The sequence below is a fragment of the Hordeum vulgare genome, chromosome 6H (assembly GCF_904849725.1).
Source record: "Hordeum vulgare subsp. vulgare chromosome 6H, MorexV3_pseudomolecules_assembly, whole genome shotgun sequence".
In the NCBI taxonomy this organism is placed as follows: Eukaryota; Viridiplantae; Streptophyta; class Magnoliopsida; order Poales; family Poaceae; genus Hordeum; species Hordeum vulgare.
Genome location: NC_058523.1, coordinates 15,580,817 through 15,652,905, shown reverse-complemented (window position 1 = coordinate 15,652,905; position 72,089 = coordinate 15,580,817). Strand labels below are relative to the sequence as shown.

The 72,089-nt window shown below is 45.0% G+C and overlaps 4 protein-coding genes across 4 annotated transcripts; 3 read left to right on the top strand and 1 right to left on the bottom strand.

The window, feature by feature from the left end:
* Positions 1–8,839: 8,839 nt before the first annotated feature.
* On the bottom strand, positions 8,840–9,433 carry LOC123401660 (histone H2B.3-like). Its single transcript, XM_045095503.1, has one exon. It carries the CDS (start codon positions 9,370–9,372, stop codon positions 8,968–8,970), a length of 405 nt encoding a protein of 134 aa, XP_044951438.1. The 5' UTR covers positions 9,373–9,433; the 3' UTR covers positions 8,840–8,967.
* Positions 9,434–11,305: 1,872 nt separating this feature from the next.
* Positions 11,306–12,417, top strand: LOC123405976 (ervatamin-C-like). The gene has a single exon (XM_045099483.1). It carries the CDS (start codon positions 11,313–11,315, stop codon positions 12,411–12,413), a length of 1,101 nt encoding a protein of 366 aa, XP_044955418.1. The 5' UTR covers positions 11,306–11,312; the 3' UTR covers positions 12,414–12,417.
* Positions 12,418–21,424: 9,007 nt separating this feature from the next.
* LOC123404019 lies at positions 21,425–24,678 on the top strand. Its single transcript, XM_045097927.1, has 2 exons — positions 21,425–22,686; positions 24,107–24,678. Exons 1-2 carry the CDS (start codon positions 21,486–21,488, stop codon positions 24,337–24,339), a joined length of 1,434 nt encoding a protein of 477 aa, XP_044953862.1. The 5' UTR covers positions 21,425–21,485; the 3' UTR covers positions 24,340–24,678.
* A 9,292-nt stretch (positions 24,679–33,970) lies between these two features.
* Positions 33,971–57,719, top strand: LOC123404910 (shaggy-related protein kinase GSK2-like). Its single transcript, XM_045098824.1, has 6 exons — positions 33,971–34,133; positions 49,987–50,014; positions 56,981–57,041; positions 57,139–57,411; positions 57,495–57,569; positions 57,654–57,719. The coding sequence occupies exons 1-6, from the start codon at positions 33,971–33,973 to the stop codon at positions 57,717–57,719; spliced, it is 666 nt and encodes a 221-aa protein (XP_044954759.1).
* Positions 57,720–72,089: the final 14,370 nt, after the last annotated feature.

The window sequence follows — 72,089 nt, the reverse complement described above, 5'->3', positions numbered from 1 at the left end:
CTCCATAACTCCAACTTCCTGTTGACCCCCGGCCGACTATCATCAACTAGCACCACATCGTCCGCAAAGAGCATACACCATGGGATATCACCATGTATATCCCTTGTGACCTCATCCATCACCAAGGCAAAAAGATAAGGGCTCAAAGTTGACCCCTGATGCAGTCCTATCTTAATCGGGAAGTCATCGGTGTCGCCATCATTTGTTCAAACACTTGTCACAACATTATCGTATATGTCCTTGATGAGGGTAATGTACTTTGCTGGGACTTTGTGTTTCTTCAAGGCCCACCACATAACATTCTGCGGTATCTTATCATAGGCCTTCTCCAAGTCAATGAACACCATATGCAAGTCCTTCTTTTGCTCCCTGTATCTCTCCATAAGTTGTCGTACCAAGAAAATGGCTTCCATGGTCGACCTCCCACGCATGAAACCAAACTGATTTTTGGTATCGCTTGTCATTCTTCTTAAGCGGTGCTCAATGACTCTCTCACATAGCTTCATTGTATGACTCATCAATTCAATTCCACGGTAATTAGTACAACTCTGAACATCCCCCCTGTTCTTAAAGATTGGTACTAATATACTCCGTCTCCATTCTTCTCGCATCTTGTTTGCCCGAAAAATGAGGTTGAAAAGTTTGGTTAGCCATACTATCGCTATGTCCCCGAGGCCTCTCCACACCTCAATGGGGATACAATTAGGGCCCGTCGCCTTGCCTCCTTCCATCCTCTTTAAAGCTATCTTGACTTTCGACTCCAGGATTTGCCGCACAAAACGCGTGCTAGTCTCATCAAAGGAGTCGTCCAGATCAATGGTAGAGCTCTCACTCTCCCCATTGAACAGCTTGTCAAAGTACTCCCGCCATCTATGCTTAATCTCCTCGTTCTTCACCATGAATTGCTCTGCTCCGTCTTTGATGCACTTGATTTGGTCAACATCCCTCGTCTTCCTCTCTCGGAGCTTGGCCATCTTATAGATGTCCCTTTCGCCTTCCTTCGTGTCTAACCGTTGGTAGAGGTCCTCATACATCCGACCCCTTGCTTCACTCACAGCTCGCTTTGTGGCCTTCTTTGACATGTTGTACTTCTCTATGTTGTCTACACTCCTATCGAGGTATAGGCGTCTGAAACAATCTTTCTTCTCCTTAATTGCCTTCTCGACATCATCGTTCCATCACCAGGTATCTTTAGCTTCTCTTCTACTTCCCTTGGACACTCCAAACTACTCTGAGGCCACCTTATGAATGCAAGTCGCCATCTTCATCCACATGTTGTCTGCATCACCTCCTTCCTCCCAAGGGCCCTCCTTAATGACCCTCTCCTTAAACGCCTGAGCTACCTCCCCCTTGAGCTTTCACCACTTCGTTCTAACAACTTTGGCACGCTTGTTCCGCTGGACACGACTCCAAAAGCGGAAGTCGGCAACCACAAGCTTATGCTGAGGGACAACACTCTCTCGGGGTATCACCTTACAGTCTAGGCATGCATGCCTGTTTTCTCTTCTCGAGTGGATGAAATAAATCTGGCTAGAGTGTTGCCCACTACTGTAAGTCACTAGATGTGATTCTCTCTTCTTAAAGAGGGTGTTAGCTATGATCATGTTGTAGGCTAGCGCAAAGCTTAAGACGTCTTCTCCTTCTTGATTCCTGATGCCATAGCCAAATCCCCCATGCACCCCTTCAAAACTTGTGTTACATGTGCCCACATGGCCATTGAGGACTCCTCATATGAAGAGCCTCTCACCAATCGTACACTCCTAACCATGTCCTCCAAGCCTTTCCAGAACTTCCTCTTGGTGTTTTCATTGTGGCCTACTTGCGGGGCATACACAATGATAACATTAAGAACTAATTCCCCAACTACCAGCTTGACCAGGATAATCCGGTCCCCACGTATCTTGACGTCTACCACTCCATACTTGAGGCTCTTGTTGATCAAGATGCCTACTCCATTTCTATTTGCAATTGTCCCCATGTACCACAGCTTGAAGCCGGTATCCTCCACCTCTTTCGCCTTCTGTCCCTTCCATTTGGTCTCTTGGACGCAAAGAATATCAACGCCTCTCCTCACCGCTACATGAACTACCTCCGGAACCTTACCTGTCAGAGACCCTACATTCCAGCTACCTAAGCGAATCCACCTAGGCTCGGCTAGCTTCCTTACCCTTCGCATTGGTCGAGTCAAACGCGAAGACCCTTGCTCAATGTCCACTACACCCGGGCGTCGATGTAGCGCGCCACTAAGGATGCGACGACCCGATCCTTGCTCACTTGCGACCGTATCCAGATAACGATACGGCACGCCACCTGGGGGGTGACGGACCGGCCGCTGCCCATTTTTTCACCACACCGAGGTTTCGATGTGGCGCGCCGCTGAGAGAGTTACGCCCGAACGAAAATCTTTTGGGTTTCATCTCCATAAGAGTGGCTGAGTTTTGATGTTGGCTCGCCAAGCCTATCACAACCCTCCTCCTTTACCCGGGCTTGGCACCAGCAATGTTGAGAAAACATAGGCGGAGTTGTTTATTTTTTTTTGGCATGCAGTGATACTTTTTTAATTGAAAACAGTAGAACACTACTACATGTATTTTATTTTCCTTCTGAAGAGTACATATTTACAAGAAAAAAGAAGTTAAATGAAGGAGTCTACCCATCTCTTGCGATGTACATAAGCTTTCATGGTAGTTCTATTGGTTGGTAATTTTAGTTTCTCTTGCAAACTGAGCATACTCAGCTGGGCAGGTTCCTTGTGGTAGAACCAATCCACCAGGGTTGAAGTCCTAAACTTCCACATTCGCAAGCCGGTATTATTCTCCATGGAATTTGACTGGGAGGATATCCCATGTGTTGTACATGGAGACGGTAGTAGAAACATCTAATCTAATTTGTTTTGTTCTCACGGAAAGGTACAACAAAATAATGACTTCCCGGACATGGAGTATTTGATCCGAGCCACATGCATCCTGTTAAACAGTAAAATCAAAATAAATAACTAAAAAATAGGAAACTTCTGAATTATTTTTCTGCCAAACATTGATAAATTCTTCACATGCGTACAAATTTTGGTGATGAAAGGTCTTGACAAAAGAAATCGATGTTTTGAAAAGACTATTGTTGGAAGCATTTTAGAGCATCAATTTTGTGTTTTCCTTATTATTTCAGGCCTCTAAGAATGTCAACATTTTTCAGGCAGTTAAAACATTCATCAATGTTTATCACAAAAAAGTACAATCTTTCGCATTTTACCATTCATGGAGGGGCATGTGTGCTCGGATCAAAAGAGTATTTGCTTCCTGTGTCGGGTACTTACATTGATGCATAAACAGGGTAACATTTATATTTAACTGAAAGTCTGAAATAACTCACAGATTCGGTGCGAGAAAATTGCAGAACAGAAACTGCACTTTCATCACCGCGACATGCAAATACTTAGTCACAGCACTTGACATCGTTTTGAGCCATGCAACATTGTGCAAGAAATCCTCCGTTTGATAGCATTGAGCAGTGCCGCGGTGGTACCTGCAACCCAGTGTAACACAAGTTGGAGAGTGAATTGCTTGTATATTCCACACTCATACAATTACAGCACATGTACTTATATAGGGCGAACCCCCTGAGGGTTAGGCACGCAGGCCAGGTTCGGTTAGAGATCCATAAATCTAGCAGTCAAGGGTAGACTAAGTATTACATGACTAACACCCCCCCCCCCCCCTCAGCTGGAACGCCGTTTGGCAGGACGTTCAAGGTGGATCGGAAATCACGAAAAACCGGTGATGGAAGACCCTTGGTGAACACATAGGCAAACTGAGAGCTAGATGGGACGTGTAGAACGCGTGCCTCACCGAGAGCAACCCGGTCGCGGACGAAGTGCGGGTCAATTTCGATATGCTTGGTGCATTGATGCTGCACCGGATTGCAGGACATGTACGAGGCGCTGATGTTGTCGCAATAGATGACGGTGGCGCGTCGAGGAGGACGACGAAGTTCATGGAGGAGTTGTCGTAGCCAGCACGACTCGGCGACGCAATTAGCGACGCCGCGGTATTCTGCCTCTGCGCTGGAGCGAGACACGGTGGGTTGGCGTCTGGAGGACCAGGAGATCAGGCTGTCGCCAAGGAAGACGCAGAAACCGGAGGTTGATTTCCGTGTGTCTGGGCACCCAGCCCAGTCTGCGTCAGTATACGCAAGGAGATCGAGCGACGAGGACTTGAAGAGCTGGAGGCCGTAGTGAGATGTGCCACGCAAGTAACGCAGGACCCGTTTCACCGCATATGGGAGTCTTGTGGCTGATGCATGAACAGGCAGATTTGTTGGACGGTGTAGGAGATGTCGGGTCGAGTGAGGGTTAGGTATTGGAGGGCACCGGCGATGCTGCCGTATGTGGTGGGGTTTGGAAGGAGCTGGCCGGCGTCGGCGGACAGTTTTGCAGTGGTGTCTATCGGTGTGGGCACAGTGTTGCAATTTAGCATGTCAGCGCGATCCAGAATTTCAAGGGTGTATTGTTGTTGGCTAAAGAACAGGCCGGAGGCATTTGGTGTAACATTGATCCAGAGAAAGTGGTGTAATTCGCCCATATCGGTCATGGCGAATTTGGCTTTGAGAGAGTTGATTATGTGAGCTAGGGTGGAGGTGGTGCTTGCGGTGAGTATGATGTCGTCCACATATACGAGAAGGTATGCGATGGAGGAGCCAGTGGATAGGATAAATAGGGAGGAATCGCTCTTGGAAGCATGAAAGCCAAGCGAGAGGAGGAAGGAGGTGAACCGCAAGAACCAAGTTCTAGGTGCCTGTTTGAGACCGTAGAGAGACTTATGGAGGAGACACACGTGATCTGGATGAGAAGCGTTGATGAAGCATGATGGTTGAGAGCAGTACACTGTCTCCTTGAGATCGTCGTGGAGGAAGGCGTTCTTTACATCGAGCTGGTGAATCGGCCATGAGCAGGATGTTGCGATGCTCAAAACCATGCGAATGGTACCCGATTTCACCACTGGACTGAAGGTCTCGTCGTAGTCGATGCCCTCCTTCTGAGTGAACCCGTGAACAACCCAACGGGCCTTGTAGCGAGTGAATGAGCCGTCGGAGTTGAACTTATGACGATAAATCCATTTGCCTGTGACCACGTTGACACCTGCAGGTTTAGGAACCAAAGACCACGTCGAATTCTGAATTAAAGCAGTAAATTCATCACGCATCGCTTGGAGCCAGTTCGGGTCTTTGAGAGCAGAGTGGTAGGAAGGTGGGATGGGGGAAGGAAGCGTCGGGTGTTGAGCGGTGAGGAAGAGTCGCTTGGGTTGGCAAAACCCGGATTTGGCGCGGGTACGCATCGTATGAGAATTAAGTGGAGGGGTTGTTGGTACCGCATGTGGCGGTAGATGCGGAGGTGTGGTAGTGGCGTCGGATCTGGTGGCGGAGGACGCGCGATCCAAGGAGGAGGTGCTAGTGGAGCCGGCAGAGGCGGGTGTAGGTGAGCCAGGAGAGGCGGGTGCGGAAATCGGTGGCGAGTGTGCCGGAGAGGTGGGCGGGAAAGGCGCGGTCGATGAGGTGGATCCTGCCGCAGCGGACGGGTTGGTGGGAGAGTGACGTGGGGTGGTGGGTCCCGGGATGTCGGCGGAGTGCGCGGTGGGTATTGGCGCAGGGCTGCATGGCGCGGGATCCAGGGGAGATCCGATGGGGCCGGCAAAGACTGGGTACGAGGTAGGTAGGATTTGGCGAGGATTTTCTGTGCCTATGTGGGGAGCCGGGGCTGATGGTGTGGCTGGCACATAGGGAAATATTTTCTCGTTGAAAATAACGTGCCGCGAGACAATGACCCGTCTGGTGGAGAGATCATAGCACCGGTATCCCTTGTGCTCGAGTGGGTACCCAAGGAAGACGCAATGGGAGGAGCGAGGAGCCAATTTGTGGGCGGTCGTGGCGTATAAGTTGGGGAAGCACAGACAGCCAAACACGCGGAGATGTTCATATGTGGGGTGTAAACCATGGAGAAGCAAGTATGGTGTGAGATCCTGAATGGCGCGGGAGGGGCGTCTGTTGAGAAGGTAGGTGGCGGTGTGTAGCGCTTCTACCCAAAACGGAGGGGTGAGGTTTGCTTGGAAGATGAGTGTCCGAACGACGTCGTTGGTAATGCGAATGAGTCTTTCGGCTTTGCCATTTTGCGGTGATGTGTGAGCACAGGAGAAGCGGTAGCAGATGCCGTTGGTGGAGAAGAAGGAGCGTAGGGCATTGTTGACAAACTCGCCACCGTTGTCACATTGAAGGGTTTTGATGATGACATTGTATTGTGTTTTTACATGGGTGAAGAAGCGGAGGAGAGTGGAAGAAGTGTCGGATTTCTTATGTAGTGGAAAAGACCAGGAGAAGTAGGAGAAATCGTCGAGGACGACCAGATAAAATTCATAGCCCGAGAAGCTGGCAACAGGGGAGGTCCACAGATCACAGTGAATCAAATCAAAGGGCGCATAAGAACGAGTAGTAGAAGTATTAAACGGAAAATGTTGCTGATGCCCTAATTGACAGGCAGTACATGGGCCAGTGTATGGCTTATTACAGGGAATATGAAAATCTTGGGAAATTGATGCGAGGGAACGAGCGCCGGGGTGGCCGAGGCAACGATGCCAGACGTCGCCGTTGGTCACGGTGGTGGAGAGGGTGGTGCTCCGTCGCGTGTTGTTGCCAAAGAAGGGGTAGAGGTCGCCGGAGCTACCAGAGATCAGGATTACTTTCCGTGTGCGAAGATCCTTCAAAACAAAACCAAAAGGGTAAAACTCGATGGAACAAGAGTTATCTTTGGTGAATTGACGCACGGAAATAACGCTAGTGGTGATGTGGTGGGTGAAGAGTATGTTGTGTAGTTGAAAATAGTGGGGATGCAGAGTGGAGGAGCCGGTTGCATGGATGGGGAGATGCCGACCATTACCGACGACGATGCTAGATGAACTATGCTTTAATGGAGAAGACGAGTAGTCGAGGTTACCAGGGTTGCCGGTGACGTGGTTGGAGGCGCCGCTGTCCAGGTACCAGTCCGAGGTGTTGCCGTTGTTGGGAGGGACTTGGTTGCTGTACGCGGCATGGAGCAGCGCGAGGTGATCCCACGAGGGCGGCAGGTAGGACGGCGTGGTGGAGTAGGGCGCAGCCTGCATGGGGTAGGCCTAGGCATGGGATCCCGGGCGAGGGCCGAGAACGCCGGCGGCGTTGGGTGGGATCAAGCCGGGGCGTGGCGGAGGAAGGGCCATGCCGTAGGGAGCGAAGAATCCCATGAACGGGTTGTACGCCTGGGTGTTGGAGGAGTTGTGGCGGCCGCCCGAGTCCCCGCGTCCACGGCCACGGCCACGACCGCGCCCACGGCCGCGATCGCCGGTGTCACCAGAGCGGGAGTTGAAGCCGCGGCCAGCGGGTGGGCCGTTGGGGCGGTCTTGGGGGCGATCCATCCAATTACCCGAGCGAGGGGTGCCATAGGTGGAGGAGCCGGAGGGCGGGCCGCCGCTGTGGACGGCAAGAATGGTGGCACTGGCCTCCGATGTGCGCTGGGCGAGGTTTTCCTCGGCGAGTTTGAGGCGGGAGAAGACGGCCTCAAACGGTAGCAGAGGGACCGTGTCGCCCAGAACGACGCGGATGGTGTCGAGGCGCTGGTCGATGTCGTGAAGAAACTGGGTGGTGAGGTCCACCTCGGAGACGGCGTGGTCGATGTCGGCAAGACCGGCGGTGAGCAGCTTCATGCGGCGGGCGTACTCGTCGACGGAGAGGTCGCCTTGCTTGAGGTTTCGATACTGACGATTCAGCATCATGTAACGAGCCGCGCGATTAGCGAGAAAGTAGTCGCGGATGCGGATCCAGAGATCATAGGTGGTGGTGGCGTCAATCACGTGATCGACGATCTGATCGACGAGGGTGGCGTACATGGCAAGAGCGACATGGGCGTCGAGTTCAAGGTATTGAGGATCGGCGTTGGGTGGTGGTGGATGATCGATGAGATAGGAGACGCCGTAGCGGACCTGGATCATGAGGAAGAAGGACTTCCATTTGTGGTAGTTGTGCTCAGCGGGGTTGAGAAGGAATTTGATGTGGCCCGTGAGGTTGTCGTTGAAGATGGGGTGTCGGGCGGCAGGAGCCGACGGTGGTGGCGGGGGTGGAGCGGAAGAGAAGACGGGGGAAAACTGGGTTGTGGGCGCGGAGCTGCTGAAGACGAGAGGCGGGGTTGCGGCCGCGCTGGAGGTGGCCGAGGTGGTGTCCGGGGAGAGCAGGGAGGCCGATGGAGAGGAGGAGGAGTGCGCCGCGCTAGAGGCGGCGGAGGATGTGTCGTCGACCATGGTGAGAACCAGGACGTCTGATACCAAGTTGGAGAGTGAATTGCTTGTATATTCCATACTCATACAATTACAGCAGATGTACATATATATAGGGCGAACCCCCTGAGGGTTGGGCACACAGGCCAGGTTCGGTTAGAGATTCATAAATCTAGCAGTCAAGGTTAGACTAAGTATTACATGACTAACAACACAGCTCTTGTAATGATGATATTCAGAGTTTCCATTGTCACACCTCATAACATTGTGCAACGGAGAGCACAAAATCTGCATGTTCATCTGAATCAAGGCTAGTTGCCTCACAACACATGGACAGTACTAAAAACATCACGAATTGTAACCAGAAATACAAGCTGCAGCTAACGGCACAGAATTAAAATGAGAACAGAGGCAAGCTCCGTGCAACTTCAGAGGCCGTATCTGCAGGGAAGAAAAATGAAGAATTTCATCATGTGGTACGCATCCCCTTCCAAATGAAATCGAGTAGTAAAAAGCAAGACAGGGAGAAGAATCTGATATGACACGCAATATTTCTTCAAGCGGTAAGAATATGAATATTTCTTCAGACCAACAAGCAGCAACAGATTACAAATTCAGAACACAGTCTTACAGCTAACTACATACATAATACAATGCATCCATGAGCAAAGGAAGACGCCTAGGCTGAGGTGAACTTGGTGACAGCCTTGGTGCCCTCGGACACAGCATGCTTGGCTAGCTCGCCGGGGAGGACAAGGCGAACGGAGGTCTGGATCTCCCGGGAGGTGATGGTGGGCTTCTTGTTGTATCGCGCGAGCTTGGCGGACTCGCCGGCGAGCTTCTCAAAGATGTCGTTGATGAAGGAGTTCATGATGGACATGGCCTTGGAGGAGATGCCGATGTCGGGGTGCACCTGCTTCAGAACCTTGAAGATGTAGATCTTGTACGTCTCAACGCTTTTCTTGGACTTCTTCTTGCCCTTCTTCTCGCCGCCCTCCTTGGACGCCGTCTTGCCGGCAGCCGGCTTCTTCGCCGCCGGGGACTTCTCGGTCGCCACCGGCTTCTTCTCCGCCTTGGGTGCCATGGACGCGGCTGCTGCTGCTGATTCGAGGGTTTGGATCGAAGGTGCTTCAGATGGCGAGATGTGGAGAGACGGAGGGAGCGGCGAGATTTATGTAGGAGTAGGAAACAGGGAGTAGGAGGCTGTGGGTGCCTCGGATTGATGGCGTGGAGTGGTTTCAGCCGTCAGTTGATGTTTGGGGTGGACGGTCCAGATGTGCTTTGGTGAGGATCGGTGACATGGCCGAAACGTGCATGACGGGGACTGTGGGCGGCGGATGGTGAACGATCGTGGCCATGCACCCACCCATGCATCGTCCGTTCATTTTTTTTATCAAATCAGAGAAAAAAAATCAATCCAATAATTTAAATTATGTTTGCATTGACGTCCACGTCAATGCATTTCGGTTTAAATCTGGACGGCATTTGCGTCGATGTGGACATAAATAAAACGTCACACGCGTCACCTCAGTGTCCGCCGCGTCTCTACACGTCACTCGGCCAACCGAACCACACGGTCTTATTTTATTGTGACCATCTACCGCATGTCCACGCGTCAGCCAGTAGAAGCTACGGGAAGCTGTCTTTTTATAAGCAAACCATATGTGTTTTTTTAGGCGAGACACGCTACACGCACTTTTTAAAGAGTCAACTATAGGCGTTGGTCGATTGTTCAGATTTCGATCAGTCACCATGTGCACTTTTTGAAGTTGCTACGAAGACTGTCAACACTAAATCCTCAAGTGTTTTACAATGTTGCCGCAGCGGCAAAACCAACACTACCGCCTTTGCCATTGGTGTTGCCTTGACACGACCTCTAGGGTCCAGGCTCCAGGGTGCATCCATGCACTCATGCATTGCAATGTGATGCCTCCGATGGTCAAGATTTTGACGCCATCTAGTATTTTTGCGGTGATGAAGTCAGTGCACTGATGAACACGACCTATCGCACCTGCAAAAGTGGCGCGAGGCTAGCATCCACATGGGGGGCGTCAACATGCTTGTGAGGGCGCAGCTGCTATTACGGGGTGCGTCTCAACGGCCTACTAGAGGTGAGCGTGAGAGTAAGGGAGGCCTCGAAGCCCGACGATCTTGCCAGCGATGACAACGGCATCAGCAGCACTTTTGGCATGGACGGTGCATGGCTCTTGGCATGTTTTCCGTAACACTCGCCCGTAAGTAGCACATTTGACTTCACCCCACATACCTAGACTATACATTAGATGTGACAACAATGCTATATTTACGGACTTAATACGGAGGTTTTACGGAGTGACTCTGACTTAGTAGGTTTTGATTGGGTTAAGGGGGGAGGTTGAGCCCCACCCACCTGAAAAATAGAAGGGGGGGAGGGGTGTGGAGCAGGTTTGGTTAGATGGAAACAACCTCTAAAAGCATGTAATTAATACCCGGCGTTTAGCATCTTTGTCAACTTGGAGTATATGGAGGTCAACGGAAATCGATGGATCGTGTCCATAGCATCTAATCAACCGGGATATAAATTTATTTATTTTTAAATCTAAATTTAGACCATTAATGTTTACAATCAATGGATTAGATATTTTAAACATATACGAAATGAATATGGTGGCTTATTTGCTTCTTGTTTCAATAATTATATATTACTCCCTTTGTACCATAATAAATTGGCAGATTTTCTAGGTGTGAGTAACAAGAACATGATCTTCACATTTACCTTTTCTCTACCATTTCTAGGAGGCTGCATGCATGGTTGATGGTTCTTTATTCCCTAGACGATTAGAATATGTTAGGATCGGTTAAGATCTACATGAAATGCACAAGATTTGCACAATTACTATCTGATTCACCATCCAGCACGAAATTTTCAGTGACAACCTTTCCTGAATGGTCGTTCCACTAGCGTACGTCCATGATGAAAATTTTCCATATAAGGAGGTCCATCGCTACGTATCCTAGGACACTCGAAGCAACTTATACACAACAATGGAAAGAGCACTTGCGATTATGCTACTTGTGACCATTGTGCTGGCTGCCACTACATCGGGGGTGATCGCCATGGACATCAAGCACAAGGACCTGGCGTCGGAGGATTCCTTGCAGGAGCTATATGAGCGCTGGTATGAGCACTACAGTGTGACACGCGACCTCGACGACAAGGCCCGGCGCTTCAAGGTCTTCAAGGAGAATGCACGCATGATCCACAAGTTCAACCAAGGTGACACACCCTACAAACTGAGCCTCAACCTCTTCGCCGACATGACCGATGAAGAGGTCCATCGTGCTTATGGCCACTGCTCCAACATCAAGTCTGATGGCCGGAAGCACCGGCGGCGACACGGCCCGTTCAGGCGCGACGCCCTCGTCAGCCGCAAGGGCCTCCCGGCATCCGTGGATTGGCGCAGAGGCCCGTCAGCGGTGACAAGCGTGAAGTTGCAAGGAACATACTGCGGTTCCTGTTGGGCGTTCGCGGCAACGGCAGCGGTGGAGGGCATCAACTTCATCAGGACCAGGAACCTAACATCGTTGTCCGCGCAACAACTCGTGGACTGCGACAAAGGGAACGGAGGGTGTAATGGTGGATTCGCGAAGTTAGGCTTCAAGTACATAATGCAATCGGGCGGCATCGAAACAGAGGCTAAGTACCCCTATGTTGGCCATGAGAACGGGCACTGCTCGGTGCCCAAGCCAAATCGGAACCCGGTCGTCACCATCGATGGCTACAAGCAGGTGGTGCCGAATGAGGTGGTGGCGCTGGAACAGGCGGTGGCAACCCAACCTGTGGTGGTGGGAGTTGATTCGAACTCGACAGCCCTCCTACGCTATGGGAGAGGCGTCTTCGTGGGGCCATGTGGGACAAACCTCGACCATGAAATGACAGTGGTGGGCTATGGCACCTCACACGAGTATAAGAACCCCGTAAGATATTGGATTGTGAAAAACTCATGGGGGACAGACTGGGGTGAAAACGGCTACATCCGTATAGCACGCAGGCTAAAAGGTCAGCCCAAGGGAGGCATCTGTGGCATCCTCATAGACGCATCTTACCCAGTAAAATTTAGTAGGAAAGGTACAATGATATCGTGAAGAGAAATTAACGGTCTGTGTATAGAGAGCGATGTTAACATGAGCCCAAACATGTATGGACCGTTATTATGTGTTCTATTATACAACAAGACATGCTAATTTTACCTTTTTGGAGGTGATGTCTATGATACTATATAGCTAATATAGACAATTTACTTTCGAATATTGCTTTTGGCTCCCGAGCTCACTGGAGGCCTTTAAATTCAAATTTCAAATTCAGTGAAAATTTGTATTTTAATATTTCAAAAAATTCTGAAAAACAATAAATAGATAAATGAAGGTATAATACACAAGTGTGTAAATTTTCAGAAAATAATACGTTGAAATGAGGGCTGTGCAAAAAAGACAAATCTGAGGCTATTTAACACATGTTACTATTCATCATTTCAGACCATGGATTTGTCTTTTTTGTACAGATCATGTTTTAAAGTATTTTGACCTGAAATTTTACACACATGTCGGTTACATCCTTACATACATGCATATTTTTTTTCAGAATTTTTTTGAACCATAAAAATTTGAATTTGAATTTTTCAAAAATAAAGGCCTCCATGAAGCTCGGCCTCCAAAACGCCATTCTCATTTACTTTCATAAAACAAGAAAAGGAATTGAATCGCTATTAAAACACAACACCAAATAAGAAAAGATATAACCATGATCAATTGATGTTGTCTCTATCATCCAATTTTGGTTGAGTATAATATTTTTCAGTATTAATGCATACAATATATGCTAATACAACAAAGATTCTTAGTTATAATATACTGAATAAATATGTTGCAGACCACTTTGTTCTAGACCCAAAAAATATGACATTAATACGTGAATAAGATTTCATATGTTCATGTTGCAAGTACATACATAATTCATTAAATAGTTGACTTAGGCGTCCTTACTATGTATATAATATTGTTTCTTGTGATAGTATATAGGTGTAGTGTAATTTTTTTGTGTGTGATAATATTTATATACCTTAATGTAGTAAAATGGTTACAACTGCAGAACAAGCTAGCAAAGGCTTGCGCAAATGGATCAATAGTGGCGCGTGGAGGGGCGCCCCGCCACTGCTAACATGATACCAGTGATAGACGGTTAGTGGTGGCTGGCGACCTATTGCATCCCCGCCACTTGTATGTAGTGTACTAGTGATGGACAGACCCGTCCACCCACCACAGTCTATTGTCGTACCGGTGGCGTGCTTTTTTTATGCCCGCCTCTGGTAACCTTCCACGCCCCCAAAAAAGATGCTATTTGTGGCAGCATGCTGGCGCGACATCGGTTTTGCACATTCTATTCTATATATTTATAGTTGCATATGCATTGCATTACATTCAAAGAAGTGTTCATATAAATATTGAAATAGCAGTACATGCATCACACAACATTGGTAGTCCATGTTAATGAATTCGTTCGATTAACCAATTAACTTGCCGATTAATACCTACTCATAGGGTCACTGAGTAGCCAATAGACTAATAAATCAAATGATTAATTGACTAAACGTCCAATTAACTCACTGATTACCTATTAATCTCCTAATCACTAGCTAACCGAGCAGCTGCCAGCTAATGATTTTCTTAACAATGTTGATAGTATTCATCATTACATCTTAGACTACCAATGCGATGACCAACCAACGTGTCGCCTACTCTGGTGCTGCGACGAGCGATGACGACGAGGGAGAGGGTGGGCTGCTTGTGCGGTAGGAGGTCGGAGGCGCGCGGGGCGGAGCGTCGACGCAGAGCGGACGAAATGCCAGATCTAACGACTATTGGAGTTCAGATCGAACCGCTACTGCCTGATCGGCCGAAGCATTCACGGCGGTGTGCCGACGCAGAGCGGTGCCCTTCATCTAGATCGAGGAAAGTGGGTTGAGAGAACGAGAGTGAAACATGAGAGGAAGGGGACGGGGTCGCCCCGGATATTTTTAGAAATGCACTGTACTAGGGCACACATCCGACGTCAACCAAGGAAGCCGGTCGACGCGACGCGACGCAATGAAATCCCTTAGGTGATTTGTAACGTTTCCCAAACATAAAACCTAAGAAAAAGGCAAAACAAAAAAGACATATAAGGGCACCTAGGCCGGCCCAATTCGGGGCAACCTTCAACGAGACTTCGAAAATAAAAAATGAACTATGGGTCGAGGCCCGACAGAAATAGATGTTCGACGCTGATGGCCTAAACTAGGGCGTCAGATCTGTCGGGGTCGTTCTTTTTTTGGAGGCTGGCATGGTGAGCCGGCAGCTGGCTTTGTTACCGGCAAAAAACCTATTCTTTTGGAGGCCGACTGTGTTGCCGGACGCTGGCTGTGTTGACGGCGAGGACGTGTAGGTTGGATGTGTTGCCGGCGGGATCTAGGGCCGCTTGCATTAACTATGGGTCATGGCTATTTCGAATGTTTGTATTTAAAAATGAGGCGGACAGGATGCGGTCAAGGATGCGTCCGCGCGTTGGACGCACGACCACTGCATCCCAAAAATGGCCCGGGCACGACCCCATCACCCGTTACAAACGGACAGAGTCCGGAGAAAACGGACGTCTGAATAGGATCGCGCGCTGGAGTTGGCCTTAGGTAAGTGCTTCATCCAGATCGAGGAAAGTGGGTTGAGAGAAACGAGAGTGAAACATGAGAGGAAGGGGATGGGGTCGCCCCGAATATTTTTAAAAATACACTGTACTGTGGCACACATCCGACGGCATCCGAGTAAGGCGGTCGACGCGACGCGACGCAACGAAATCCGTCAGACCTTGCTTGGGATGTCTTTTTTTTGCCAAATACACTTGTAAAAACAATACACATCTCCATCCATCGGTCTAGTTTTCAACTGGTTTTATACCTCTATAAAATATTACACTTGTAAAAATAAAACGGCATTGCAAGCAGGGCCTCAAGTGATTTGTAACGTTTCCCAAACATAAAACATAAGAAAAAGGCAAAACAAAAAACGAGACATATAAGCGCGCCTCGGCCGGCCCAACTCGGGGCAACCTTCAGCGAGACTCAAAATAAATAAATAAATAATCGGCCCGCGTGATGCCGGTTCCGACTCGGCATTGGGCTCGCTCGCGGTGGGATGCGCCGGTGTCCATATATTAGAGCCTTCTCTGATCGACCATCGTGACTCGGCTTCCCGTCCAACTCACGATCCAACTCGTCTCGTTTCCCTGTTGCGTCCATGGCGGAAGGTGGCCAAGCTCATCCTGCCGCCGGCGATGATGGCAGGCACTGGCTAGCGGCGGCGCCTCCTAACCTACGCGCCAAAGTGGTCCAGAAGATGTACGTCTCCCATCTCCCACCAGATTATTTTTCGATCCCTTCGAGTGTGGGAGGCCATCACGGACGACGACGTCGACGAGGAGCGCGATGAAGGTGCCATGGCCGCCATAGCCCAATCTGTGTAGGATTCCGTGCTGATGACATTGGCGGAGTTCGAGACGGCAAGAGAAGCGTGGAACGCATTCAAGGAGATGAAGATCGGAGAAGATCGAGTCACCAAGGCAAGGGCACAAGTGCTGAAGCACCAATTTCACAAGTTGCAGATGAAGAAAAATGAATCGGTGAATGACTACGTCATGCGTCTTACTACTCTGGTGGAAGAGATCCGCGCGTTTGGTTCAAAGCTCGAGGAAACCGAGATCGTGAAGAAATTTTCAAATACTTTACTGACATTTTTCGAACCCTTTTACAGCCATTTTTAAAATGCTTGATTAACATTTTTTATATACATGATAAAATTGTTTCATACACATTTTATTTTTTACACATATTTTCATATGCGTGATAAACATTTTCTGTATATACATTTAACATTTTTTCAATGCGTGGTCGACTTTTTCCAAATGTTTTATGTAGAGTGACTGTTGAAATTTACTTATTTAGAATATTTTTAAAAACAAAAAAAAACAGCTCCCGGCGTGGACTGTTCCGACTCGGTTTTGGGCTCGCGGTGCCCATAAATCAATCAGAGGCAACTCCACGCTGCTTTCCATCGTGACTTTGGTTCCCTGAAACTCGCGATCCAACTCGCTTCTCTGCTGCGTGCGCTCTGGTCCATGGCGGAAGGTGGCCAAGCCCATCCCGCCGCCGGCGACGATGGCGGGCGATGGCTAGCGGCGGCGCCTCCTAACCTCCGCGCCAAAGTGGTCCAGAAGATGTACGCATGCTCTGCTCCTGCTCTTCATCCATATGCCATCTCCCTCCCGATTGCTCTGCTCATGATTTCTTCACCGATGCATATGTATTTCCGTTTATATATATCTAACTGTTTTCCTCCCTGTCTGTGCTGTTGCTTGGTTCAGACTGGATAATTTGTGCCAAGTCCATGTCCAAGGGAATCAGCTGGAGCAACTCCACGCCGTCGCTTCCCAATACGAGGCCAAGGTGTTCAGCGAAACCGACAACGTGCAGGATTACCTCAGAACAATAAGCATCAAGATGATGATGATGATTCACAACAAATGGCAACCGGTTGCCCAGCCCGCTGCTTCTGAGTCCTCCCATCGGCCACACATGCGAGGCCAAATGCGGCCTCTCCATGCAGTTCCGGTTCCGGCCGCCGCCGCCGCAGTGCCGCCCCAAGCATCGCCATCGACGACAAGTCTCCCTGTAAGGCCGCCTCAAGCGCAAGCACAAAACATGCAGATCAATCATAAACCATCACAACAACACCCAATGGCACCCGTTGCCCAGCTCCGCCCTTGTCATCCGAACGCGGCAGCTCAGATTCAGGCTCAGCCCCTGTCCAGGCACAACAACTCCACGCGTATGCAGCAGCCGGTGGGTTTCAACCATCAGGCACACATGCCTCTCAATGCAGCAGCAGTGCCGCGGACAGCGTCAACAAATTGGCTTCCTCCTACAAATACAGATCAAGTGCAAAACATGGGGATCAACCCAATGGCCGGAGCTCAGGTTCAGATTCAATCCATGGCCAGGCATAACTCGAGTGGCATGCGTACACAGCCGCCGCACACGATGTCGCCAAGGATGAATCAGGAAGATTTTAGGGTCAACCAACGGCAGATTTACCAAGCTCACGGAAGACGGCAGTCCAATGTCGCCGCTTCGCAGATTGTTGGGCATTTCGGAGGACAGAACAACCAGCAATTTGGGCACCATCCAGTCGAAGTGGATTGGAGGGAAGACATGTTTCAGAGGATCACATCCCTCAAACGCGCCCACTTCTCGGAGCTCGTGGAATTTCAGCGAGCACTACGAGCATGCGCCCCTAAAGAGCAAGCAGATAAACATCAGAAAGTGGTGGATGCCATGGCAAAGATTGGCGATGCGCTGAGCTTCCTACAACTCCAGAAAGGCAACATACCTGATGCCATGAAGGATCAGTTTGACAAGCACGAGGCATTCATATATGACATTGTGCGTTGGTGCAGCCTAATTAAATTACGTAACGCAGGGAAGAACGTCGGGCTTCAGTTGCCGTCACCTCAAGTTGTACATATCACAGGTGCAACAGATTGCCAGCAGAAACTTCAAGAGCAACCTGCAGCTGAGACGTTGTCTTCCCAGTCTTCAGAAAACGTTCCGGCAGCTACAAGTCCACCGGTACAGCAGCAAGAGAACAGCCAGCACATGGCAGGCGAAGAAGCGATGGACGACGTGGTGCGCCGTGAAGCTGAAGTACCGGTGGCCACCAATCTGACCGGCGGCAGTACGGCGCCATTGACCGGTGGAAGTGGAACATGTAGCCAGGAAAAACAGCAAGAGCATCATCCAGCACATGAAGGGATTCCACAGCTGAAGCAGAACGCTAATCCTGCTGAGACTCGGCCGGCTCAGCGCTACACCAAACGGTCTTTGTCGCCGGCAGAGCTTCGCAGCCTAGCCCGTGAGATGGGAGTGAACTTGAAGCGGGCCTTCCGCCACATGAGGACACCTTCTGGCAGCATTGACGACGGCGACTGCATGTGGTTTGATGAGCCCAGTAGCGTGGAAAGCTGCAACAAGAGGCGAAAAACGCACGACGGCGCCCTGCAGGACGAGATCACAGCTGCGTACAGCATGCTGGTGGAGACCGAGATCAGGATCACCGATGACGACGACACAAGAGGAGCGGACGGGGCGGTGGTGATCGAGCTCTGCTACATCCCAGTGTCGCTCACACCAGAGCTCAGGGCGGTTGTCGACCCTTCGGAGATGTCGACAAAGCTGCTCGTCCCAGCAGATTACCCACGAAGCTCCCCGGTGCTCCTCGAAGACGACGGCGAACGGAGGAAGGGGATTCCAGCTGGCGTGCTGGACGTGGAGTTCCGACGTGCCCTCGGCCAGCTCCCGGAGCCCAGGTCAATCGAGGGGATAGCCAAGGTGTGGGACGCCTGCGTGAGGAGAGCCGTGGTGCAGTTTGCACATGGCTTCGGCGGAGGGACGTTCAGCACGAGGCATGGCCGGTGGGAGAGCTGCATTGGAGCCGCCTGAAAGTGGAAGCAGCATGTGATGTACTCTGAATGATACTCTCTGATGGGCGCCACAGCCTGCATGTATTTGGCTATCTGCAGATGATAATAAACCATCTAAACTGCATCAAGATTCATGTTGTTGATGTTGTTTGTTTTGTTGCACCGTAATCGCAACTAACACTGGAGTATTTGAATTAATTATTTGATTTTGGTTGGTAGCATAATCCACAAACATGTTCTGATACACAACAAACTTCTAGAAGGAAAATAAACTTTTTTCTAAGCGTGAAAAGACACAATTGAAGTTCGACAGAACCAGGAGAAACGCGATGAGATGTTTGCATATGACATATTTCACAAAAGATATGCAAATTCAAAGAAGAATCTCCTATACTAGATCCACCAAATTCATTTTTTAGTAAGAAGAAATAAAACTGTGTGTCACGCCATTGGACACTTTTTCCCCCACCCGCGCGTCGCTCCGCTTGGGCGACTCGGGAGGCGACATCCCTAGGCCGCCGCCGGGTGCCCCTTCCCCCATCCTCCTCGCCGCCGCCTAAGGCAGCTGTCGGGTTAGCCCGGGGCGCTGCCAAGGATGGCGGCGGCGGGGCCCTCGGTTGCCCTGCCCTGCCGTGAGGAGTCCTGGAACGGAGTGGCGGCTCCTCTGGTGAGGCTTCGTCGGATCTACGGCCTCTAGCGGTGTGGACGACGGATCCGGGGTCCCTGGTCACTTGGGTGGCGGGATCTTGGTGGAGGAGGTGGGCGGCTGGTTGCTGCTTCGGCGGCCGGCGACACAAGATCCGCGGCGTTCCCTTCCCCTGATTGGCGTGTGGGCCCCCCTGGCCGGGTGGTGCCTCTTGTGGTCGCCGGTACCTAGACAGGGGGGGTGGCTTGTGGGGTTGGGGCGGTCCTGGCGAAATCCATGGTCAGCATGGTTGGCCGTGCCGACGGCGACGCCTAGTGGCGTCGGTATGGACTGCCCCACTCCACTTCCCCTTCCTCTAGGCCTCCGGGGCGAAAGCCCTAACTCTGTTGGGCGGCGACGGCGCTCCCAGTGTCGTTCCATTCTTGAAGTCTAGAGGAAGGCGATGGTGGAGACCGGGGAGGCTGGGAGGCAGGCGTGCATGACGGGTACGAGCCAGAGGGCCAGATCCATGGCGACGGCGATGACGACGATGAAGGGGGAGGAGGGTGGCGGCGACGGGGAGCAGAGGAGAGCAGGTGTTGTGTCCTTCCTTCCGACAGGCGTGAACTGGGATTAAAATTAGTAATTTGATCTCACTCAGTTGGTAGGGTTTCACGTTCGGTGGGACGGAGCACGAAGCGTCTGGTCTCTGACTTTCTCCCTGCCCGAATTCTAGCCCAAAAGGCTGAATAAAACACGAAATGTACATATAAAGATTTTTATTTAAAATGTAGGCACAATAAATTAATATAATAACTAGAAAATGATTTACTTAATTAAAGATGTCACTGTTCATGCACTTCGGGCCGGGCTCGGGATTTTTTCTTCGGGCTTTGCTAAGCTTGGCCCGAACCCAACCCGACCCTGCAAATGATGAGGTTTAATCTTGATGTAAGGTATCGTGCCACGTCAATTTTTGTGAGCATTCGGGGCAAACCGAATCACAAGCAAACGTCTCATAATTCACCCCCCTTCACTCGCCGCTCACTTATTCGATACCTCACTTTTACGACGTTCTAAGATACCGCGGGGCGGAGGATCTCGTGCGGGTGTCTGCGTGGGCAGCATACTTAGAGACAACATCGAGGAGCTTGTGTGGGGTGGCTGCGCCGACGATGTTCTCAGTGAATACAACGGCAAGGAGAAGATCCCGGAATGCGGTGCTCTAAAGCGGCCGTGCTTGGGCGGCTCCAAGCGATGCACGAGGAGGACACGACAAAGAGTTTCACGTGCGCATATTGTAGGTATCGGTGCGGGGAGCGCATAACGACATCACTGGTGGAGAGGAGCGGATGGAAGAAGATTTGAGGAGATGCGGTCGATGATGGGAGTGCTGGGAGGAGAAGCTTCTATCGTCGAGGGGCGTTGGTGCGGCTCCGATGATGCATTAGGTTGCCTTTGGGAGGATGTGTATGGGAGAGGCGCTGGTGTGGTGAGCTTGCTATGGCGGCGTGAGAGGAGAGGTGTCCCTGCCATGTCTCTTGATGTAGTTATGTCTAAGGGTGGTGCTTGGTTTACATGGTGGTGACAACGGATTCGCATGGTCGTAGGTGTCGGTGGGCATAACAGCGAATCATCTGGATAGTCTGATCGGATTTGTCCCTCACATATGGTGTGGATAGTCTTTTTTATATTAGTCTTATTATAATATACTCCCTTCGTTCCTAAATATAAAACTTTCTAGGCATTCTACTAGAAGACTACATACGGATGTATATAAACATACTTTAGAGTATAGATTCATTCATTTTGTCTCATATGTAGTCACCTAATGAAATCTATTAAAAGACTTAAATATTTAGGAACGGAGAGAGTAGTTTACATTGTGGTTCTCATAAGGAGTTAGTTTTATTTAATCTGTTTCTCTCGTGGGCTGCACGGCCCATTTAGGCAGGCGATCTAGGAAGACCACACGCCAGCGTTGCTCGCTCACACGCCGCCGCCGGCGTCAAGCTCCGCGTTGCTCCCAATGGATTCGCTGCCGATCCCAGGCGAGCTCGTGGTGGATATCCTTCTCCGCGTCCCCGACGCAGCCGATCTCGTGCGCGCCTCTGCCGCCTGCGTCTCCTTCCGCCGCACCGTCGCCGACCGCTCCTTCCTCCGGCGCTACCGCAGGCTCCACGCCCCGCCCCTCCTCGGCTTCCTGTCTAACGGAGCCTTCCGCCCCGCCGAACCGCCACATTCCTCCGCATCGGCAGCCAACGCCGTTTCGCTCGCCGGCGACTTCTCCTTCTCCTTCCTCCCCGCCCCCGCCCGCGCCCGCGATTGGATCGTGCGGGACATCCGCGACGGCCGCGTCCTCCTCGACAGACCCCGCAGCCACGACCACACCGACTGGACCCGGAGAAACCCAACCATCTGGGAGACCGCGGTGTGCGACCCCTTGCACCGGCGGTACCTTGTGCTCCCCCCATTCCCTCAACACCTAGCAGCTACGGCTGTTGGGAAAAGTGAGGCCTTTTTGATTCCCTCCGACCGCGACGACGACGACGACGAGGAGGAGGAGGCTTCGTTCAGAGTGATGTTGATGGTGCAGGGAGAAGCCAAGCTATTCGGCTTTGTCTTCTCATCCAGCACGGGACAATGGCGAGCTGGTCCATCACAGCCATGGGGTGATCTGTTTTCTGACTTGCTAACGTCGACAGATATTATTCCGCTCTACTTTCGCAGATACGCCCATGGCTGCTTCTACTGGGTGACCATTCCAACCTTTTTTGGCAGAGATGAAATGAAACTGCTGGTGTTCGACACATCAAGGATGGAGTTCTCCATTGCTGAACCTCCACCTGAAGCCAAAAGCTGTAGAAGCTTGGATACTCATATAGCCATGGTGGAGACAGGGGAAGGCAGGCCTGGGATGTTTGTACTTGAATCAAGACCACCTTACATCAGCTTGCATTATACCATGATGATGCAAAACAGTGCTGGGAGTTCCATCCAGTGGCAGAAGGTGAAGACAATCACGCTCTCACCTGGTTTTTCCTACGCGTTAGCAGGTTCAGTGGGGAGGTACTTGCTCCTGCTTAGGAGGGAAGTCTCTCCGCTCAGTCCAAACTGTTTCACGTTGGACATCAAAACATTCCAGCTTGAGAGAATATGTGGTCGTAAGTATGGCCACGCATATAGTAACTTCCCACCATCATTGTTATCGTCACCGACCGTGTCAAGTGGTAAGCGTTCTTGTCTGTCCTAGTCAACCATAGTTATTGGGCAGCTTGTCTGATGCTAGCTTTTCATTATTGTGTTTGGTAATTCTTGTTATACGGCATGGTAGTTGTTACATAATTAATACTATGTGCTTGTGACAAAGTTAGTCGGGCTCAGGAACATCTAAACAATGGTTTATTTGTTTGTCTCTCTACTTGACATTTTAAGGAAATCAGACAAGCTGTTTATTTCTGATAGTGGTTATGACTCGAATAAAGAAAGACCCGAGGCATTGCTACAGTCAATGCATCTTCGTGTATGATATGGGCAAAAGTCAAGGCAGAAGCTAATATATTGTACTCTTTATAGAACGAAGGACTTGATCTTGTATCAGGGAATATACTCATGTATAGTTATATCAGTACCATACAGAAGCCAAATATGAGAAAAGTAAAAAAAGGAGCAATAACACATGAAGGAAATCCACAGGTCCTAACAAGGGTTGTAACCAAAAAATTGTGAATAACCATAATTATAGTTTTCCTTACTACCAGTGTGCTTTAATGGTAAATACTATTTACATGCTTATTTGGATAACAAGAGTGTTGTTAGGAAATGTGCCCCGATAATTCAAAACGGTGCCCAGGCTCATCGACACATGGTGAACAATAAATTTTTAAAAAGGTAAAAAATTGAAATCATCTGAAATTTACGAATCCAAGATGCTCATTTACACAAGGTGCTAGCAAAATCTCAGATTGTTTGGACATTTGAGGAGCTTGTGCCAAAAAAATAGACTCCGGATAGTGTTCTTTTCATTTTTTCTGGGACACCTGAAATTTGCTTTCTTTAGCATGAGCTCTTCAGATGCCCAAACACCTTGAAATCTTGGACGCACCTTGCCCACATGAGCATCTTGGATGCTTAAAAAATTCAGATTTTTTTGAATTGTTCATATGCAGGTGTAGATGATCCTGGGTGCAGAATAGCCGCCCTCAATGAACCCTTACTTTGTAGCCAAGTCAACCGACTCACTCTGAGCAAAACTCATGAAACGTACTCCCTCCGACCTAAATTAATCATGGCAGATTTAGTACAACTTTATACTAAAGTTGTGATAATTAATATGATGGATCGGGGGGAGTAGTAATCGCCTTCGCTACATGATGAACCTGCGAAGGGGTACCTAATTTCCTACCAATGCTATCACATTGAAATTCAGTATATTATACCTATGGGAGTATGGCTAGAATCCTAAAGGTTGATTCTCCAATCTCCATGTATTGCATGTGGTTTCTTTTAGTCCCTAGTACTTTGTGCTCCTTCCCGTGCTTTTTTCGTCAGCAATTTACCATGTGTTGCCCAATGGTATATGGCCTATGCGATTATTTTGCTAGCAAGCTCCTGATTGTATACAATCTCTGTAATGCATATTTTGGGCAGGTGCTCGGGAAGGTGAGGAGATGCTGGAACAGGGTGCGAGGACACTACTAGCTGAAGAGCTGATAGATGGCCCTCACGATGAGAGAACCGATAATGATGTTGGAGATCAGGCTAGTTTATCAAGGATTGCAGATGGTGATGATCGAGGTTGTGCTGCCAGTGGCAAGATATTTTTGTGGGGACTGCTAGTGGGAAGTCTTTTTTTTTTGCGGGGAATGTCAGTGGAAACTTGACCACAGGTTGGTCAGCAATAAGGTAGTTGTAACTTGTTGCCCTGTTTCTCTGTAAGATGGCAATCTAGCATTGACATGGAGCTTCTCTGCTGTGGCTTGATCTGAAAGTGATTGGTGCGTTTGTCAGATAAGGTAGCAAGAGCAGTAACAAACATTTAGTTTCTGTACAATCAGAGTTAGAATGATTTTGTGATCTTGCTGTATGGAACTACTCCGGAATACTTGTATTAGTGTTCCTCAATAACAAGTATTTAGATATGGAGGAAGTAGTCAGGTAAAACAAAATTAAGGGTGTAATGAATATACAGACACGGTCTACCCCTATTCCTTGATATGTACTGATCTACTCCGTGAGCTACAACAAAATTAAGGAGACGACGATAGCAAGGTATGTGATCTGCTGGTAGAGTATGATGTAGAGTGTCGACTAATGGTTGCCTTTGCTTGGTATTTATACTCTGACACTGGAGACATGATTTGTGCAAGATAAAAAAAAAAGCATCAGATGGCCGATAATACATCAAAGTCTAGGAGCATCCAGTGGTTGGGCCATGCTCCTATATATGCAAGTAGCTTATGGACCCATGGTTCCCCTGAGACTAGTAGCTTTAATGTGACTGAAGATAGACCATAGGCATGATCGGGAGGGTGATCATGCCAAACATTTACCAAACATTTACTGGCACTAGATTGTTACATATATGGTGATCTATGGGAATACGATGCATGGGGAATTGACGCAAAGGGAGCATATGCTCAGCCATTCGTGCCATTGGGATTACCACTCACATACCTAGTGTGTGTACGTTTGGCATCGGTAGGCAAGTTGGCAGGCGCAATATTACAATATCACGCTACTCGCTGCAAGAATCTTGTCACGCTGGTAGCCCACTCCAATTCGTAGTTTGAGGCCCATTCCATTGTACAGCTTCTGGCGCAACAAGAACAGTGAGCAGAAGATACGAAGGAGGTAGGCGACAGGGGTGTCTAAGATGACTTAGAATACTTTCCCTTTCTTCCTGGGTTCTTCCTCTCCTCCCAAATACTGTAATCTTGAATTCCATTGAATCCAAGCATAATTGATCCCCAAATCCTATTTGGTGCACTACCTTTAGTTTAGGATTCATTACAATTGTTATCTAGAGCCTTCTGATCCTCAGATCTTATCCTATACACTCCGGAAAGCCCAAAAAATAGCCAGAGGTTCTGTTTCGAGTTTGGTGGCAATGGTGGTGCGATTCAGGTTGGTTCTCTCGTAAAATCCTTGTGTTCTCTCGCTTAGTCGCGCGACGTGTGGAGGTTCCTTGCCCTCTCGTCAAGCTGTGCTGGTGGACGATTTCTTTGCCTGCGGATTTGACAACACGGGAAGGTTTCTGCTGTTTCCTTGCAGCAGAGGTAAAATCCATGTCTCGTGTGTTTTAATTGACGCAATTGGTGGCATGTGGATCAGTTGCAGAAGAACGGCATCTCCCAAGTACTTGCTGATCCCGGCGGCGGTAGATCAGAGAGTCTAGGACGGCGTGTGGATCTCCCACTCTCACGCGAAAACATGTTTTGGAGCACCTGCACCCGTGCCCTTCTATCCTGGCCATCCATTCCCCGCATCACGATTCGGGCAAATACGTTTCTCTCTTTTGGTTCTCTCCTATAGAACATGTCTTGAAGCTCAAATCTTTGTAGAACAGCAAAGCTTTCTAACTATAATCTATGATATAACTTTTAGATTTTCTGGTCCAACATAAATATACAACATAAGTTTTTATTTGATTAAAAATCTTGTTTTTAGTATTTATGTCGAACCAAAAAAACTTTTAGATTTATCCTAGATTCTACTCCCTCCGTTCCTAAATATAAGTCTTTTAAGAGGTTTCACTAAAAGAACTACATACGGATGTATATAGACATACTTTAAAGTATAGATTCATTCATTTTGCTTCTTATGTAGCCCTCTAGTGAAATGTCTAAAAAGACTTATATTAAGGAACGGAGGGAGTAGTAAATTGTTTTTATGGCCAATGTTACAAAGTTTTGTCGCATTGTAAATGTTTGAACTTCAAGACATGCTCTATATGAGAGAAAGAAAAAAGAAATTCCATGTAAAAAGTTAGTTGTGTCGCATAAATCTTAAAGCGGCATTGGAGAGACATGATAGAAGGGCCCGGATGCAGGTGCTCAAAAAAAATCTGCATTCCACTCTCACGGCGAGGATGACGGCGGTTGAGGGCCAACAGAGGGCTACTCAAGTTATAGTAGTTGATATGGATCTCCCACTGTTGAGCTTGTTCTCAATGGCCTGACGGATGCAGCCGAGACAACACTACATGCATGTTAGATATTTAGGGTTTCGGTCTACCCCTATTCCTCTGCGCTTATCCGTGGTGCCGCTCACAATTCACATATCTGAGGGTAGGGGGTAGGGACCTTCTTATAGTGTCTTTCCAAAGAGTCCACCTCTTATACAGATAAGATTCCTAGTCTTTTTAACTAGTTTTCCGGAATAGAGTCCAGATCAAATTGCCAACCACGATCATATTTATCTGTTAACGGATTCTACCCATTATGTCCCCGGAGCACACGTTTGTGAGCAACACGCCATAATAGAGAGTAAATTCCTCTAAATATGTAGATCAATATTAGGGATCTAATCTAATTATACGATCTAGCTCCTTCCAATCATCAATGTATCCGGGCCGTCTTTCCAATATAAATAGTATATTGTATTAAGTGATAATCGACCAACTTCCTTAAGCATATAACTTAAGTACGTTCCAACAAGTGATAACTCCATGACAATCATGTAAAACAATTCCATGCATAAATACATGTGTAATTCCATAATGAGGTATTCCGAATATTAGTATTCCTATATCAATGTTTGAATATAGTTGCAGGACACATAATTCCAACAACACATAACACTTCAGCTTGTCAGGAACTGATGGCGACAGGAGATGTCCTCCTCAAATCACAGGAATGTATGGTTCGAGTGGTTAATCATTTGGAATCTCGTGTGGAAGGATTGGGTGCTAGGTGGACGGCGTTGGTGTATTTTTCACCAGGACCACATTCCTACACTCCTAGTAATAATGCACAGGGTGAGTGGCGAGGAATGTCTGATGTAATTCCTATGGATCACTTTGTTTGTCAGGATGGAGGTTCAGGGTTGCGCTAGGAAAGCTCACCGAGAGAGGATTATCACCATGTAAATTTGTCTAAAACAATTTTCTTGAATTCAATGACACTAATCCTATCTGGAAAGAAAAAGAAGAGAAGTATTCTCACATGTTTAACAGTCATGTGGACTATATGATTGATTATGGCACTCTGCATTTTACTGGGACTGCAACATTACGGTTGCAAACTTATGAGGTGCAACATGGAGTTCTGAGTTGGGTGTCACTCTGTGTGGCAATTTGTCAGAAATTAGGCCAGGATCAGTACTTCACAAGTATGACAAAAACATTAGACATAAGACAATATGGTGATGTGAATAGCTATTACCAAGAATTGGAATTCTTGATGCATGAGCTCTTGACACACAACCGTACCTAGATGAGAATTTTTTTGTTGCTAAATTTCTGAAGGGCCTGCGTGAGAACATTCATGCTGCTATTGTTCTCCACCAGCCCATAACAGTTGATGCAGCCGTATCCTTTCCGCTGTTGCAAGAAGCTAAGTTGGCTGGTTCAAATCCAACACTTATGTGCCTAAGAAATGGCACAATCACGCAGATTTGGCAAGCTAGGACTGCACCCAGATGAACTGCAGACTCCTCCCACCTCAGTGGGAACGGCTGTTGAAGGCACTAATTTTGCAAAATGGGTTGACCTAAAGAATCAAAGAAGATTGAGAGGGGACTGTTTTAAGTATAAATTTGCATCAGGTCACAAATGTCCAACTCAAGTCTCTATCGCAATAATTGAAGAATTATGTACCGCATCACCTGATAATAATCTAATAAGTGTGGAACAATCTAACAATTCTTCTGAGGAAATTGATGCTGACCAGGAACAAGCTGTAAGTCTCTCATCTGGTAAAAAGACCGAATTTGTAGGACAACAATAAATCTTAATATTAGTCAATTATGGAAGTTCTGATAATTTTATAAGTTTTGCCTTAGTGGAACTATTACATAATGAAACCTCTGTTGTATCTAAGGTCCAAGTCATAAGTGCTAATGGCACCAAAATGGTCGGTGACAAGCAAATCACAACATCTAGTCTTGATATAAACTATGGTGGAGGCAGGAGAAGGCAGGTATGAGATGCTTGTTCGTGGACATGACACATCTGGTCGGATTTATACTATTTGGGAGCTGCTTTACGGTGATTGGCATAGTACTCCGAGTACCCAGTACTTACCCCTTGAAATTATATTAGCCGTCCAATCTGTTGGGGGATTTAAACTGATTAAGTTTAATACTCCCTCCATTTACTTTATACAAGGTCATTATGAAACATACATTTTTGCATCTATACAAGGTCACCCACAGAAATCAAGGCAAAATTAATGATATTTTCTTTGTACTCCCTCCGTCACGGTTTAGAAGGCGCGGATGAAAATTCTCTAGTACCTAGGTGGTTATTGATTGGCTGTAAAATGAGTTGAAAAATAGCATTCACACTACACATGCATATAGAAGAAGTACAACGGAGTACTAATTAGCTGCTAGGAGTAAATGCAATGCGCCTTAAACCTTGTCTATTCTGGAAATGCACGTAAATCTAACCGTGCCTTCTAAACCGTGACGGAGGTAGTACTAGCAACCTATTTAATACCTGCATGCATGCATGCATCCATAATGACAACCAGTTACCCCTGCACTCAATTTCTTTGCTTGCGTGTTACGTATTAATGATCCCAGTAAATGAAAATAAAAGTTGTCTTGCAAAGCACACATTAAATTTTACATTGGTACCTATTATATGAGTTTGTGCCCTTGTATACAAAAATGGAGGGAGTAGTTTTATTCTGAAAAAGGGCATAATGGTCCAGGAAAAATATCTTTTTTTCCAACCGATCACCACGACCAGATCCACGTCTACTCGATCCAGGTCAATGTTTTTGCCGGATCCAAGTCCTCGTCCTCCTTCTCGTGCCCGGCAAGATTCATCGTCTTCTTGTTCGCCAGCCCCCAACCACCCCCACCCCCAACCCCCACGCCCTCATAGCCTCACTGATTAAATTTAATAATTTTATTCCGAGAAGGGTATATGGACTAATTTACCCTTGACTTAAGTGAAGGGCCTGCACAAACTTCAGTACCGACCTTACCAAGTACTAACTATTTTATCACCGTTAGATCTGCCTCAACGAACGGATGAAAAAAAATGCCAACCACTGTAAAACTCGTATTTGAAGAAACAAAGGTGGGAGTTCCATCCAGTGGCACCAGGAGAAGATAATCTCACACTCACTGGGCTACGAGCACGGGCTAAGACATTCAATCGGGAAGTACCATGTTGAGCTTAATAAGTTTTTTTGCTATTGTAGTACCATGTATTTTGCTTTCTTCGTAAGCAATTTACCAAGTATTTCCTAATGGTATAACCTAAGGATTGTTTACTTGCAAGGTCATGAATATCTATGATTTGAGTATGCATATATTGGGAAGGTACTCAGGATTAGGAACAAGGTGAAGAGCCCATAGATAGCCCTCCTGATGAGAGAACTGATAAATCAGAAGAGTGTATCCAGAACTGCAGATGGTGTTGATGGATATTGTGCTGCGAGTGGACAGTTGACCATATATAGGTTGATCGGCGGGTAGTCGTAACTTGTGGGTCTGTTTGTCTATAATATGGTCATCTAGCATATACATGGAGTGTATCTAGTGTGGCTAGGTCTGACAATGATCGATGCATCTGTTAGATAAGCTAGCAAGAGCAGTAACGAACGATTAATTTTTGTACACTCAGTAGATTAATTTTGATGTCACGGTGATTTTGTGATCTTGTTGTATGGAATTAGTAAGGTTCAACAAAATTAAGGAGAGTTACTAATCTACTCCATGAGCTAGAACAAAACTAAGGAGATGGCAATGGCTAGGTATGGGATCTGCTGGTAGAGTATGATGTAGAGTATGGACTAATGGTTGCCTCTTGGTTGGATCATTGGGCTAATACAGATGAAATCTTGTGGTATTTATGATCTGCCTATGGGACAGTACAATCCAAGCCCAATGAATGGAATTATCCATCTGGCATTTATAGCTAGGAGATATGATGTTCATTAAGATAAAAAACATGTGAGACAACTGGTAATGCATTCAAGTCAAGTAAATTCTTAAAAACCACCACAACTGCATGGAAAAACAGTTTGCAAACAACAATGTTTTTCAATAAGTGTGTTGCCGAAAGCACTGACCCATCGAATGACCGTGTTTTGATAGTGAAACTAACACCCCGGCCCGCGGAGCATCCATTGATGGACGCTCGACCCTGCACACACGTCCAACAACACCATGAAGCATCGTTGGAACGAGGACGGGGTGGGGAGGACTTATTCCACACCGATGATGATACAATCTGTTTCACCACCAATGAATGGAGATCAAACATTAAAATTAATCATAACCCTACCACCAGAAAAAAGAGAAGGGGGAGGGTTGTCACAAAATTGCCAGTCGTGGGAAGGCTAGATAGGGAGCCGTCACCCTGCCGTCTAGGTTACGAGGCAAGTGGGGTGAAATGCCATGTCGGCTACTTTCACATGTCCAACTTGTTACTGGATAGTAGTCTGAAGTCGTATTATATTTATTTGTGAAATTAATCAAAAAATTTGCCTCTTTTAATTTGGGATCTAAATGCTAAAAATCATATCTCCTTGATTCTCAAATTTCTAATTCGGACAAATTTAGCCCCTAAATAGATGATGTGCTAGTTGGGGTACATGATAGTTCAATAATAAATTAACTTTTGAAAATGTAAGAAAAAACATTGAAAAAACAAAAATGAGTGAGATACTTATAGACCGTGAGCGTTGTGAACACAATAAAGCTTTGAAGATAACTTGTTAGAAAAATGTTACGAACAGGAAATGCAGAAAAAGAAGAGTGGACATCACGAGGGTTGGATAATTATTTGTGAGCTTTTCTTAAATCCCCAGTTTTGTTAGAATACTTACGAATTTATTTCTTCTAGATTTTCCATTTTCCCATTTCTCTCACATTCCCTTCTTTTGTACAAGAAAACATTCCCTTATTTTGTGCATCTTTTCTTTAATACTCATATGTCATTATCTTATTTATGAGATATATTTATAGTTTTGTTTTAATTAACAGAGTGTTTCTTCAGTGAGTCATCATTTAATATAAAGTATCCATCTTCTTGAAAAGGGGACTTATCTACAATTTCTTTTGAATGTTTGTTTTACTGAGTGGATTGCTACATTTGAGAACTACCGCGTTGCCAATCTAAGCCCTTCGAATGGGGTGAATGCTCAGATCAATCCAGTTTCTACGGTTAAGGGGTTAGGTTTGATTGGCTTTAGATATGGTCAAGAAAATAATCTTAGCAAATTTTCCAGGCCCAAAATTAAACGATCTGCTTAACTCACTGCAATTTCATGACAGGCCATTTCCCTTTTCTCGACAAGCAAAGGAGAACAGGCACGGTAGAAATGAATGGCCGCAGCATCTGGCATGTGATGTTTGGTGAAGGAATAATGTCCGGGGCATACACTATGCCCATTCACTGACCTGCTATAAATAACTATTTTGACCTGCATCACAGTCATGTGTAGTTGCTAGAGGGAGAATGGCCAAGTGCGGGAGGAGAGCAAAAATAATGAGGGCTAATAGTGTAATCTCATAAGGAATGAGATGCATTGGGAGTTTAATTTGGAGAGGAACAAGAATGCCCCATCGAGGGTTCTGTTTTATAGGTATAGTTAGCAAGTGCGCCGACTCCCCCTATTTGAGTTGCTGCGATTTTGTTTGGAAAGTCGGTGTGAAGTAATTCTCCACGTCTTTACGCAAATTCATGGAAGAGTTCTTGGGTGTCCTCTACAGCAAACCAATAGACAACAAATATTGCTTTGAGGCCCAAGCTCGATATTAAATACATAGGTTGTGTCATGGCACAATATTTTCCAGCAACCACTGCCGTAATGCAGAATTTTTCAGACATGCCACAGAACCAAAACTAGAGCCCATGTCCTAACAGGACATTGGTCTTGTCCTTTCATTACTCAATATTGAAGGACCACACAATATTTCTAAGATATGCCAGCATGTTATAAACATAGCCAAACAAGATCCTACAACCATCAAACCATGTATTAGGAAGAAACAGAATTTCACCCAGATTAATTATATACTTGAGATTTTAATGGAGTTTGAAAATCTTACATTGGCATTAACAGTTCGGCAACAGAGTTTAATGTTGATACCACAGAACCAAAAATAATGAGGGCTAATAGTGTAATCTCATAAGGAATGAGATGCATTGGGAGTTTACTTTGGAGAGGAACAAGAATACCCCATCGAGGGTTCTGTTCTATAGTTATAGTTAGCAAGTGCACTGACTCCCCCTATTTGAGTTGGTGTGATTTTGTTTGGAGAGTCGGTGTGAAGTAATAGACAACAAATCCATGGAAGAGTTCTTGGGTGTCCTCTACAGAAAACCAATAGACAACAAATATTGTCTTTTCATTACTAAATACTGAAGGACTAGACACCATTTCTAAGATATGCCAACATGTTATAAACATAGCCAAACAAGATCCTACAACCGTATGTTCCGATATTCTCCTTACCATCAAACCGTGTATTAGGAAGAAGCAGAATTTCACCCAGATTAATTATACACTTGAGATTTTAATGGAGTTTGAAAATCTTACATTGGCGTTAATAGTTTGGCAACAGAGTTTAATGGTGATACATCACTTGCATGTGTTTGTGGCTCTTGCGCCATATCATGCATAAAAGGAATATGAAGTGTTAGGGCATTTCCAGCGCTGGCCCATAAATTTATTTCGACATCCGTCATAGACAGTTCGGGACCAATCCATGGACACTGATGCCGGAAGCGGCCATGCAGCTCTGCCCGCATACATTTCAAACACAGTTCAGCAGACCGAATGAAATTTATGCAAGCACGATGGATTTTCATATAAACCGGAGCATATTCATTACAATTTAGATATATTCCATAAAAAAGAACGAAATGATCGCCAGTGCATGTTCCCCATGTCCGGCCCTGAGCCCTGAGAACTGAAGCTTCACCTTTTCTAGTTCCGTCTCGACGCTCTCAAGCTACGCCTTCGTAACCTCCTCCTTCGGAGACCGGGAAGTGAAGTTGTCCACCTCCACGTCGCCGTCAGGCGGCTAATCGACCGATGTTGTTGAAGCCACCAACCTTGGTTTCAACGGAAGGGTAGGAGCGGTGGCCTTCTTGGGACCCAAGTGGTGATGACCCACCATGGATGACTCTTTCTCGCTACCAACGACGCCCACGGATGTGTCGGCTTCGTGATCGTCATGGGGCATAGTTGTGGTGGAGTTGGCAATGTCCTTCTGCTCTCACTCTTGTCCCACACCTTATTCGCTGCCTCGTTGAACTCCCTGTAGGTGGCTTGTAACTCCACCTAATGTTGGTGGTACTGCTAGCGATCGAGGAGGATCTGGCGGATGGAGCGGTACGGCTCCAACAACGCCTCCTGCTCGGGCAGGTTCATGTCCGGGCCGGCTGGCAATATGGCAGAGCCCATGGACAGGTTGGCGGCGAGCGGCTCCTCGATGCGCCGATGCTCCTCGAGGAGGTCAACATTGTATGCCCCGTCGGCATGTGCATGTCAGAACTTGTCCTCCTGCTCCTCCCGTAGCCGGGGATGGTGTTTATATTGCAAGCGGAACTCAATGGGTTGATGCGGTGTGGTTAATGATGGGGGGAAGACGATGGGTGGCACCGGAGTAGGTTCTTGGCAACCGCATATCGATTGTAGGGCGACAGATCGATGTGGTCATTGCTCGGAAAAGGCATATATGAACTCCTATGAGTAGAGGGTGCTACATTTCACCCATCGGTACTAGTTTGGGAAATTTGCACTCGCGGGTAAAATTTAGGTACCGCCACTGCTTTTCTCATAGAAGTGATGGGTGGTGACACGTACCCGCCACAAGTAAACGCTTATTAAGATCCACTTGTAGTCACAGGCCATAGTGGCGACTGGTGCCAAGAGCCCATAACTACTATATAAGGTAGAAGTGGTAGGCAATCAGTGTTGCCCGCCACACATATGTTTCGGCAATTTGTATCAACAACATTAAAAAATATCAATGATTTGTAGTGGCGGGCACATTAAGCCGCCCACCACACATATGGTAAGTGTGAATAAACTTTAAAAAACATTTTTACTAAACCTACAAAGTGGCAAATTTGAGAATTGGGCTTTGGTTGGGGTGTAGTAAACCTATAAAAAGTTTAAAGATCAAATGATTTAAAATATATTATTGAGTATTGTGGCATGCCACGGTATTTCGTTCAAACTTGTGGGGAGAGTGTTCGGGTTGTACAAATGATTTAGAAAAAGTTTGAAGCCCAAATGATTTATAAAAATGTGTACTAACCATGCAAAAAGTTTGAAGTTCCAATAATTTATAAAAATGTAGTTTTGTGTGTAAGGCATCGGTTTCGTTTGAAACCCTGACACTTAGGCAGAGAGTGTTCGACTTGTACTGGTGGTGCATCAAGTTTTTTACCGATTTCAAATTATTAGCAAACCCTACTGAGGTCCAATGAAGACAACATGTCAAGTTTCATCGCTTTCTGGGCTCTTCTGCACGCGCTTTCCAAATGAGGAGCCTGCTATATTTTTAGGATGGTCGGAAAATCAGTTAATGCCTGAAAAATAGCAAACATAATAATAATAATAAACCCAATTTCTAGCACTGCGTTGGATGGTCTGTAATAACCATGGCCAAAATTTAAAGTTCAAATGATTTAGAAAAATGTGGTTTTGTGTGTCAGGTGTTGGTTTCCGTTTGAAACCCCGACACTTAGGGGGGAGGTTGTTCGATATGTATAGGAGGTGTCCTACGGGGGTTGAATGAAGATACCATGCAAAGTTTCATCGCTTTTGGAGTCTTCTGCACGCACCTTCGAAATGAAGAGCCTTCTATCCTTTTTAGCGTGCCGTCAGAAAATTAGTTAATGCCAGGAAAATAACAAACATAATAAGAAAAAGCCAAGTTCTTGCACATCGTTTTGGATAGTCTGTATTAACCATGGAAAAAGCTTGAAGTTCAAATAATTTGAAAAATGTACAAAATTAGTTGTTTCGGTTAGAAAGTAATGCCCGCCACTGATATGTAGCGATGGCGGGCTCTTGGCAGCGCCCGTCACTATGGCGTCCGCACATAAACCGAACGGTTGCCCGTCCGATGGAAACTTATCCATTTCCCTTTAATTTTCGTCACGAACACTTCCTCCGCCTCCGTTCCTCTTTCGGATCCGGCCGCATCCGCAGTCGGTGAGCCTCCTGCCGGACCCGCATTCCACACCATCAGCCGACGCGTCCGCCAAAGTTGTATTCCACGCCGTCCACCGCCGCTGCTTTCCAAGTCATCCGCCAGTACTAGCTGTCCGCCGGAGTGGCTGCCCAAGCTAACCTAGATCCCTTTAAGTCCGACGCTGCCACTAACGACGTTGTTCTGCTGGTCCCACCTGATCATCTTGGCCACTAACGCTCTCACAAGCCTTGTGGAGCTATTTGGTTTTCTGACTTGACATATATTGCATTAGTTTCATATATAAATAAGTGAAATAAGAATCATATTTTTGTTGACTCGAACACATGTTTCTACCACGTCTATTTTATGTCGGAAAACAATCAACACCAATGCTTTTATTTACATATGTATGACTTTTAATAACATACAGTAGGACACTCTTAATTCTCCAACTATTTCTTTTAAAAACTAGCAAGAAGTGTTACGTTGTATCTCCATATGCATTGACTGATCTGTACTGCATTTGTAGCAATATTTAGTATATGGTTGGTGATACGGCCACTAGTGGGGACACGGCCTATAGCCCCGGCCCGTAAGGGGCTTTAGTCCCGGTTCACCAACCGGGACTAAAGGGGCGGGACTAAAGGCCTAACCTTTAGTCCCGGCCCTGTTCCAAGCCGGGATCAAAGGTGCTTCACGTGGGCGCCTCGGAGCGTCCTCAGGGGCAGGCCCTTTAGTTCCGGGTCTTAACACGGACCGGGACTAAAGAGTTTCTGCAGATTTTGTTTATTTTTGGGTTTTTAGGGTTTTAAGGTTTAGGTGTTCGGGAGATTAACGTGATGCCTCGTTTGGTGTTCGGGAATTAGTTTTCATATAATTCTAAATAGAAATAATTATGCATATATATATAAGATTAACTTATCTTACAAGCGAGCATATATATACAATTATATGGAGATCTGAATTATCGGGACTAGAGCCCGTCTATTCGATTACATGTTTCAACATCAGTAATGGCCCCTAGCTACACTAAATCATCCTTTGTCATCTATAGCTTCCGTCCTCAGAAAGGTCGCAAGCTCCTCTGCAACAGCAATCGCGCGTTGCTCTGGTAGGGACTTCTCCCTCATGGCCGTGTACTATATAAGAAGAGGAGATGAATATGAATATCAATCATGATAACAAAGAATGACGGGTAAAAATAGAGGTGTGAATGTTCATTGCTTACGTCGTATCTGTGATCCTTGTGCTCAGAGGTAAACGTGCGAATGGTCTCGCAAACATAGTATCCGCATAGATGCGTCCCCCGTGGCTGCTGGTCGCACTTTACGAGAATAGAATATATATAATCAAAATAATAATCTAGCATCATAAATGTATTGAAAATAGAAGTATATCATACTACTACTTACCCGAGCCGCTCTAAAGGTCAGCTTCTCAGGCTCGATACCGGGAGTCACGCACTTGAACCGCTTCCAAACCCTGCCCGACAAGGAAAATGATTTGCTAAGTTTTTCATTAATTGATATATCAGAAAATCATCGAAAAAGACCGATAGAGCGCAAGAATGATTGAAATTACCCTTGGAGCATGTCCTGCAGGCTTTGGAACTGTTCCAAGGGTCTCGATAAATGGTCGAAGGCATCAACTCTTCCCTTATCAATTTGAATGTCCAACAGAATCCAATGAAAGCTGCACATGTATATATATATATATGTGTGTGTGTGTGTGTGTGTGTGTGAGTAACTTATCAATTACACTTATAAGTGAATGGACACAATAGAGTAAAGACCCTCACCTGAAGTTGTATGGAAACAGTATGTGGTCACGGAAATTTTTATCTGTTAGAAACCTTAGAAGGTTTTCCTCCGTCTCCTTGGGTTTATCAGTTAGCATCGCTATATGTATTTTATCTGGGTCAATAAACCCAATATTTAGGATGTTCCTATTTTTACAATCCAGAATCTTCATTCTGCATAATAGAGTACAAGTTATATGTAGACAATGAATTGAAATAACTAAACAAGTTATATGTAGACAACGAATTGAAAAACTTACAGACAATAGCAACTCATAAGCGATTTGTCGAGGGCGTCGGCATTGTACATCTGGAAGAGTTCATCAAAGTCGATATGGATTTCTTCGGGGCGGCCGTAGTACTCCCGTGGGACACTCACCACGATCATCGTTCTCCCATTCTTTGATTCACTTAAGTACCATGTATGCAAGTAATGCATATTTGTTGAGAGATCATCTTTGCTGACCAAAGGCGCTCGCATGACAAACTGTGGCTTAGGGGCTACCACAGCCTTGGGTAACCTGTCGTCCTGGGAAGCCAGAATGTCTTCAACCGGGATACCCCATTCATCCGCCCACTTCTTTGCTAATTCCAAATCTTGCCCCTGCACCAGAGGGGGGACATTCTCGGGTAACACCCTGAGGGGTGGGATCGACTGTTTGGCCTGTTGTCCAAGATGAGGAACGTCTGATCTTTTTTTGCTTGTAGTTGAACTTGATTTGCTCCCACTTGCACTTGCACGTGATCTGCTCTTTTTCACTTCCTTCTGCAATGTGCGTGTATAGTCATCAGGCTTATGGTGCAAGTCATACTGTGATGGAAGGTTCGTGAAGTATTTTGCAAATGCTATTTGCTTCTCGGTGTATTCCGGGCGGGGCTCGGGTTCCTTCTTTTTCATCTGCGCATCATGATGTTCCTTTGCTATCCTGGCGTTTTCCTCGGCGGTACGATCATAAGGTCTGATAGGAAGATTAGCATGAGGTACCTTTGGGAGGGGCGACAGTTTGCGCTTTGGGGAGCTCCGTCGCTTAGAAATCATCGGCGGAGCGTTCTTGCTGGCACGCTTCCGCTTAGTATCCGGAGGGGGCGGCGACAGAGACGGACGACCCAAGTCCGGCGGCGGTGATCGAGATGGACTCGTGTTGTGCTGGCCGTCTTCATGTGGAGGGCTTGGAGGTGATGGACGTGTAGGTGACCTGCGACGACTCGGAGGCGGTGTTGTCCTTGGGGCCAAGCCTGGAAGCTTGATGTAGTACTTGTCCCATAGGATGACTCCACCCAGTACTTCTCCGAGTGTCCTCTCATCTTCGGGTCCAGCTATGTCGAGCTCCATATCATGAAACCCCGCCATGATTTCATCCACCCCGACTTTATTAAAGCCAGCTGGAATCTCACGGCCATGCTAGCGTGCATCAGGGCCAGAAGGTAAAGCTTGTCCGACGGCCACCTTCACGGATATGTTCTTGAATTTCTGATGGAGTTCACATGATGTTGACTCCTTGATTCCATCCACGGGGTAGCCGGGACCGCCCTCTATCATTCTTCGTGCATCGTCGGGCGGGGCCTCAAATTCAGCCACGCTGCTTTTCCGCTTAGATGGGGCGCCGGTAATATCGAGTGCAGGATCTTCCTGGCGCGCTACTCCTCTAAGCTCATCAATCTGCTTCTGTTGCTCGTTAATCCTGGCAAGCAACTGGTTGAACTTGTCATTCTCCTTATCCTGCTGTCGCTTCTTTGCTCTCGCTCGGCTTCTGTAAGTGTCTTGGTCTCTGGCAAACCCAAGCCACCACGGGTAGGAAGGACCGAAGCCTCGCGTTCGTCCTCCATGTTCGTCGTTGCCGAGGACCAGTGTGAGAAAATCTTTCTCTCTATCTGCAGTGAACTGTCTTTTACCCTCCTTAATTTCTTTCACTATCTTTTTCCAATTCTCCCTGGGTATCCTAAGACCGTCACTGCAGATGAGGTCCCCTGTTTCTTCGTCGTACGAACCACCATGCGCAAGGAACCTATTTCTTGCTCTCAATTCCCACTCATCACGGAGTGGTTCAGGTATGATGCCTTTAGCTAGCATATCTTGCTCTTTCTTATCCCACTTTGGGATGGCAGTCTCATAGCCCCTTGGCCCCAGCTTGTGGTGATATTTCTTCTTCTCGGCATTTTTCTTGTTCTTTTCTGATAATGCCTGGGCATCTTCTGACTCCTTGTACTCTTGAAATTCCTTCCAGTGATTCGCCTGCTTGGCTAGATACCCCTCGAATACTGGCACTTTCTTTGTCTTCAGATAGTTTTTCCATAGCTTCTTCTTCCAGCTACGGAACAGTTCGGCCATCTTCTTTAGAGTCCACTGCTTGACTTTGGCCCTCAGTTTTTTGCGGCGTCTTCATTCTCACATTCTCGCAGGTTGAAATGTGACATGAGATCATTCCAAAGATTATCTTTGTACCTTTCGGCGACATAGTCACTATCGGCTGCCCCTTTGCGCTTGTTCCACTCCTGAACACTGATCGGGACGTGATCCCTAACGAGAACTCCGCATTGCTTCTTGAATGTGTCAGCAGCATTCTTAGGAAGCTTGGGTTCACCCGTAGGCAATATCACCACAAAGGTGTAATGTGTCCGTGCATCCAACTTTCTAGTCGGGCCTCGTTTCGTAGCTTTGATCGATGTGGAGGCCTAAGAGGGAGAAACATTCGTCAAATGAATGTATATGTATACAATATAGAGCTATCTCCAATATTTTTCACATATTACAAGTGATTGTCGAACTTCATATGTATACCTCGCCGGACTTTATTATTTCTCCACCGGCTTCTCCATCAGTGGAGCTATCACCTTCTCCGTCATTGGACCTATCTCCTGCCCCATCGGCTTCATCTTCGTGTCGGTCGACCTCCATTCCATATCCGGAGGGGTTTAGATATGACGACGGAGATTCAGCTAGTTCAACGTCGGGGCCGTCTTTGATTATATATTCGAGAAGTTCTTCCTCTTCGAGGTTCCTGATATGTGGATCCATAGTTCTGCAAAAAACGGACATTTGATTAACTAATAAACTAACAAACTATATAAGAGGGGTTGGAAACTTCGAAGTGTCGTTTTATATAGGAGGACCTTTAGTCCCGGGTCTTGGCTAGAACCTAAACTCTAAAATATGTCTAACGGATTCTCTTAACACTTAAGGATTTAACAAAATGGCGACATTCTAGATGTGTAGAAAATGATCTTATTTTCCTGATCTCATCTACCCTTCTATATGTCACATTGTCTAGTGTCAAAGGACTTTGTTGAACTTTGTACCAAAAAAGAATTATTCTATCAGGAACTCCGTTCCAAAACAACTTTAGTCCCGGGTCGTGGCTCCACCCGGGACTCCTAGATTTCTCCATAGTATTCAAAGTAGGAGTACTTTTCCAATTTGAGCATTCAATAAGCAAAACCAAATCGTAAAATAAAGTAGTATTCAAATTAGCATGCATTCAATTATAAGCAAAACTACATCATCTCTTTTGTCCGTACATCGTCGGATATTATCACTAATACTCCTCGAATACTATCATACATATAGCATCACTGATACAGCTAGAACCGTAGCGCCCGACGGGTATCGTCGCGGGCGGTGGACACCCAAAGAGAAGGAACCATCACAGGATCATAGCTCCAGTGAGATCCCTGAAGAACCTGGCAGGTATGCTCGAACCTGCCCTCCAACGCAACCATGTAGCGACGGACGTGCTCATCCTCCTCGCTGACACGGTGACGTACCACCTCCGCGGTGTCCGGAAGCCTCGGCACCATCACTAGCCCACGCGACCACCACCAAACAAGGATCGGGTCAACAACGGGCTGGCTCCTCACCAACCTACGCCCCCGGAAGGTAGCACCTTCAAATACCAGCCGGGCGGAGCCCAGTCCCGGACATGGCCCCTCTGATCAAGCAGGTATCCTCCGCCGAGTCGACGACGAGGATGCGGGATAGGCATCGTAAAATGAACTAAAAAAATAAACTTGTTCTATTAATTTTCTTGCTAAAAATAAACTAATTGTATATATAGTAAAATAAACAATTAACACTTAAGCATATACAATAGCAAAATTAAGAAATAATCTAAGAAACACTAATTAAGCATCTATATATGTAGAAATGTCTTTTTCTTCTTCTTCTTCTTCTTCTTCTTCTTCTTCTTTCCTATTTTCTTCTCCGCTTCTTCTTCAACTTCTCTTCTTCTACTTCTCTTCTTCTACTTCTCCTCTTCTTCTATTTTTCCTCTTCTTCTCCTCTCCTCCTCTTCTTATTCTCCTTTTTCTTCTTTTCTTCCCCTCCTCTTCTTATTTTCCTTTTTCCTACTCTTATTTTCTTATTTTTGTTCATCTTTCTTCTTCTTGTAACCCTAACCTAATTCTAAATATTACTAACCCTAATAATCTAGCACAAACCTAATAACAATAGGAATTAAAGGACAAAAAAAATCTTTTCTTCTCCTTTTTCTTCTTTTCTTCTCCCTTTTCTTCTTTTCTTCTCCTTTTTCTTCTTTTCTTCCCTTTTTCTTCTTTTCTTCTCCTTTTTCTTCTTTTCTTCTCCTTTTTCTTCTCCTTTTTCTTCTTTTCTTCCCTTTTCTTCTTTTCTTCTCCTTTTTCTTCTCTTCTTCTCTTTTTTCTTCTTTTCTTCTACCGGCCGGAGTGTTGGGGAGGAGGGGGCGGGAGGCTTACCGGCCGGAGTGGGAGGGGAGGGCGTCGACGACGGCGAGGAGGACGGCAGGCGGCGGCGAGGAGGACGGCGGGCAGCCTGGCGGCGTCGAGTTCGTCGGTGCCGCGCCGGGCAGGAGAGTCCGAGGAAGAAGAACGAAATGGCGATTTGGGTTGGAAATTTCCAACTCCCGCTTATATAGTAGGATCTTTGGTCCCGGTTCGGGGCTCGAACCGGGACTAAAGACACCCTTTAGTCCCGGGTGGAGCCACGACCCGGGACTAAAGGCCCTTTTTCGACAGACCAAAAGGCGGGAAGCAGGGGCCTTTAGTCTCGGGTCGGGGCTCGAGCCCGGACTAAAGACACCCTTTAGTCCCGGGTGGAGCCACGACCCGGGACTAAAGGCCCGTGCTCGGCAGGCGGCAGGCGAGGGGCTTTAGTCCCGGGTCGTGGCTCCACCCGGGACTAAAGCCCCTCCGCTGGCTGCACTATAAGTTTAGTCCCACCTCGCCCAGCGAGGGGGACTAACACTAGTTTATAAGCCCCGTCGCAGCATCTCCATCGAGCTCCTCTCTAAAGCAGGCTTACGGACCTAAAGTGACTGTAAATTTAAAAATTAAAACAATATTTGAAATTATGCAGAAAATTAAACCTGAATTCGAAGTGAGGTCACTTTGAATTTAGGTTTAATTTTCTCCATAAATTCTCATATAGTTTCAATTTTTTTCTATTTTCAAAATTAACTATTTTGTTATTTTCAATTAAAAACTATGTTTATTAAAATTCTTTTTGCATATTTGAGAATTTGACAAAACTATGATAATGAAAAGTGTTTGAAATTGAATAAATAATTCAAAACTATTTTCCATTTTCAAAATTAATTATTTTGACTATCCAAACTATTAACTATTTTGTTATTTTCAATTAAAAACTATGTTTATAAAAATTCTTTTTGCATATTTGAGAATTTGACAAAACTATGATAATGAAAAGTGTTTGAAATTGAATAAATAATTCAAAAATATTTTCTATTTTCAAAATTAATTATTTTGACTATCCAAACTATTAACTATTTTGTTATTTTCAATTAAAAACTATGTTTATTAAAATTCTTTTTGCATATTTGAGAATTTGACAAAACTATGATAATGAAAAGTGTTTGAAATTGAATAAATAATTCAAAACTATTTTCTATTTTCAAAAGTAATTATTTTGACTATCCAAACTATTAACTATTTTGTTATTTTCAATTAAAAACTATGCTTATTAAAATTGTTTTTGCATATTTGAGAATTTGACAAAACTATGATACTGAAAAGTGTTTGAAATTGAATAAATAATTGAAAACTATTTTCTATTTTCGAAATTAATTATTTTGACTATCCAAACTATTAACTATTTTGTTATTTTCAATTAAAAACTATGTTTATTAAAATTCTTTTTGCATATTTGAGAATTTGAAAAAACTATAATAATGAACTCCATACTTTTTGTGTGTAAAAAATGCACCATTCAAAGGCACATCACAAAATTTCAACAATTTCTGACTTCATTTGGTATATTTCGTGCATTTACTTATTTTTTTTGAGCTAGTTGACCCTAAAATGGAAAAGCACTATAAATGAACTCTGAAAATGTTGAAACTTGGCATGCTGTCATCATTTCACCCACATAGCATGTGTTAAAAAGTTGAGAGGGCTACGACAAAAACTGGATGCACTTCGTGTACAAAACGGACATCTCTCTCGAAATATCAGGGTTTCGAACGAGAACTCATCTCTTACAAAGGGATTTCATTTTTTGAACTTATTTGAACTCCATACTTTTTGTGTGTTCAAAATGCACCATTCAAAGGCACATCACAAAATTTCAACAATCTCTGACTTCATTTGGTATATTTCGTGCATTTACTTATTTGTTTTGAGCTAGTTGACCCTGAAATTGAAAATCACTACAAATGAACTCTGAAAATGTTGAAAGTTGGCATGCTATCATCATTTCACCCACATAGCAAGTGTTAAAAAGTTGATAGGGCTACGACAAAAACTGGATGCACTTCGTGTACAAAACGGACAATCTCTCTCGAAGTATCAGGGTCTCGAACGAGAACTCATCTCTTACAAAGGGATTTCATTTTTTTGAACTTATTTGAACTCCATACTTTTTGTGTGTTCAAAATGCACCATTCAAAGGCACATCACAAAATTTCAACAATTTCTGACTTCATTTGGTATTTTTCGTGCATTTACTTATTTTTTTTGAGCTAGTTGACTCTGACATTGAAAAGCACTACAAATGAACTCTGAAAATGTTGAAAGTTGGCATCTATCCTCATTTCACCCACATAGCATGTGTTAAAAAGTTGAGAGGGCTACGACAAAAACTGGATGCACTTCGTGTACAAAACGGACAATCTCTCTCGAAGTATCAGGGTTTCGAACGATAACTCATCTCTTACAAAGGGATTTCATTTTTTTGAACTTATTTGAACTCCATACTTTTGTGTATTCAAAATGCACCATTTAAAGCCACATCACAAAATTTCAACAATTTCTGAATTCATTTGGTATTCTTCGTGCATTTACTTTTTTTTTGAGCTAGTTGACCCTGAAATTGAAAAGCACTACAAATGAACTCTGAAAATGTTGAAAGTTGGCATGCTATCATCATTTCACCCGCATAGCATGTGTTAAAAAGTTGAGAGGGCTATGACATAAACTGGATGCACTTCGTGTACAAAACGGACAATCTCTCTCGAAGTATCAGGTTTTCGAACGAGAACTCATCTCTTACAAAGGGATTTCATTTTTTTGAACTTATTTGAACTCCATACTTTTTGTGTGTTCGAAATGCACCATTCAAAGGCACATCACAAAATTTCAACAATTTCTGACTTCATTTGGTATTCTTCGTGTATTTACTTATTTTTTTTGAGCTAGTTGACCCTGAAATTGAAAAGCACTACAAATGAACTCTGAAAATGTTGAAAGTTGGCATGCTATCATCATTTCACCCACATAGCATGTGTTAAAAAGTTGAGAGGGCTACGACATTATTACATTATTGCGCCAATATTCCTATCTATTATTTCTGTTTTCTTCTGGGTCATAGCCATGGAGAATCTTGATCATTCAGTAGGATGCTTGGGTCAGTTTTCATTTTGAAGGGTGGAATTTCATGAAACTTATTATAATCTACTAACATGTTTGTCTTGTCATCTTCTCCCACGATGTTTCTTTTCCCTGAAAGAACTATGTGTCGTTTTGGCTCATCGGACGATATCTTCTTTTGCTGATTTCTTTTTCTCGTTTTTGTAGACATGTCCTCCACATAGAAAACCTGAGCGACATCATTGGCTAGGACAAATGGTTCTTCCATGTACGCAAGATTGTTGAGATCCACTGTTGTCATGCCGTACTTTTGGTCTACAACTACCCCGCCTCCTGTCAGCTTCACCCATTTGCACCGAAACAAAGGGATCTTAAAAGTAGGTCCATAGTCAAGTTCACATATCTCCTCTATGTACCCGTAATATGTTTCCAAACAGTGCCCATTCTCGTCTGTTGCATTAAAGCGGACACCACTATTTTGGTTGGTGCTCTTTTTATCTTGGGCAACCATGTAAAATGTATTCCCATTTATCGCATACCCTTGGAAAGTACATATAGTCGAAGATGGTGGCCTGGCCAAACAGTAAAACTGATCTCCAACGGTGTCGTCATTCATGAGATGTGTCTGCAACCAACTGCCGAAAGTCTTCTCGTGTTCCCCTTTAATCCAAGAGTCAGCCTTCCCCGGGTTTTCGGAGCGTAGTATATTCTTGTGTCTCACGATATACGGAGCCAGCACGGTGGAATTGTGTAGAACTGTGTAGTGTGCTTGAGAGAAAGAATGCCCATCCATACATACTTTTGCTTTCCTTCCTAGTGTGCCTTTTCCTGTCAGCCTACCCTCATACCGATATTCAGGAACACCAATCGGCTTAAGGTCAGGAAGAAAGTCCACACAAAACTCAATGACCTCCTCTGTTCCATAGCCCTTGGAGATGCTTCCTTCTAGCCTAGCACGGTTACGAACATATTTCTTTAAGACTCCCATGAACCTCTCGAAGGGGAACATATTGTGTAGAAACACAGGACCGAGAATTCTAATCTCTTCGACTAGGTGAACTAGGAGGTGTGTCATTATATTGAAGAAGGATGGCGAGAACAACAACTCAAAGCTGACCAGACATTGGACCACATCAATCTGTAACCCTGATAGACTTTCTCGATCGATTACCTTCTGAGAAATTGCATTGAGGAATGCACATACCTTCACAATTGCCAGGCAAACATTTTCCGGTAGAATTCCCCTCAATGCAACCGGAAGCAATTGCGTCATAAGCACGTGGCAGTCATGAGACTTTAGGTTTTGGAATTTTTTGTCTTTCATATTTACGATTCCCTTTATATTCTACGAGAAGCCAGTCGGGACCTTGATACTGAAAAGGACTTCAAAGAAGATTTCCTTCTCTTCCTTAGTAAGAGCGTAGCTGGCACGCCCTTGAAACTGCCCTGGATGCATGCTATCTCTTCCTTTATGACGTTCCTGGTCCTCCCATGCTTCCGGTGTATCTTTTGACTTCCCATACAAGTCCTGGAAGCCTAGAATATTCACGTAGAGATTCTTCGTCAGGTGCATCACGTCGATTGCCGAGCGGACCTCATGGACTTCCCAGTAGGGTAGCTCCCAAAATATAGATTTCTTCTTCCACATGGGTACGCGCTTATGAGGGCCGTTAGGAACAGGTTGGCTGCCAGGACCCTTTCCAAAGATTACTTTTAAATCTTTGACCATATCAAATACTTCAGCACCAGTAAGGATGACAGGCTTCCCCCGGGGTTCTGCCTTGCCATTCAAATGATTGCCTTTTTTCTTTAAGGGATGCTTGGGCGGAAGAAAACGACGATTGTACGGGTACACATTCTTCCTACATTTGTCTAGATATACACATTCTGTCTGATCCAAACAGTGTGTGCATGCATTGTATCCCTTGTTTGACTGTCCTGAAATGTTACTAAGAGCAGGCCAATCATTGATGGTTACGAAAAGCAACGCTCGAAGGTCAAATTCCTCTTGTTTGTGCTCGTCCCACACACGTACACATGGTTCGACCCACAGCTGTAAAAGTTCATCAACTAATGGCCTTAGGTACACATCAATATCGTTGTCGGGTTGCTTTGGACCTTGGATAAGCACTGGCATCATAATGAAGTTCCGCTTCATGCACAACCAAGGAGGAAGGTTGTAGATACATAGAGTAACGGGCCAGGTGCTGTGACTGCAACTCTGCTCCCCAAAAGGATTCATGCCATCTGTACTCAGACCTAATCATAAGTTCCTTGCGTCAGCTGCAAATCTCGGGAACTCTCTCTTGATTTTTCTCCACTGCCGACCATCAGCGGTGTGCCTCAACTTATCGTCTTTAATACGATCTTCCATGTGCCATCACAACAACTTCGCATGATCTTTATTTCTGAACAGACGTTTCAACCGTGGTATTATAGGAGCATACCACATCACCTTGGCAGGAACCCTCTTCCTGGGTGGCTCGCCCTCAATATCACCAGGGTCATCTTTTCTGATCTTATACCGCAATGCAGTGCATACCGGACATTTATCCATATTCTCGTACTTCTCACTGCGGTAGAGGATGCAGTCATTAGGGCATGCATGTATCTTCTGCACGTCTAATCCTAGAGGGCAGACAAGCTTCTTTGCTTCGTATGTGCTGGCGGGCAATTCGTTCTTTCTTGGAAGCATCTTCTTCATCAGTACCAGCAACTTTTCGAATGACGAGTCAGTCACACCGGTCTCTGCCTTCCACTTCAGCAATTCCAGTGTGCTACCCAGCTTCTTCTGGCCATCTTCACAAGTTGGGTACAACAATTTGTTGTGGTCCTGTAACATCTGCTCGAACTGCAACCTCTCCTTTTCTGTGTCGCAACCTCGCCGTGCATCAGAAATGACCCGGCCAAGATCATCAGCGGGCTCATATGGTTCCCGTTCTTCATCCTGATCTTCTTCTTCATTGTCTTCCATTACGGTATCAGCATACTCAGGGAACATAGGTCGGTAGTTGTCATCATCGTTCTCTTCTTCTTCATCATCGTCTTCCATCATAACCTCTCTTTCTCCGTGCTTGGTCCAAACATTATAGCCCGACATAAAACCGGACCGAAGCAGGTGGCTCTGAATGATTCTTGAGGAAGTGTAATCCTTCTCATTCCGACATTCAACACATGGACAAAACATATAGCCACCACCATGCTTGTTCGCATCGGCTGCATCTCGAAAAGAATGCATGCCTTCTCTATAAGCGGCTGTGCGTCGATCACCGTACATCCATGGATGGCTCATCTGCGTTATACGACAGTATATCAAATACAATCACGATCCTAAAAATTAGTACCGCACGGTCTAAACGAGGAAATATAGTTGCTAACCTTTTAGAATAAGTAGAAATAAAGAGGAAGAGGTTTCAGCGTGGCTCGGGCATCTCATATCGTAGTTGTGTTCAGTGAACTGAAGCGGCATCGTTCTAACACACATTTCAACAAACACCTCTAGTGCATAAAAAAAATGGAGAGCTAGCACACACCCACACTCTTCCATCCAAGAAAAATGTAAGGAAGAGGGGAGAGGGGGGCTGTGCTATATATAGGCAGAGGACTTTAGTCCCGGTTTGAGACACAAACCGGGACTAAAGGTGGCGCACATGCGGGCTGCACACCGCGTAGCCCCTTAGTCCCGGTTTGAGACACAAACCGGGACTAAAGGCTCCTTACGGGCCGGGACCAAAGCCTCGTGGGCGGCATTGCGATTTGGGGCGACCTGGCCGGGCCTTTAGTCCCGGCCCAGAGGGAGGCCGGGACTAAAGGGTCCAGGCCAAAGGCCCGTTTTCCACTAGTGGGCAGGGTCAGCAATTCACACTAAGAACGTCATGATTCTTCAAAAGATAGCACTCGTCGAAATAAATGGCACATGCAGTAGACATGTGAAGTTTGTTGAAGGAATAATGTCCAGGCCGCCCACTATGTTCATTCATTGATCTTCTATAAATAAGCGGGTTCATGCGTAGCACAATCATGTGTAGTCGCTATAGGGAGAATGACTAAGGGCAGGAAGGGAGAAAAAATGATGAGGACAATTAGTCGTTTGCACTCACATGGTAAAATCTCCTAGGGTATGAGATGCGTTGGGAATTTTATTCGGAGTTGAACATGAACTATTTGTCTACAGTTGCGTTCTAGAGCTACTAGCCACATGTACTCGGGCATAATGTATCTAAGTTGGTTTTGTCTAGACAATGCCGATTCGATAAATCGAGGTAGTGCTATTTGAGTTGAACGCGCCAATGTGAGAAGAAATTCGTGTGACATTATTAGGGTATTTATAGTCGACATTGTGAGACAAACTGTAAAGAACGTGAAGAGTCCACGACCCACAGGGCAAGTTTTTCAAGGGATATATAATCAACCAAGTAGGATGTTTTTATTTATAAGAAACATTCAGTTGATGTACCCTACTCGTTGAAATTTCACATACATCAATCAGCTATTTCAGAAGTGCCTTTAATTCCTTAGAACAACAAGACGAAAACTACAAATATGCTCCTTCACCCGCTGAATGGAAAATGGCTGAACACTACTGGAATCTGATTTCGCTGAGTTCCTGGAAAACACGGCAAAGGACAGAACAAACTCAATAAAGACTTTGCCGAGTTCGAAACTCAGCAAAAAGCGACTCAGCTGAAAAGGGCTCAGCAATGTAACTTTTGCCGTGTTCTTTTTCGCGGCACCTCGGAAAAATCTTTGCCGGGTGCAAAATACATGTAACTCGGCAAGAAAATGACGCAGACGGAACGAAGCGAATGAAACCAATGCCATGTGGCACAGGGGTTTGCCGAATGTAGAAATTCAGCATAGGGGCACGGTTTACCGAGCGCAAAACTCGGCAATCCTATGTAGCATAATTAAAAATAAAAATGGCCAGCAACAGGCACCCATTTGCCTCCCAAATATGTATAAACTTGGTTTATTCACTAGCAAAAGGACCCGTGCGTTGCAACGGGAAAAATAAATTTCCCGCGCTCTTAATTTACAAAAATTCAAAATTTACAACCCAAAATAAAACAATTCTAATTTAGTAAAATTGCACCAATCTGTCATTAATTTTACAAATCAATAATTAATTAAGAAAATTCATGCAAGAAAGCCAAGAATAATAGAGATCCAATTTTTGACCCCCAAGTAAAAAGAAATAGATCGGCGAACAAAATGGATCAATGATTTTTATTGATGTATACATTCAATACATCATCCTCATAATACGGTTTTAATTTATGGTCCCAAGGAAATGTTCCTCCTTTAATCGTGCTACATATCAAGAATCTTGATTCTCTTTCCGAGGACTTCGGTAAAAGAATGGTGGGATAGTAGCTCTAAAACCTTCTTCCTTAATCAATGAAATGACAAGTCTTTTGCATTGTTTAAAAAAAATACAATCACGAGTTTGACCTCTGCTCAAGAAGGAAATCTGAAGCATTAGCAGAGAATAAGTCAAATAAGCGAATGGTGGAAGTCAGTGCACAAACTTCATTTTTGATACTATAAAGATTAGGTGGACAACACACAAAATAATATCTTTGCACATTATTGTAGGAACTTGGTTTTTTGGTTATGTCACGTAGGCATTATAAATAGTACATATACCTTTTTAACCGAGGCATCACATATAAAAGCAAAGCAAAAGAGGAAACAAACAGAACCAATGACAAGCACCTATAAAATAATATTTCATCAACACATTACACGACTATCTTCAAAAGAATTTGCATGTGTCTTAGAACTTCTTATTTGATTTCTTCAGTACAAACCAAACTCCAACTTTACTTTCTAAAAAAAACTCTAAATGTCCATGTTCATTGTCTCACTGCTCACTGCATATTAACTGTTGGTTGATAGAATTCTCTTTGATATATCACCTTCCACCGATTGAGCTCCCTGCACAAGCATATTGGTAAAGAAAAGGTTAAAATATGCATTTAGATGTCAAAAATGTAATCAGAAATATGAGTAATTATTTGACGTTTCGAGATTAATTGATACAATGAATCGACACATAATTATGTTACATGGATAACAAAAATGGAACAATTTTTTTCTAAAATTCTTGCTCATACATATGTTTGAATGTCTCTTCTATATGATGCCATGCTCTATGCCAACAAATAAATGAGAGCCAAAAGAGTATTATTAAAATTGCAAGAATGCCTTATATATACCAAGGGTCATTCTTGAGAAAATTTGTGATGTGATGGTTTTTGTTCAGTTATCTTATTAGGTTGTAAGTTGATGAAATATTGACTATTGCTAGGTATCATGTGCCCTTTTAATTTGCTACGAGTTATGTACTGTAATGTGAATGTCTTCTCGCTGGATAGAATATGAGTAGATGAGTTGAAACATACCATAATTGTCTAGATAGAAGATGAGTTATGTACTGTACTAATTAGGCCACGCAAGTAGAATAATGAAAAGCTGATTTTTAAAAATTGCTAAAAATATGCAATTTCCCATGGCCCAATAATGTTTGGTTAAGTAAAAAAACCGCCCAAATGAAAACAGATCCTAAATGGGCCGTATTTATGGGCTTGGTCTAATGGGCCACTAAGAATATCATGTCAAACTATATGTGGCATCCATGTCATTTTTTTGCCATGTCACCTTGTAACACGTGGATGGTGCCATGTCAGCTCAGCCACATCAGATCATATGTGGATCAGGCACATGGCAGTGACCAATATTTTGGTCAATAGATTCCACGACCAATTGCTTTTGGTCATAGAATCCATGACCAAAAACCAGCAAAGGTCAAGTTTGTTTGTTCTTGACGGCCAACTATTGACCCCTTCATTTTGGTCATAAGAAGGTCATAAATAAAAAATAATGACACTTCAGTGACCTAAATTATTGACCATATTTCTTGTAGTGTCAGTGCCTAGCCTATCATCCCATTTAAGATGCCTATCACATACACGTATTCATCAAATTAACCCACTGTATCATTTTGGTATTCATTAAATCGCTATGTTAAGTGCTAATGTCATAGCATGCATGGACTGTCCATATTTCATCCTCGCGTGGCACCATGTCCCAAAAATCCGCGTCCATGTCCTATGGGATTACTACAGCGTACAGGTAGAGCAAAAAATGTGAGGCGGAGTCTCTTCCAAGAGGACAAATAACCTGAATTGGCAATGTCCCATGTGACTGCTATAGTTTCTGAATTTTTACAATTTGGTATTTGACATTCTACGTTTTAGTTCAATACCAAACATATATATCTTTTTATGTGCAATCTGCTCAAGTGAACCCTTCAGTTTATTTTCCTTTTCTCCATTACGTACAATTAGTACACATGAGTATATATGTTATCTTGCCTAGATTTTTTGCACGTTCTCTATGGACCCGGTCTCTATTAGCTTCTGATGGTTACTTTGCACATCCCACCCCATTTGATTATCTTATCTTGAAGCATCATTGTTTATTTATTTTCTAGCAAAGCACAAACTGCACTTTTAGTTTCAACTGTTATATCATAGTTGCATGCACAAGTTGCTAATGAAGCACAAACTACCCTATTATCTTGAAGCATCATAAGGAGTAACAACTTAATTTTTTTGGAAGACACAAGTCGCTAAGTTAACAAAGATTTGGTTTCAAGTGTGATCTATTTTCTCCAAATAGTAACCGGTATCATTTTTTCTTTGTTTCATACGATATCAATCTAATATTTTCAGGAGTATTCATAATGAATTGGAGGTAGAGAAAAAACTCTATCCGAAATATTCAACTTTGGAGCTTTCAGAGCGTACTTCAAAAAGAACATTTAATCACCGCCAAATTCAACTCATCCATGTATAGAATATTGTCAAATCACTACATGATTTCACTCCTATGGTAAGACCAAATCCGTCGGCAAAGGCCCGACAACCGCAGACATAGCCTTTGCCGACGGCTACGATCGGCATATTAATGTAACATACTCAATCTATTGTTATGTAATTCGAGATTGTTATGTAATTCAAGAAATCTGGAATAAGTGTGATATCTAAACATGGCCAACACTGTAACGACGTCTGTGAACATCCTATTGGTTTAAATGATATTATGAAGTTAAAATCTTTCAGCCTAACCACATGTACATACACGAAATGTTAAGTTGTTATTAGTTATCTTTTTAGCTGGTTATAAGTTGTTATAAGTTACCTTTTCTGAGGTGGCTTGATTTATATATCCTGAATGCTCGAAACATCATTTTGATGTGATGAGAATGCATACATGACACTTTCGCATTAGTACATTATTTGCTAATCCCATGCATATAGTATATCTGGTATTTTGTTCCTTACAAATTCATTACTACAAATTCCTGCCGCAACATGCGGGGTACTATCTACTTTTTGCAAATGCTTGATTACCATTTTTATATACATGATCAATATTTTCATCATTTTTCTAGCACATGGTTAAAAAAATTCAATACACATTTAACATTTTGCAAATGTGAGATTAACATTTTTCAAATACTTGTGGAACAGTTTTTTCAAATGTTTGATTAATATTTTTCATTTTTAATAATGAAAGGAAAGGGAGAGAGAGTACATGGTTAATATTTTTTCTATACACATTTAACATTTTGCAAATGCTTGATTAATGAAAGGAAGAGAGAGGGAGAGGTAAGGTGAGAGGAGGAGAAAGGGACAGAGAGAGGTAAGATCATCTCAAGCAGACCCCTTAAAATCACAAACTACAAAACTGAGATAAGGATTGAAAAAAGACATTTTAAAGGTTCATTTTAGCTACGGCTGGACAGATACTGTAAAACAAACTGATAAACTAGGATAAAGAGCTCCTTCCTCTAGTCTGGTTGCCGCCGCCCCTTTCCCCAGCCGGCCACACGTCGACCGCGCCCAACTGCATCGGTCGCGCCCCATCATCCGTCCACCGCGCCCCGTCCCTGCTGGCCATGCCCCATTACCACGTCGGTCGTGCCTAGCCTCGCTGACCGTACCCCGTCGCCCATCGGCCACACCCCGTTGCATCTGCCGTTTGCGCCTTGCTCTGTTGCCAGCCGCGTCGGTCGAGCCGTGCCCCTTTGCCTACCGTGCCGGGAGGATTTTGGTAGCCAGGCTGAGGTCACAGGAGGCCACGACGAGGTCATGGGAGGCCAAGGCGAGGTCGAGCTCGTCCAATTTGAACCGGCATCGATCGATTGCGGCGTTTAGCGGCCTTTTCCGGTGTGCGGTAATGAATTTTGGTCAGTTTAGGGTGGATTCCGACAAACTCTGCGGCGGCGTGTTTGCTCCAACGAGGTTTGACCCGTATACGGGGCCCCCTCGGTTCGGCCTTCCAACCTTGAAATATAAGGGTTTCGAATTTGCACTTTCGGCGACCCTTAAATTTTTGACGGGTTAGACCACTTTTACGATTTTTGTTTGAACACTTTTTCGATCAAAACTATAAAGCAAAAATATTATAAGGGTTTGACCACTTATATGAGGGTCTGCTAATGGTGTAAGATGAGAGCAGGAGGGAAGGAGAAAGGGACTAGCCCGCATGGATGTCGCCTTGCAGCAACGGGCATGTATTTGCCGAACACTCGGTAGCGAGCATACAAATCTTCGGTAAGGGCTTCATCAAGCGAAAATGTTTGTACCCGGTGCGCCGGCCGAACGGTTGCGCCGGACACACACGGGCCGCAGGATCCTTGCCCATCATGCGCTTTCCTTGGCCCATCATCCCCGCTTTTTCCCTCTTCTACCTCTCATTGACCATGCATGCCCTCGCCCCCAGAGCAGTCATGGTCAGCTACCACTCCGACGCACGCTCGCTCGTGCTCCTCCTGGCCCCCCTTGTAGCTACCACTCCATCGTCGTTGTTCCTTCAAGCTGCCATGCCTCCCCTGTCGGATCTCGTCCGTCGGCCGTCATGGAGTCGCTGGCCTTTCCTTCCCGTTAGCATGGGGGCGATCCCCTTTCCTGTTTCTCCTCCGGCGAACAGGCCGCCGCCTCCCATGCCACCTTCTCAACAAATCTCCCGCTCCGCCGCATTGGGTGCCACCGGTGTTGGAGACAAAAAGCTATGACAGAGACGGCGATGTTGCAACCGGTGACAAAAAAGCTTCAACCGGCGATCGAAAATGCTACAACCGGCATTTTTGAAAGCTTCAACCAGAGACGATGGGAATCGAGGGCCATCCATCATGCAACCGCGGAAACTACATCCGTTGACGACAAAAAGCTACAACTAGCGATATAAAAAGCTTCAATCGGCGATAGAGAAACACAAAAGGCTGCAATAATTGATACAAAAGCTTCAACCAACGACTATTGAAGTTCATATCGAACGGGTGCTGCCCGACCGGCTCAAGCACACCGGCGTAGAGCGGTGCCCTTCATAAAAATCGAGGAAAGTGGGTTGAGAGCACGAGAGGAAGGGGACGGGGTCGCCCCGGATACTTTTAGAAATGCACTGTACTGGGCCACACATCCAACGGCAACCGACACAACAAAATCCGTCAGGTGATTTGTAACGTTTCCCAAACATATCCCCCTAATAATAAAGCACGGAGTGCTTGTGTCATCCGTCGCGTCGTTGTCACTTTTACACAAAAGTCCCTCCACTTCTGAGTATTCAACCCGCAGTCCTTTCTTCATCTTATCCATTCGAGCGGGCGGAGCGGCGATGGTGGAGCGAGGCAGCCCGCGGACGGCAAAGGGGCCTTGCTCCCGAAGACGCTCGCCGCCGATGTCTCGAGAAGATGAACCCCGCAACCTCCTCCTCCCTTCGTTTCTCGTTTTCTCTCTGAACAGGGGCATCCATGGACGCCTGAGGTCCTTTGCTACGACCATGCCTCCGGCGGCCTTGTGACTACGTCGGCCAGGAGCAGCGACCAGGTCATGCCAGCGCCCTTCTCTTCTCCTTCCTACCGTTTTCCCTACCCTGCTCTCTCTCTCTCTCTCTCTCTAACACATCTCCCTCTCTTCGTTCTTTTCTCTGCAGGAGCATGGTTGAAGCTCCGTGGGATATCGCCGCCGTAGTGGACCACCGCCGGCTCGTGCCCCACCGCCGCCGGGAATGAATCCCCTGTGCCTGGATATGCTCGGATCCGGTCGGGCCCCGTCATTCCCGCTCCACTCGACCTCATCCCCAAACCTATACCGCACATGCTTCGCCCCCAGACACGGCTACAGGTACAGAGCAAGCTCTGTTTCGGCTTCATTTTGCTGTTGATGCCGTAGTCTCTCGCTCCGCTAAGGGATTTGTGCTCTCTAGCAATTGTTCAGCTTTAACCACTCTTCTACCTTCGGGGAACGAGGGGGGAGATTGGTGGGGTGGTCTGGTGGCGGTTCGTCCAGGAAATCACTGCGATGCAGCTGATTGTGCGGGTTTTGTTGACCAGAAATAGTGTTTTTTCCTTATTTCCAACCGATTTGGTATGCGGCATAGAGGTTATGTGGCGATCGCTTGATCTATTGCGTGCTTTCCGTGTTATGGCTAAAGCGCATAATGAAATCATGTTCTAACCGCTACTTGTTTTCTGCTCAGTTTGTTGATTTTAGAGGATACATATTGATGTTGTTCTAACCCTGATTTCTAACAATTAGCTACATGGCTGAGCAGGTAGTAGGAACTGGTTCATTTGGGATTGTCTTCCAGGTACAGCCCCTTCCTCTCATGGTTTGCTTTTGCTTTGTGTGTTGTTGCCAATTAGTTGATGCAATGCTTATCGAATTCAACTGCTTCTCACATGTAGGCCAAGTGCTTGGAGACTGGAGAGACCGTGGCCATCAAGAAGGTGCTGCGGGACCACCGTTACAAGAACCGTGAGCTGCAGCTTATGCGCTCCATGGACCATCCCAATGCCGTCTCTCTGAAGCACTGCTTCTTCTCGACCACAAGCAGGGATGAGCTGTTCCTGAACCTTGTCATGGAGTATGTCCCTAAGACTCTATACCGTGTGCTCAAGCACCACAGCAATGCCAACCAGCGGATGCCGCTTATCTATGTCAAGCTTTACATGTATCAGGCCTGTGAACCATCATGTTACACTTGCCTGGCTGCCTATAACTGCCTTATTGCTTGCTAATGTATCTTTTGCCTTGGTTGTAGCTTTTTAGAGGGTTAGCTTATGTCCATACTGTTCCAGGAGTTTGCCACATGGACGTGAAACCACAAAATGTTTTGGTATGTGTTGTGTGAACACGACCTCGTTACTTTTTATTTATTTTATAGTTGGTCCTGAATTGGTCTCTTCTCTTGCCAATACAGGTTGATCCTCTAACCCATCAAGTCAAGATCTGTGACTTTGGAAGTGCAAAAGTTCTCGTACGTTGATTTCCCCCTTAAGAATCAGTAGTTTATTTCAGTATTGCGTTTAGTTTTGAATTGTTCTAGCGTCTGATTGGTCATACTGTTGACATAGCATGTGATCTATGCCATTAATTATCATTATCAAGAGTAGTATGCTATTTTTCCATGATAACGTGTAATACATTGAGTCTTCAGGAGGATCGAGCTGCTGTTTCTGTTCTATTTTGCTTGACCGGAACCCCAAATCCCCTCCTACCTGACCTAGAGCCGCCACCCACCCCATCTCCGGTCACCGGAGCCCATCCTCTCCTCGGTCGGATGACGCAGCGGAATCCAAGGCCATCATCCCATTGGCACAACCCATCCAGATGCAGCACGCTCACGAGGCACCTCGAACTGGGCAAGGAAGTTGGGCATGACGAGCGGCTCATGGGGCAGAGCACACACGGAGGCCGGACTTGCGCCCCAGCATCTCCACAAGTGTGTGTCCTGGGTGACCGTCGGCTAGGCCACGACGATGGGTTTCTTTTTTGAAAATTTCATTTAAATACTCATCAACATGAAGGGTTGATCATCCCTGCAGGATGGTGGCGATGGGGTGTACCTGGTAGCGCTTAATACGACCACACCGCTAAGTAACTAGGTCCATTGATATATGCAGTTAATAGAGTGAATTTGCTCTGTTTACTGGGTCATCCCCAGCTCGATCGTGATTTGATTTAGCAAGTCTTCAAGTGGCACGTTACCATCACTAGCCTGCCCTAGACCCTACAGCGAGTTCGTATTCCCGAACAATCTGCACCAATACTGGGGACATCGGGGTTATCTCGCCACTACTAGTATTGAAGCAATAACGAACATCCTTCGTTCTTAGATACTCAGAAATCTGAATGATGGCGATGTGTGATACGTCTCAAACGTATCTATAATTTTTGATGGTTTCACGCTGTTATCTTGTCAACTTTAGATGTTTTGTTTACCTTTTATATCTTTTTTGGGACTAACTTATTAATTCAGTGCCAAGCGTCAGTTCCTATTTTTTTCGTGTTTTTGACTCTTTTCAGATCTGATTTTGGAACGGAGTCCAAACGGAATAAAATCCCCGAAATAAATTTTTCCAGAACGGAAGAAGATCGGGAGGATTGAGGGCCAAGCAAGTAGGCCCACAAGGGGCCCACAAGCCCTGTTGCCGCGGTCAGGCGGGAGGCCGCGGCAACCAAGCTTGTGGCCCCCCTAGCGCTCCCCTGCCCTAGGTCTTTGGCCTATAAATTCCCTAAAAATCCAGAAAAAATCAGGGCATCCACGAAAACACTTTTCCGCCGCCGCAAGCTTCCGTTTTCGCGAGATCTCATCTGGAGACCTTTCCCGGTGCCCTGTCGGAGGGGACTTTGGAGTTGGAGGGCTTCTATATCAACATCATCGCCCCTCCAATGACTCGTGAGTAGTTCACTTCAGACTTACGGGTCCGTAGTTAGTAGCTAGATGGCTTCTTCTCTCTCTTGGATCTTCAATACAAAGTTCTCCATGATCTTCATGGAGATCTATCCGATTTAATCCTCTTTGGTGGCGTGTTTGTCGAGATCCGATGAATTATGGATTTGTGATCAGATTATCTATGATATATATTTGAGTCTTTGCTGATATCTTATATGCATGATTTGATATCCTTGTAACTCTCTCCGAGTCTTGGGTTTTGTTTGGCCAAATAGATCTATGATTCTTGCAGTGGGAGAAGTGCTTGGTTGTGGGTTCATACTTTGCGCGGTTCTATCAATTGCTCGACAGTAATTCGTTCACCCACCGTCTACTTGCTTTCACGAGAGAAGCCACTAGTGAAAACTACCGCCCCGGGGTCTATTCACACCTATCGTTTCCACCTTCGCTTTTACTTTGCTTTGTTACTTTGTTGCTTTCAGTTCTCACTTGGCAAACAATCCATAAGGGATTGACAACCCCTTCATAGCATTGGGTGCAAGCTCTTTGTTTTTGTGTAGGTAGTTGTGATATACCTTCACTTGATCGATACCTTGGTTCTGAAAACTGAGGGAAATACTTACCAACGCTGTGCTACGTCACCCTTTCCGCTTCGAGGGAACACCAACGCAAGGCTCCAAGGCCACGTGGGAATCCTTTGCATATTTGCCAAGGAAGTCCCTAAAGGCGTAGCCGTAGCAGAAGGATTCCTGGTGCCGTTGCTGAGGAGTATCAAGACAAGAATAGTCTCCCGTCAGCACGCTTGTTTCTGGCGCCGTTGGAAGGTCTTTTGTTGCACCAGCAGAAGTATTTTTGGCGTCGTTGCCGGGGAAGGAGAGATCTATCCAAGTAGGTCTCACAAACTCTTCTCTTGCATTTACTTTTTTTCCAGTTGCCTCTCGTTTTCCTTTCCCCCACTTCACATTTGCCGTTTTCATTTGCCTTTCTCTTTTGCCGTTTCCTTTTGCCTTTTGCCTTTTTGCCGTTTTCCTTTGCTGGTTTTCTTGCTTGCTTGTGTGCTTGTTTGTTTGTTGAAGTCATCATGGCTGAAAACACCAAACTTTGCGACTTCTCGAGTACCAATAATAATAATTTTATTAGTATTCCGATTGCTCCCGCAATTAGTGCGGAATCGTCTGAAATCAATGCAGCTTTGCTGAATCTTGTTAGGAAAGAGAAATTCTCTGGCCTTCCTAGTGAAGATGTCGCATCCCATCTCAATACCTTCATTGAGCTGTGCGATATGCAAAAGAAAAGAGATGTGGATAATGACGTGATTAAGTTGAAGCTTTTTCCTTTCTTGTTGCGAGAGCGCAAAAACTTTGTTTTCTTCTTTGCCTAAAAATAGTATCGATTCTTGGGATAAGTGCAAAGATGCTTACATATCCAAGTATTTTCCGCCGGCTAAGATCATCTCCTTACGTACAGATATCATGAATTTCAAGCAACTTGATCATGAACACGTTGCACAATCTTGGGAGAGGATGAAGTTAATGATTAGAAATTGTCCCGCTCATGGCTTGAGTTTGTGGATGATTATACAAATCTTTTACGCTGGTTTGAATTTCGCTTCTCGCAATATCTTGGACTCCGCCTCAGGTGGAACGTTCATGGAAATGACGTGAGGAGACGCTACAAAACTCCTAGACAATATCATGACCAACTTCTCTCAGTGGCATACTGAAAGGTCACCTGCTAGCAAAAAGGTACACGCTATAGAAGAAATTAACTCGCTTAGCGCTAAGATGGACGTGTTGATGAATTTGCTTGCTAGTAGAAACGCTCCTTAAGATCCTAATGACATGCCACTATCTTCCTTGATTGAGAGTAGCAACGCTAGTTTGGACGTTAATTTTGTTGGTAGGAACAATTTTGGCAACAACAATGCTTTTAGAGGAAACTATGTTCCTAGGCCTTTTCCTAGTAACTCCTCTAAAAATTATGGCAATTCCTACAACAACACTTATGGAAATCACAACACATTACCCTCTGATTTAGAGAGTAATATCAAAGAGTTTATCAACTCTCAAAAGATTTTCAATGCGTCCATAGAGGAAAAACTACTCAAAATTGACGATTTGGCTAAGAGCGTTGATAGGATGTCTTGTGATATTGATGCTTTGAAAGTTAGATGTGCTCCTCCCGAGGTCAACTTGGATGAAACTTTGAAAGCTATGCGTGTCTCCATGAATGAGAGCAAAGAAAGAACTGTCCAAATTCGCGCTAGGCATGAATGGTTTAAAAGGGTGCGTTCTAGTGATGCAAATCACAAAGATCTTAAAGTGCTTGGTGTGACTCCTCTTGAATCTTTGTTTTCGCGTGTCAAACCTATTGATGAAGGGGCTGGATATGAATCCACTTTGGTTGAAAAACGCCCCAATGATTCGGAGTCCACCTATCTTGATGATAAAGGTGTGGAGAGTGGAGTAGAATAAATCAAAATTTTGGGGAGTAATGAAACTCCCACTTTGGATTTCAAGGAATTCAATTATGATAGTTGTTCCTTGTTTGAATGCATTTCTTTGATGCAATCCATTGCAAACTCTCCACATGCTTATAGCCAAAGCAAAGCCTTTACCGCGCATATCGTAGATGCTATGATGAAATCTCTTGAAGAGAAGCTCGAACTAGAAGTCTCTATACCTAGAAAACTTCATGATGAGTGGGAACCTACTATCAAAATCAAGATCAAAAACTATGAGTGCAATGCTTAGTGTGATTTTGGTGCTAGTGTTTCCTCGATTCCAAAGTCTCTATGTGATATTCTTGGTTTTCATGAGATTGAAGAGTGTTCTCTTAATTTGCATCTTGCGGATTCTACTGTCAAGAAACCCATGGGAAGGATCGATGATGTTCTTATTGTTGCAAATAAGAACTATGTACCCATGGATTTCATTGTACTTGACATAGATTGCAATCCTTCATGTCCCATTATTCTTGGTAGACCTTTCCTAAGGACTATTGGTGCTATCATCGATATGAAGGAAGGGAATGTTATATTTCAATTTCCCCTAAAGAAGGGCATGGAGCACTTTCCTAGAAAGAAAATAAGATTGCCTCATGAATCTATGATGAGGGCTACTTATGGTTTGAGCACCAAAGATGACTATACGTGATTCCATCACCTTATGCCTAGCTAAGGGAGTTAAACAATAGCGCTTGTTGGGAGGCAACCCAACGAATCTATCCTTTTTGTTTCTGTTTTATGTTTTTCACACTTTCATAATTCTGTTATGATTGTGTTTTTTGTGTTTCTTTTTGCGTTTGTGCCAAACAAAACCGTTATGATTAGTCTTGGGGATGATCGTTTGGTCATGCTGGAAAAGACAGAAACTTTCTGCTCACGAAAAGAATGTTCATTTTTTTTTCTGTAAGAGCTTTTCAGTTGATTCTTTTTTCTGCGGATTGCTACACAAATTCTTCAGACTGTCGTAATTTTTCTGAATTTTGGAAGTACCAGAAGTATACGAAGTATACAGATTGCTACAGACTGGTCTGCTGTTAAAAGATTCTGTTTTTGTTGTGTTTGTTGCTTATTTTGATGAAACTATGGATAGTATCGGGGGGTATTAGCCATGGAAGATTGAAAATACAGTAACTCAACATCAACATAAGTAGAATTTAAGTTTGCTACAGTACCTAAGGAAGTGGTGGTTTGCTTTCTTATACTAATGTTATCATGAGTTTCTGTTTAAGTTTCGTGTTGTGAAGTTTTCAAGTTTTGGGTGAAGTTCTTATGGACAAAAAGATAAAGAGTGGCAAGAGCTTAAGCTTGGGGATGCCCAAGGCACCCCAAGATGATTCAAGAATGCCGTAAAAGCCTAAGCTTGGGGATTCCCCACGAAGGCATCCCCTCTTTCGTCTTCGATCCATCGGTAACGTTACTTGGGGCTATATTTTTATTCACCACATGTTATGTGTTTTGCTTGGAGCGTCTTGTATCGTAGGAGTCTTTTATTTTTGTTGTGTCACAATCGTCCTTGCTGTACACCTAGAGAAAGAGACATGCACTCACCGTGATTTTGTCGAGCTTCACTTATATCCTTAGGTAGACAATTCAGCTCACATGTGCTTCAATTATATCTTTTGAGCTAGTTGCTTTTGCTCTAAGTTCTTCACTTATATCTTTTAGAGCACGGCGGTGCGTGGCTTGGTAGTTGATCTATGCTATGAAAGTAGTCTCAAAAGGGGTAGTTATCCAAAGGGATACGAAAACTTCCACCTTCATGTGCATTGAATAGTTAGAGAAGTTTGATTCATCTCAACTAGTTTTGAGTTGTGGTTATGGTAATATTGAAGTTATATTAGTAAGGTGTTGTGGATCTAGAAATACTTGTGTTGAATTTAGTGATTCATGTAGCATGCATGTATGGTGAACCGCTATGTGATGAAGTCTGAGCATGATTAGTCTATTGATTGTCATCCTTTGAGTGGCAGTCGGGATCGCGCGATGGTTTATACCTACCAACCCTTCCCCTAGGAGTATGCGTTGAATGCTTTGTTTCGATTACTACTAAAACTTTTGCAACAAGTATATAAGTTCTTCATGACTAATGTTGAGTCCATGGTTTAGATGCACTTTAACCTTCCACCATCACTATCTTCTTTAGTGTCGTGCAATTTTCGCCGGTGCACAAAACCCACCATTAGCCTCCCTCAAAACAGCCACCATACCTACCTAGTATGGCTTTTTCAAAGCTATTCCGAGATATATTGCCATGCAACTACCACCATGACATGTGCCACCATGTCTACATTGCCATTGCATGATCGTAAGATAGCTAGCATGATGTTTCCATTAATATCTATGCCATGCTAGATTATTGTCACGGTACACTACCGAAGGCATTTCATATAGAGTCATTATTGCTCTAAGTTTTGAGTTGTAAGTGTGATGATCATCATTGATGGAGCATTGTCCCATGTGAGGAAATAAAAGAGGCCAAAGATGCCCACCCAAAAAAAAAGAGGCCAAATAGGCCATCCAAAAAAATAAGAGAAAAAGAGAGAAGGGACAATGCTACCACCTATCCACACTTGTGCATATTAAGCACCATGATCTTCATGATTGAGAGTCTCTCGTTTTGTCACCACCATATAGCCAGTGGGAAATTTTCATTACATAACTTGGCTTGTATATTCCAATGACAGGCTTCCTCAAAATTTCCTTAGGTCTTCGTGAGCAAGCAAGTTGGATGCGCACCCACTAGTTTTCTTTAAGAGCTTTCACATGCTCTTAGCTCTAGTGCATCATTTGTATGGCAATCCCTACTCATTCACGTTGATATCTATTGATGAGCATCTCCATAGCTCATTGATATGCCAAGTCAATGTGACCATCTTCTCTTTGTTTGTCTTGCAACCTCCACCACACTCCACACCACTTATAGTGCTAAAACCATGACTCACGCGCAAGCAAGTTGGATGCGCACCCACTAGTTTTCTTTAAGAGCTTTCACATACTTGTAGCTCTAGTGCATCATTTGTATGGCAATCCCTACTCATTCACGTTGATATCTATTGATGAGCATCTCCAAAGCTCATTGATATGCCAAGTCAATGTGACCATCTTCTCTTTGTTTGTCTTGCAACCTCCACCAAACTCCACACCACTTATAGTGCTAAAACCATGACTCACGCTCATGTATTGCGTGAGAGTTGAAAAAGTTTGAGAAAGTAAAGGTGTGAAAACAATTACTTGGCCAATACCGGGGTTGTGCATGATTAGTATTCGTTGTGCAATGATGATAGAGCATAGCCAGACTATATGATTTTGTAGGGATAACTTTATTTTTGCCTTGTTACTTTGAAAGTTCATGATTACCTTGCTAGTTTGCTTGAAGTATTGTTGTTTCCACGTCAATAGCAAACTATTGTTTTGAATCTAATGGATCTGAACATTCACGTCACATAAGAGGAGTTACAAAGGACATCTATGCTAGGTAGCATGAAAGCATCAAAAATTCATTCATTATCACTTCCCTACTCCAGGACGAGCAGGAGTTAAGCTTGGGGATGCTTGATACGTCTCAAACGTATCTATAATTTTTGATGGTTTCACGTTGTTATCTTGTCAAATTTGGATGTTTTGTTTACCTTTTATATCTTTCTTGGGACTAACTTATTAATTCAGTGCCAAGCGCCAGTTCCTGTTTTTTCTGTGTTTTTGACTCTTTTCAGATCTGATTTTGGAACGGAGTCCAAACGGAATAAAATCCCCGAAATAAATTTTTCTAGAACGGAAGAAAACCGGGAGGCTTGAGGGCCAAGCAAGTGGGCCCATAGGGGGCCCGCAAGCCCTGTTGCTGCGGCCAGGGGGGAGGCCGCGGCAACCAAGCTTGTGGCCCCCCTGGCGCTCCCCTGCCCTAGGTCTTTGGCCTATAAATTCCCTAAAAATCCCGAAAAAATCAGGGCATCCACGAAAACACTTTTCCGCCGCCGCAAGCTTCCGTTTCCGCGAGATCTCATCTGGAGACCCTTCCCGGTGCCCTGCCCGAGGGGACTTTGGAGTTGGAGGGCTTCTACATCAACATCATCGCCCCTCCAATGACTCGTGAGTAGTTCACTTCAGACCTACGGGTCCGTAGTTAGTAGCTAGATGGCTTCTTCTCTCTCTTGGATGTTCAATACAAAGTTCTCCATGATCTTCATGGAGATCTATCTGATGTAATCCTCTTTGGCGGTGTGTTTGTCGAGATCCGATGAATTGTGGATTTGTGATCAGATTATCTATGATATATATTTGAGTCTTTGCAGATTTCTTATATGCATGATTTGATATCCTTATAAGTCTCTCCGAGTCTTGGGTTTTGTTTGGCTAACTAGATCTATGATTCTTGCAATGGGAGAAGTGCTTGGTTTTGGGTTCATACCGTGTCGTGACCTTTCCGAGTGACAGAAGGGGTAGCAAGGCACGCATCATGTTGTTGCCATCAAGGGTAACAAGATGGGCTTTTATCGTAGATATGAGATTGTCCATCTACATCATGTCATCTTGCTTAAGGCGTTCCTCTGTTCTTTTGGACTTAATACACTAGATGCATGCTGGATAGCGGTTGACGTGTGGAGTAATAGTAGTAGATGCAGAAAGTATCGGTCTACTTGTTTTGGACGTGATGTCTATAGATATAATCATTGCCATAGATGACGTCATGACTTTGCGTGGTTCTATCAATTGCTCGAAAGTAATTCGTTCACCCACCGTCTACTTGCTTTCATGAGAGAAGCCACTAGTGAATACTACGGCCCCCGGGTCTATTCACACCTATCGTTTCCACCTTTGCTTTAACTTTGCTTTGTTATTTTGTTGCTTTCAGTTCTAACTTGGCAAACAATCTATAAGGGATTGACAACCCCTTCATAGCGTTGGGTGCAAACTCTTTGTTTTTGTGCAGGTACTTGTGATATTCCTTCACTGGATCGATACCTTGGTTCTCAAAACTGATGGAAATACTTACCGCCGCTGTGCTACATCACCCTTTCCGCTTCGAGGGAACACCAACGCAAGGCTCCAAGGCCACTGGGGAATCCTTTGCATATTTGCCAAGGAAGTCCCTAAAGGCGTAGCCGTAGCAGAAGGATTCCTGGTGCCGTTGCTGAGGAGTATCAAGACAAGAATAGTCTCCCGTCAGCACGCTTGTTTCTGGCGCCGTTGGAAGGTCTTTTGTTGCACCAGCAATGTGCGCAAGAATCCCCTGGAGCTCAACTCACCGGAAGAAATCAAGGCAGACAGGAGGCACCAAGACAGAACTCCGTCACATCGAAATCATATAGATTTCACAAATACCCGCGTGATCCTAAAAAAATTTGAGCGAGAAGAGGAGTAGAATTAAGATTTCCTAAGTCGGGAACCTCACCAGAGCATGGAAGAGGGGAAAAAATAATCCTACTCTCCGATATAACTAAGACTCAAAACATGTTTACTAGACTCGACTCGGCCAAGTACGATCACACAAAGGCTCCTATGGTCGTAAGGCTCTGATTACCAACTTGTAACGACTAAGATGCGGTCCTTTCCGATTTGGGGAACGAGGCCCCGAATTGGAAAGAAGCGCATCTAAGCATTTCGCAAACATGGTAACATAGCACATACATAAATAATAGAGGAATGACAATAAGGGATTCAACTGTCATCTCATAAATATATCAGAGTTACATCACATATCCAAACAAGGTAGTTCCGCTACGGACTACAAAACAAGGGAAATGACTATGCTACCCTGCATGCTTGCCCATGATCACGACCACGCCTCAGTCTTCTGGGTAGTTCACGTACAGGCGGTCGTTCTCCTCATAGTACTGCCACACCAACTGCGTGCCGTCGGGATCACCTCTCTCGGGGGTACCTGAACCTGTTGGTGTAGTGAAGGAATCTGTGAGCCACGAGGACTCAGCAATCTATGACCTCTGTGCCTGAACTAGTCAAGTTATTAGGTTGGAAGATGGGGTGTTTAGGTTGCAGCATCCTAAGCTTTATATGGTGGCTAACTTACGTAGAACATGAATTGAAGGTGGTCTATTGTAGCGGTCGATGGTTAACTGATCACTAAGTGATCCTGAACACCTACTTACGTCAATCATAACCCCACCGTGTTCCCGATCGAAGAGAGAACTTCGAAGGGGACAGTCACGGTTACGCACATAGTTGGCAATTTTATTAGCTTATGTTTAAGTTATCTATTACCGGATGTTAACAAATATTCCAAGTTGCCACATAACCGCGGGCACGGCTTTTCGAAAGATTAAACCCTGCAGGGGTGCTCCAACTAGTCCATCACAAACGTACACGGGCCGTGAAGTCATCCTCTATCATGAATCTCGTGATCTCGTCGGATTCCTTAGAGGAAAACCTCAACTCTGGGGAGAACCAAAGCTTCACCGGGATTCCTATACGCAAGATATATCGATAAGGTAAGACAAGACTAGCAGGACCTCCCGGTGTGTCCACGACCCTGATAAGAGCCGCGTATCTCAGTCTCGGGACAATACCGTCTATGCATAGTGGACAAGGACCAAACCTCAAGTTTCCTTGGGGTGGTATTGCCGACTGCTAGGTGGGTGGATCAACACTCATGAGGAGCACTGGCCCGGGTTGTTGATTAAATTCCTTGGGGTAGCTATTCCCTATGCAGATTATTATTAAGTGATTACAGATTAAAACCAATGTTGGGTCCTACCGGACAGGTCTTAACACTACGCGATTTACCGAGGGGGTCCCCATAACAACCCCGAACGTGTTAGGAGCGATCAATATGGAATCAAACACCGGTAGCCGGTAACTATGGCGGCAATAACGGAACAAAACACCCGGCAAAAGGCTAGGCCTTCCGTTATTTACCAAGTATATAGGTGCATTAATTAAATAACAGAATTAAGATAATGATATCAAGCTCATGTTAACACATGAGGCAAAGCACCTGCATCTAGCAACGCTAACATTAGTAGCTGAGCAAAGCCTACTTAGCCATTCAAGATTTGCTAGGAAGGGTTAAGTGTTTGGGTTTCATGGAAATTCAGGAGGCAATTATTTCAGTGGTAGGCAGCGAGCATATGACAAAGGAAACGTAATCTAGCATAACAAGTCTAGAGATGGAATCAAGGTCATATCATCTTGCCTGTGATATCCTCAGCTTGGAACTGCTCTTGTTCGTCCTGCACATACTCTCCCGAATCCACGTACTAGTTCTCCAATCCCGGTGCTACCCAACATAAAAATAACATCCAATGAACAGAAGCACCTCAAGATGCAACAAGCACATGATGCATGAGATGAATATGAGCATGCATCACTATTCTACTCACTAGCACAAGCATGAGAAGTAATTACATGTTCCTGGACAGAACTGCATCCTAAGCTATCTTAACATGCATGAGAATTACATGATCAGATGCGTCTCGTGAAAACGATGCAAAAGCATATAAAGAACATTACAAACGGAGCTACGGATCAACGGGAAACAACGAAACAAGAAATGAAGCCCCATGTGTCAAATTCATCACCACACACTCCAATGGCTCAACTCTGGTATTTCCAGGTAGCCAAGACATAAAACAATCCAACATGAATGGGGTGGTGCAAAGAATATCATCACACCATCAACTATGCACTCACAAACATCAAAATACCAAAACTACACAATCTGCCATAAACAGCATCATAGCACTTTGTGAGATACATGCAAAGCACCTACAGCCACCCAAACATGCCAAATAAGATATGTGGCAGTAGCTATCCAAGAGTACTACAAGCACAAGCAAAAATATCACACAAAGTAGTTTCACACAAAAAGTTACACAGCTGCAAACTTGCCCAAAAATATCAGATTTCAGGGACTTGGTGAAAATTCCAGATTCTCACTATTTGTTTATGCTCTGAAGCATTTTGACAGCAGCCAAAACAATATCTACAGAACTCCAAATGGAATGAAAATTTACAGGGACCTAGACAAACACATAAGCTTCAACTTTCCAGTTGAAAGCTAAGCCTGAATCACAACACATTGACGTGCACAAGCTCATCAACAGGAGAAGAAAATATAAACAGATTCTCAGAGATTTTCACTGATCTGGAATTTCAGCCACATGCCTACTTTGATTGGGAACAACTTGCACATATGTATTCCTAAGCATGAAACAAAACCAATATGTGGTAGAGGGGGTCACGCTCTACTGCCACAACCAAGAACCAAACTCTTCGGCTCACCACATCTCATGGAACCAAGCTCAAAACATAGAACAAATCTAAAATAAGTCATCTCCAGAAAATGTTCCAAAGGCAAAAATGACTTCACCAATGGATTCCTGGGATGATTCTACCCCAAAAACATATATAATACCTATGCACTTGTATGGTACAAAAGAGCACAAACTAGGAAATGAAATCTACATAGAATCCTATCTAGTGAATAGTGCATCATAACATGTGCTATTCACTAGAACTATATCTACACTAGCATATGCATAAGTCCACAACATCAATGGTGCACATGAGGGGTAGACCTCATGCCTATGTGCCTTGGCACACCACCACACCATCACAAGCAACAAGCACAACATAATAACATCACCTACACATGAAACGGAGGACACACACCTAGTTGACACCATATATACTACCCCTACTATATAAGCAAGATCATGAGCATATCAATGCCAACATAACTTGGGCATTAATGTTTGTTGTGTATCCCTTGCAACGGCGCCAGAAATAGTTGTGTCGACGGCACCAGGAATCCTTCAGCTACGGCTACGCCTTAAGGGACTTCCTAGGCAAATATGCAAAGGGTTTCCCCCGTGGCCTTGGAGCCTTGCGTTGGTGTTCCCTCGAAGCGGAACGGGTGATGTAGCACAGCGACGGTAAGTATTTCCCTCAGTTTGAGAACCAAGGTATTAATCCCGCGGAAGAGTATCTCAAGATCCTGCACAAACACAAAAGCTTGCACCCAATGCTATGAAGGGGTTGTCAATCCCTTATAGATTGTTTGCCAAGTGAGAACTAAAAGCAACAAAGTAACAAAGCAAAGGAAAAGCAGAGATGTAAATGATGGATGTGAATAGACCCGGGGGCCGTAGTGTTTACTAGTGGCTTCTCTCATGAAAGCAAGTAGACGGTGGGTGAACAAATTACTGTCGAGCAATTGATAGAACTGTGCAGAGTCATGACGATATCTATGCAATGATTATTTCTATAGGCATCACATCTGAAACAAGTAGACCGATACTTTCTGCATCTACTACTATTACTCCACACGTCGACCGCTATCCAGCATGCATCTAGTGTATTAAGTCCATAAGAACAGAGTAACACCTTAAGCAAGATGACATGATGTAGAGGGATAATCTCAAACCAATGATAAAACCCCATCTTTTTACCCTTCATGGCAACTGCTTGATGTGTGCCTTGCTGCCCCTACTGTCACTGGGAAAGGTCACCACATGGCAGAACCCAAAACCAAGCACTTCTCCCATTGCAAGAATCATAGATCTAGTTGGCCAAACAAAACCCAAGACTCGGAGAGACTTACAAGGATATCAAATCATGCATATGAGAAATCAGCAAAGACTCAAATATATACCATAGATAATCTGATCACAACTCCACAATTCATCGGATCTCGACAAACACACTGCCAAAGAAGATTACATCGGATAGATCTCCATGAACATCATGGAGAACTTTGTATTGAAGATCCAAGAGAGAGAAGAAGCCATCTAGCTACTAACTACGGACCCGTAGGTCTGAAGTGAACTACTCATGAGTCATTGGAGGGGCGATGATGATGATGAAGAAGCCCTCCAACTCCAAAGTCCCCTCCGGAAGGGTGCCGGGAAGGGTCTCCAGATGAGATCTCGCGGAAACGGAAGCTTGCGGCGGCGGAAAAGTATTTTTGAGGCTCCCCTGGTTTTTTACAGAATATTTGGGAATTTATAGGCCAAAGACCTAGGTCAGGGGGCGGCCAGGGAGGCCACAAGCTTGCCCATCGCCGCCTCCCCCCTTGTGGCGTGGTGGGATCTTGTGGGCTCCCTGGAGCCCACGTGGCTTGGCCCAAAAGCTCCATGGTCTTCTTCCGTTCGGGAAAAAATCATTTCGGGGTTTTTCTTCCGTTTGGACTCCGTTCCAAAATCAGATCTGAAAAGAGTGAAAAACACGGAAAAAACATGAACTGGCACTTGGCACTGACTCAATAAGTTAGTCCCAAAAAAGATATAAAAGGTACATAAAACAACCAAAGAAGACAAGATAACAGCGTGAAACCATAAAAAATTATAGATACGTTTGAGACGTATCAAGCATCCCCAAGCTTAACTCCTGCTCGTCCTCGAGTAGGGAAGTGATAAGAATGAATTTTTGATGCTTTCATGCTACCTAGCATAGGTGTACTTTGTAATTCCTCTTATGTGACGTGAATGTTCAGATCCATT

Bases quoted from the DNA above. Each gene is read 5' to 3' on its own strand.
- LOC123401660 (XM_045095503.1), bottom strand. From the start codon at position 9,372: ATGGCACCCAAGGCGGAGAAGAAGCCGGTGGCGACCGAGAAGTCCCCG.
- LOC123405976 (XM_045099483.1), top strand. From the start codon at position 11,313: ATGGAAAGAGCACTTGCGATTATGCTACTTGTGACCATTGTGCTGGCT.
- LOC123404019 (XM_045097927.1), top strand. From the start codon at position 21,486: ATGGATTCGCTGCCGATCCCAGGCGAGCTCGTGGTGGATATCCTTCTC. The intron at 22,687-24,106 runs GTAAGCGTTCTT...TATTTTGGGCAG, and splicing joins GTCACCGACCGTGTCAAGTG to GTGCTCGGGAAGGTGAGGAG.
- LOC123404910 (XM_045098824.1), top strand. From the start codon at position 33,971: ATGGAGCGGTACGGCTCCAACAACGCCTCCTGCTCGGGCAGGTTCATG. The intron at 34,134-49,986 runs GTCAGAACTTGT...GATTTCGCTGAG, and splicing joins TGCCCCGTCGGCATGTGCAT to TTCCTGGAAAACACGGCAAA. The intron at 57,042-57,138 runs GTACAGCCCCTT...TCTCACATGTAG, and splicing joins CATTTGGGATTGTCTTCCAG to GCCAAGTGCTTGGAGACTGG.